At 51.4% G+C, this 70,181-nt stretch overlaps 1 protein-coding gene across 2 annotated transcripts; it reads left to right on the top strand.

Moving 5' to 3' along the window:
* The first annotated feature begins 38,806 nt into the window (after positions 1-38,806).
* On the top strand, positions 38,807-69,880 carry NOL4L (nucleolar protein 4 like). 2 transcript variants are annotated; one of them, XM_062588929.1, is made up of 8 exons: positions 38,807-38,867; positions 45,488-45,629; positions 57,215-57,486; positions 58,888-59,073; positions 59,162-59,353; positions 59,719-59,841; positions 60,520-60,721; positions 64,017-69,880. In XM_062588929.1, the coding sequence occupies exons 2-8, from the start codon at positions 45,521-45,523 to the stop codon at positions 64,214-64,216; spliced, it is 1,284 nt and encodes a 427-aa protein (XP_062444913.1). In that variant the 5' UTR covers positions 38,807-38,867; positions 45,488-45,520; the 3' UTR covers positions 64,217-69,880. The 2 variants fall into 2 exon arrangements, with proteins under 2 accessions (XP_062444913.1, XP_062444914.1); XM_062588930.1 differs by lacking the exon at positions 38,807-38,867 and adding an exon at positions 39,128-39,238.
* The last annotated feature ends 301 nt before the right edge of the window (positions 69,881-70,181 follow it).

Here is a 70,181-nt window from a genome sequence, read left to right as displayed (position 1 = left end):
CCCATCTGCCCGGCGGCCGCCGCCGGGACCGGCCCGCCGCCCCCGCGCCCCGCGGCGGGGGCAGGGAGAAGGGGGGTGGGAAGGAGGGAGGGGGTGGGGGGGGCGCTGCTCCGGGCCGGCGGGCACAGAAGGGCTCCGGGAGGGATTCCCCCCCCCGGCCCGTCCCTCCCCTCCTTTCCCCGCTGCTGCTGCTGCTGCTGCTGCTGCTGCCGCTGCTCTGAAGGGTGCAGTGTTTTCTGTGCACACACAGACTCCGGCATTGATGTGGCTGGAGGATGCTTCCATTGAGGGCAGCCCATCTGTGGCAAATGCTTCTAAACGCACTATTTACCTCCCATCTGGTCTGCCTTATTATTGGGGGGAGGGGGAAGGGTCATTATTTCTCCTTTTCCCTCCCTGGTGCTCAGAGGCGCCTTTCTTTCTCCCCTGGCAGCTCCCCCCCGCACGCCCCTGCCCCATGCCATGCCCCCAAAAATTCTTTACAATTTTTTGGAGGCATCTTTGCATCCCTCTTCTACCACTTGCCACCAAAGCATCCCTGGTAAGGGCAGGCAGTGGCCGTTCTTCCCCCCCACCCCCGCATGAATACGGCAGGTCCCCCAGGTCCTCTCCATCCAGCTAGCGACTCTATCCCAGATCTTGCGAATGCTGCAGAGTCATGGTACCCCCGAGAGGCCGAGGCAGACTCCCTGGACCCTGCCGCCGGCAGCTCTCCCTCCCCTTTGTCCCCGGCTCGTCCCGAGGGCCGGGGCCGGCGCAAGCCCCGCTATTCCTGCAGGGCTCCTGCGCAGATGAAGTTTCAGCAAGGAGAGCGTGGAGGCCCCCACATCTTCCGTGGCAGAGTCCCTGCAGGCTACAGATAGGAGATACACCCAGGCTTCCTTAAATCAACAAACAAAAAGCAGGCATGCCCTCAGGAGACAACTGAATTTTCAAAGGGGCAATACAGCTTATTTCCCAGAGATCGCCCTGCCCGCAAGAAGTTACAACAGGGAGCGTTTTAAAGAGCCTCTGGCTGCGGGAAAGACCTCTCACTGCTTTCCCTGAAGCCTCCCCCGGTGTTAAGTGTTTGGAAGTTGTTTGCCTCCTGCCCCTGCCTCAGCCCCACCTTGCGGGTGCCCAGGAGGGGCCCGGCGGCCAGGACAGCTTTAGACGGAGGCGTTTGCTGCATTTGGGTTTTGCTTGAAGCGGCTCTCAAATTTAGAAATACTTGACGGGGATTTTCTTTGGCTTGTGATAATTCAGTGCTCTTCTAGTCTTCAGTGTTTTGGGCTGGTTTTGTAGGTGCATTTGATTTTTCTCGTGCATGCGGTCAAATAATTCATGAAGCTGATACTGGCTTTTTGCTAACAGTTGAGTGTGCGTTCTGGTTTAATCTCTTGTTCCGTTGCTTTTCCCAAATACTTCTGGACTGGTGTTTCCATTGCTTTCTCCTGGCTGTGCTGCTCAGCAATCTGATATAACTTGTCCTGCGCTCTCTGCCTTCTCCGAGCACATCTGCGAGAGCCGCAGCGTGCTCCGGGCTGTCCCAGGACTGAGGCTCGGGCACAACACACGCACAGGCTGAGTGGAGCTGGCGGGGGGGTTGCTTGCTGCTGTGCTGTGTCTGCAGGTTGCTACAGGAAATACGAGGTGCCGTGAGAGAAAGATAGAGCAGAGGTGCTAAAGGCGGAGTAGAGGGCAGCAGTGGGGATAAGATCTCTCCTTCCCCGACAGAGCCGGGGCCACTCCTTTGAAAAGAAAAACCAGAAACAACCCCCCCCAAACAAAATACCTCCCCTTAAAAAAACCCCGACTTTATCAAGTTAAGAGTTGTTCCCTTTGGTTTATTTATTCTTAACTTGTTTGTGTATTCTCTGTGCATCTGTAGTGAAGGCATAATTAACATGTGGTTATTATTTTCTCTCCTGAGTAACTTTCCCTTGCCCTCCTCCAGGCCTCTCATCAGCACAGGCCTAATCAGATTTGGGTGGCTTGAGAACGGCGACTGTACACTGAGAAGGGGGCATCTGCCTTAGGTGATGGTCAGAGCAGATGGTGGTCTTCTCAAAGAATGCACTGGGAATAGGAACAGCAGTGTGGACGGATGTCTGGCACAGAGACTGTTCACATTTCTTTTTCCCAGATGAATATCTCAAAGATGCTGGCCGTTTAACACATACAATTTTAAAACCCTACACAGATATACACACGAGGCTTGGCAATGGAGAAAATTGGTATCCGACAGACCTATTCGCATTTTGGCTAGATGATGCATCCTTTAGGTCAGGTAGCTGGAAAAAAAATCTATTTAGACAGCACAGAAGAGGAGGGTGTCCGCGCGCTGCCGCAGCACGGACAGCAGCTCTGCCCCGGTGCCAACCTGCCTGTTCCTGAGTGTGAACGACAGTCCGCCGAGGGGGCCGCGCACCTCGGTATCCGCGCCGAGAGCGCGGCCTGCGGCTCTCGTATCCCCACGTTTCCTGAAGAACCGTGGGAGAATTTGTTTATGGCAAGGTGTTAAGGTGCAGTTCATTATAATCTCGTCTCCCTCTTCTCCTGAGCATTTAGCATCAGTTATGGTCTTCCTCATACAAACGTACCGTGAGATGGAGAAACGGTGTAGGGAAACGGACAGCGCTGCTGACAACAGCTAGAGATGCAGCTGTATTTCACTGTAGCAGCAGGGTGTGGACAGGCAGGTTCACCCCAGACTTTGGTTGGGGCATTACCTGCCGGGGCGGCTATGCACGCTCTCTAAATCAATGCCGTACTTCAGTGTGCGGTGTGAGCTTGTCACAGCTCCGGAGCAGCGGCCAGCCTCGCAGGATATATTCATTCTGGCAGCCTGTGGTGCAGGCTGGAGGACTGACTCAAAACGGACTGCAAGATGAGATGGGGAAAACCTCGCATCAGACTGACCCTTTGGGTATTGCGCAAAGGCTCTGGGATTGCATAGGCTCTGTAGCATCGCCTACGTCTGGTTTTGCTCTCCTCCTCTTTCTCTGTCCCCCGCAGAGCCTGCTGCAAGGTTCTGGGGTTTCTTTAGACGTTAGCAAAAGGCTGATGACATTTGTCGTCGGGGCCTTGGTACTGTTGTACAAGTATAGTTCACCTAGGCTGGCTCCCCCGGAACCATATGCTTGGAATTAGTTCAAAATTGTGCCTGGTGACATTCATCCAAGGAAAGCTATTACAGCAGTAGGGAGGCACCATAAAGAGAAAAGAACGAGACCAAAAAATGAAATGGATGGAGGCCTTTCACTGACAGCAGAAAAACATCACCTCGGATGCTGTATAGATCTCACAATTACAGCATATCCCTAAACACATTTGAGTTCTCTGGAACAGGGAGTGTGGCGATGCTGAAGCACGTGAAAGCCGCAGTGCTGGGCCCTGGGACAGCACAGCATAGTGGCAGCGGCTGGAGTTAAGAAGCTGGGCATGTCAGAAAGAAGCCGCTCCAGATGCTGCTAATAGAGGAAGCATTTTTCCTGGTACAAGTACACTTCAGTGCCCATATTCAGTGCCCCCCAAAAGCTACACATCTGTAACTTTGACAACATTAGTCAACAGAAGGTTTTCACTATTGTGAGTAACCACTTAGACTTTCTGTGAACTTCACGCAATAAAAAGAACAAAATCAAGACTGTTCAGAAGAGCCTTAGGCAAGGCAAGGGGGCCTAAGGGTATATTATCTGAGAAAGTGCCTATTTCTGCTCTAGCACAAGCCTTCCTCATGACATACAGGGTCTTCTCCTGTGACAAGCCCAGCCTGGAGCATGCAGGGCAGGTCTGGCTTTTCCGAAATGCTGAATTGATGATGAGCTTACATTTAAAGGTGCACTTAAGAGACTGGCACAACGCTGGCTGGATGTGTGCTCCTTTCCAACCAAGTCCAGAGAAAATCCTCAATCCTCATGCATCAGTATCACTTCCAGATTCAGTGCTAAGTCTGCGCATCAGTAGCAGTTTTTATTTCTGAAAACTGCTCGTGGTGAGAGTCACGCTAGGGAAAAGCCGACTCAGAGACTCCTAGGCTCGGTTAAAGTTCACTGGGTAGCAGCAAAAGCCCCCAGCACCTTTACAGCCTGAATTTAAAGGGCTCTGACAATCTGCGCAGCTATACGGGCTTGCAGAGTAAAGTTCCTACCCAGACTGGGGGCAGGACAGCTGGTGGCAGTGCTAGTTTCCAGCTCCTGCCTGCTCCTACACCTCCAGGACAGCCTGCTGAAGCCGCTTCTAGGGATAAGAGGGGAAACCAGCATCTAATTCAGTCCGTGGTTTTTTTTTCTGCTGGGACTACAAGCATGATTATCAGCCAGCCCCACTGGGGCAGTTGGGACTGTGATATGGTGCACGTGGTGCAGCCTCCGGTGGACAGATACCAACCTCTCCAGACAGCCGTTCGTGACACCAGCTTTGGTCACTAGCAGTCACAAGACCTCGAGTCGCCCTTGCAAAATTCCCATATCCCACTGCTGCTCCACGTTCCCAGTCCCCTTATATATGCCTGACTGAATGCTTTCTAGAAGAACAAAATTTGGCCACAATCTACACTGTACATCCTACGCAATTCCAGAAACATCACTGGCATTGCTGATCCAAGATGAGTAGTGTATTTTCTTGATGAACTACTCGTATCGCCTGAACATTATCTACCCTCCCAATTGCTTTCAGATTTGCAGTATTTGCTGGGTATGGTTTTGAAGAAGGAAAAAGGCAAACAAAACACACAGCCTCACTAAGATCTTGGTAAAGTAAGGTTAAAATGGAAGGGAAAAAGAAAGCCAGCTCCAGTATGAGATGCCGTTGTCCATATTCCACAGATTACATCTACCTTTGCAAAAGAAGGGGGCCAGGAGCCCTGAATTGCAAGGAATTAAGAGGACTGCCTGTCAGACCACAATGTAGGCCTTCTCTCACCTCTTTATTGGGCAATGGCTCTGGTTTTGAGCAGACAGGAATTTAGTCAAAGGATGGCCCAGAAGAGACACGCGTCTCACTGAGAACTTTCCCAAGGACCTCTTTGTCCAAAGCATTCTCAGCAATGATCTCCTCCTAATATCATTATTTCAGTTTTGGTTTTGCTGTTAAATTAGACCTCATATAAGCAGTATATAAAGTGACCTTGTGGACAAAAGAAGTGGCAGGGAAACCACGAGGAGGCACAGAGGAGCATCAATGGGGGATCCATTTATTCAATCCTACGGATAAGTGCTCTGGCTTCACAAAAACTTGTCTGTGTTGCTGTGGCAGAGGAGTACAAATGTAGTTCTCTTTCTTTAGTGCAAATGAGCAATATCCTTCCCCATATCTCATATTAGCTGTGCCCATCTCTAAAGAATCACACCCAGATGGGCTAAAGCCACCACTGAGTTTCAGTGCCTGTCTAATTAGGCGATTGGAGCTATGGGAGATACCTGTTGGCCAAAATTGGCTTCTCTGTTGGAATGCTGCTGACTTCTTCCATTATGGCTGTTCCCAAAGAGCGGCAGTTTATTTGAAAAGAAATAGCTGCAGGATGTATGCACATGTATGTGGGAGCAGACACTAATAGCCAGTGTTTGGAGTAAGTGTTTCTTTACAGTGTATCCAAGATTAAACCATGTTTAACCACGTTAAAAGGAGGATGGTTATGTCTTACAGAGTGGTAAAAGGCCTTCTATAGATTTGTGGAAGCTGCTTGTCCCTAGTGCTGTGGACAACTGAGAAACAGAGATGCAATGTAAATATTTCTTTTTTCTCCTTGTCCTGTTGTGGCTTGACAGCCCAGAAGGGCATGTTTTTTCCTTCTGTCATGCAAAATGGCACAGACCGTAGGTATGCTAGCATCTCCGATGGGCCCATCCCTCACTTGGAGGGAGTGAGGGTATTTCTGAAGGTAATTCAGGCTCCGTGGCTCAGCGTTCAGGCTTTCCAATTGCTAAATATAGCCATGGTTCTGTGTTACAGGAGTCTCCCTGCTAGCAAATGAATTGAGACGCATCAGCCCCCACCTCAGAATTGAATAAAGTTTGGGACTCCTGGGTTGGCTTGTGCTTGGATGAGCAATCTCAAGGGAAAAAGATCAGTATCCTACTGTCAGTCTCTCAGCCCCAAGTCAGCCAGTCCTCTGTGCTGTCTAGACATCCAGTGTCTTCTGGGTTTTGATGCTGCAAGTACCGTCTGCACTGATGCCCAGCTAGCAGGAAAGCATCTCTGCTTGGAGTCCAACAGCGCTAGGGACAAGCAGCCAGCCTGGCTGCAAGGCTCCAGCCTCCCTCTTCCCGCTCCGGCGCTTTCGGATTCGTTGCTCCCATCCTGGGTTTGGATGCCGGTAGAGCAGCTCCCCGAACCGGCATCACGTGGCCGTGCCCAGGCTGTGCCCGGCTGGGAGGAGGCCTGCCTGCTTTCACTCACCTGCATCGGGCATTTTGATCCGGCAAAAAGCCCTTGAGCTGGTGACAAAGGTCTGGATGTGGGCTGGAAAGTACAGTCCTGTCTCTTAGCAACTGGTTCCTACCTCTGAGCTCTCGGAGCCTGTGTGTGGGACAGAGAGCATCAGTCACGCTTCTGCCATAGCGGCCGAGCAGCGCCGGAGGATCAGGCCGGCTTCAGCCACAGCCAAGACACTTAAAGAAGCTCAGGCATTTCTAACACAAGCAGTCATCTGTGAGTCCTAATCAAAGCTCCGGTTTAATTGCTTTCCTCGTGCCCTGTCTCTGCAAGGCGAGCGGCTAGCCCATTGGCTGGCTACGGGAGGCTGCATGCCAGCTACCTAGAGAGAGGCTGCTCTGCATTACTGATGCTTTTTTGGTCTTATGGGTGGGGACCAGGAGGAGGGAGGAGGAAGAGGGAGGACACAGCCCATATATTTCTAGAAAAACTCGATGTCATAGGGTCCTTCCCTGAACTCCTCTGCACTGCGCTTGGGAATCCCCCGTCCCTCTTAGGGACATTTGCATTGCTATTTTCTGTCACAGCGCTTGGTTCTGCTATTTTACCCTTGTGATTCCTCCTCCTAACCGAAAGCAACTCCCCTCTAGTGAGCGTTTCTCGGAGGCTTCTTTGCAAAGCACTATCTCATAAACATTTTCATGAATCCTCTGCTTTGTCCTCCTAATTAACCATCCAATTGGCCCCCAATGGAGCCCTCACCTCTCTCATGAAGGTTCTGCTTGCACAGATTAGAACCTGTCAACTGCCAATTTATTCTTCATGCAGAGGGCAGGTTATATTAATTGTCTATCTTTTCATCTTTTCTGCCCTGCTTGGATTGCCTTCCCCTTCTCCTGCTCCCAGTAGCGTCCATGTTTTGAGACACGAATTTTCAGAAAACCAGGGAAAATCAGCTGTGAGGCAGCTTTGTACTGTTACCCATGCGCCTAACCTGCAGTGAGTTAGTCGTTGGGCCAGATGCGGCGTGACGCTGCCGAACAGTATCAGACCTGGGAGAGGGGTCTCTGTGGATGGATTACCATGATGGAGCAGACAGCATTAAAAGCAAGATGCTTGACTTCTGCGCCCCCCACACGCAGCCGCAGTCAAGAACTCAAAAAATCCATTTGTTTGGCCCAGGTTAATGGGGAGTCCTTCCCCACGGGAGCATCATCATTTGTAAATAAGTCAGAGCTTAGATTTTGGAAGGGTTGGGGTCCACCTCCTGGGGTTATGATAGGAACAGAAGACAGAGGCAGGGGGTTACCTCAGTCCAGAGAGATGTAGAGGAGTTCGGTCAACTTTGTCCCCCCAAAGCTCCCTGTGTAGGACGACCCACACACATCCTTTTAGAGGCTTGTGCACAGGCCAGAATAAGTAAGAGCAACGACAGCAAAAGGAGCCTCTTGTCCCTGAGCACCGGTGCAGGATTTAGCTGGGGTGCAAACGTAATTGTGACGGCTCAGCACCGACGGCTTTGGGAGGGAAGGGGAGGAAAAGGCCGATACTCGCGAACCCAGCGTGTGCTTGCAGGGGGCAGCGGGGAGGAACGTAGTACTTGGGAGCGAGCGGGAGGAGCGTTCTCAGGCTCCGGTGTCCGGGCCGCGCCGTGCCGAGGCTGCCGCCGCGCCGGGCAGAGCGTGGGGCGGCCGGCCGGCCCCGCGACGGAGCTGCGCCCAGCGCAAAGCGGCTCCCGAGCTGTCGGCCTTTTCCTAGGGGCACATCTCGCCGTTCCCGCGGGAGCCCGGCCGCGGCCCGCGCACCCGGCTCGCCGAGGGGCTGCGGGCTGGCGGCGGGACGCCGCGCGGTCGGGGCTCAGCCTCCGCGCCCGGCTGACCTTGATTCGCGGTAGCGCCGCTTGTAACTTACTCTACATAATTTTTGCTTGTCGCTGAGGAGCCGAACTGCTGCCGCTGCACTTTGCCTCCTCCCACTTAGTTTCGTTTTGACATGCCCGTGTCCTCGCTGGTCGGATGGGGCTGTCACGCCGGGCCTGCCCCAGGAAGAGAGCGGGCAGCGGCACGCGGGGCCTCCTCTCCGCCGGCTGCCAGGGCTTTCCCCCTCTCCAACTTCGGAGATTTCGTTTGGCAGCGATCTTTATTAGATTACTGCCTTAGTACGGTGAAGATTGCTTCCAGTGATAAGTTACTTCAAGGATGGATCCGCTCTAAATATGTTCCAAGTTTTGTCTTTAGTTTGTGGAGTCTTCGATTTCCTCCAGGATATTATGGAATATAATGAACTCTGGTAACATTCCTTCCCATTTTATCCATTTATTTTCCTGTACCATGCCCCCCCACACACAAATCACCTAAAACAACTTCCCAGTGATGTTAAGAAATTAATGTAGAATTAAGATACCCTACCTACTGTAACAAATTTAATTATTTTAAAACAACTCACATTTTAACTCTGCCAGGTTCAAAATAGTGAAGAAAAAAATACCACACACACACAACATAATCAAAATTAGCAAATACTCATGCACACAATACCTCCCCTGTTAACAAGCCATCATGTCGCACTTCTCGCGCAAACATCAGCGCACTTTGCGGAGGAGATCAGCATAATTATCCCCATCTGACAGGTGGGAAAACCAGGGCCCGGGGGAAGCGCTTGGCCTGGCAGGCTGGAGCGGCTCTCCCGAGTCAGGTGCTCTGTTCACGAGGTCACCGCAGCATTTCTCACCGCGAGCAGCAGAGCCAGGGCAGCGGCAGCAGCTCAGGCTGCTCCGAAGCACCTCACGTCTCTGTACCGCCGGGAAAGCCTCCCCGCCCGCCCCAGAGCCCCATCCGCGGCGGGGAGCACCGGCTCCCCGGGCGCCTCTGGCAGCGGAGCGCGGGGTCCCGCTCCGGAGAGCGCTGCGCTCGCCTCTCGCTGCCAGGCGCAGCTGCTCCTCCGGCTTCTCCCGCCGGCTCGCTCCTCTGCGCTGTGCAAAATGTCCTCTGCCTCCAGGGCAGGACAGGACAGCAATGCGAGCAGACAGCATCCTTGCCCGCTGCTGTCTGCTCCCCATCGCCACCGGCAGAGCCAGGACAGAGGGGAGCCTGAGCCCCTTCCCGCAGCACCAGCACCAGCCCTGCACCCCCGCCATTTCCCCCCAGCCCCCTCCCTGCCAGCCAGCAAGGAGCCTGGCACGGGTCTCAGCAATAAAGCCGGGAGCCCGCCCAGCGCCGGCAGCCCACCTGGGCCCCCTCCGCAGCGGGAGGCAGGGCTGCCATTTCCAGGCTCGCCCCTCCCAGGCTGCCGTGTTTTCATTTACAGGCCCGGGAGCCGGCGGAGAAATCAGCTGAGGTCAGAGCAAAGGCCTGGGCTCATCCAGGCGGCTCAGCTGCGGCTAGCGAGAGAGCCGCCCTCCCGCGCGAGCGGAGACGGCTGTCCCCCGGCGAAAGAAGAAACACACCTCAGCTTTGTTTGCCGTCTGAAAATAATGTGCCTGGCTCCCCCTCACAAGGAAGTATTTACTTTGGAAAAAAAGAAAAAAAAAGTATTGTGTACATTCTAGTTAGAAAAACAATGTGAATGCCCCGAGTGCAAGGCTGGGAGTCAGCAACGCTGCTATGCTGCTTCTGCGGCTCCGTGCCTGAACTGACGTGTAGCTTTGGGGAAATTGCTTATTCTTTCTGCCTTGGTTTCCCCTGGGGGAATAAGTTCTCCTGGGGCTGTACTGAAGATCAGTTGATTAGTAGATCCAGTGCTGTTTTTATTGCAATAAGTAGGACTGTAGCTATATGTGCAGGATTGGGCTTCATGTTGGCTTGCTGGTTTGTGCAAAATAACATATAAATGCATAGCAGACATAGAGAAAATCATCATTTTAGCAACCTTTTTTTTCTTCCGTTTTCCAACTAACTCTGGAAATTTTTCCCAGGAAAATATTTTCAGGAGAAAGGAGGTAAAGAGAGCAAGATCTACAAATTAGAGCGTTTCACACGTTTTTCTGATGAGTTCTCTTTATTAGTGGTAATATAGTTGTTACTGTTCTCCTTCTGGCATTTCATCCACGCCTCTTTCTAAAGCGTGCGCCGTGCCCGGGGCGTTAGGGACGAGAAGGAAGGGCGAAGTTCTAGGATTCTAGCTCCTTTCTCCTAGCAGCATTAACAGGGAGGGAGCCTGCTGCGGTTTAACATATCCCCCGCAAAAGCTGCTTTCATCCTACACCTAAATACCACGAGGAGTGAACTTCCTAAAGCCCTGGAGAAGTCTAAATATAGAAGCCAATCAAGGCCTGACTTCCCAGGGATGAGAACTACCAAGAAGAGTTTCTTGATCAAAAGTTGTAAGAGTCCATCTTGAAATAACGCATCCGATGCAGAATCGAAGCCTGCGTGGAAGAAATGACTGTGGAGGTGGGCTCGCGCGCTTCGCGCGGGCTGCTGCCTTACGTTGCGCTCGGCTCCCGGAGCGGGGAGCGCGTTGGGACGCGGCCGAGGCGAGGCCGAAGGCGCCCTGGCGGGAGTCCTCCTCCGCAGGTATGGCAGACCGGGCTGCTGGGCTGGATGTTGCAGTTTCTGTCCTCTGCGGGCACCACGCGGGTTTTCCGCGCGTGCCCATTCCCGGTAATTTTCTCTAAAGAATCAAAACGTTTCCTTAGAGCCGAACGCAGCTTGCAGGAAACTGGAAACGCTGCTAGAGGAGAAGCAGCGCTCTGATAAAGCAGCGTCGCGAGCTCGCCCGTCCCGCGGCGGGTGCTGGCTAGCTCTGCCGCGTGCGCAGCCCCCGGCCCCCGACGGCGCCGGGGAAGGCGGGCAGCACCCGCCGCGGCCCGGCCGCTCGGGAGGACGAGGGTTTTTCTTCCCCCCGCGTGCGAGGGAGCAAAAGGGAGGTGCGGCCGGCCGCAGGGCTGGCGGCGCGGGGGGCCCGGGGCGGCGGGCAGCGGCAGGAAGCCGTCTGAAGCGCTGCGAGAGGCTCCGCGCTGGGCAGGGGAGACGGTGCCGCGGCGGGGGGAGCCGAGAGCTCTCGCAGGGGAAGCGCGAAAACCGGGGAGGGCAGAGGGTCCGCTCTCGGGGCAGGAGGCAGCGTGGCGGTGCCATTATCAGGCAGGAAGTGGCTTTTTATTCGCAGGAAGCTGAATTTGATGGGTATCGGCGCCCCGCGCGAGGGCCGGGGGCGCGTTACCGCCGCCTTCCACCGCCTCCTCCTCCGTCGCCCCCGGCCCCGGCGCTCGCGGGCGCAGGCCTGGCCCCTCCGGAAGCGGGAGAGCCGCCAGGAGGGACGGCAGCTCCCGGGGCCCTCGGCGCCGCCGCCGCCGGCCCCGCCGGCCCCGGGGAGGCCGGCGCGAGGGAGGCGGCCCGCGCGCGCCGCGGATGCTCTCCCCGGCCCGGGGCCGAGGGAGCCGGGCAGGTGCGCCGGGGCGCCGCGGGGTGCCGGGCCGTCCCGCGCCGGGCCCCCCCGCCGCCCGCGCCGCCCCGGCCTCCCCCCGCGCTGACAGCTGGTATCTAATTACTGTGCGAGAATGAAAAGTCAGGCTGTCCCAGCTCGAGGGAGCGCGGATTAACGTCTCCTGCAGAATACACTTCCTCTGCCGCGTTTCCATGGTTACCCTCATTACCTGCCTGACGAAGAGGCGCTGGTGGTTCCAGCAGGGCTTTTAAACCCGGCCGGGAGGGTCGCGGGGGGGAGAGGGGGAGGCAGGAGGGTCCCCGTCCTTCCCCACCGCCGCCCGCGTGCCGCGGGGAGGCCGCCGCCGCCGCCGCCGCAGATGTCGCCCCGGCCGCCGCTGCAGCCTCTTCAGCGGCCATTAGCGCCGGTGGCCAGCGACGAGGGACGGCGCTGGGCGGCGGGGAAGGGGACGCGCGGCCGTTCCCGGAGCGGGGCACGGCCCCGGCGGGACGCAGCTCGGCGCGGGCGCCCCGCCGCCCCGAGAGACCCCCTTCCCCTCCATTTCCCGGGCCTTCCCCTCCCGGCGCCGGCTCCCTGAGGGAGGCCCGTGAGGGAGGGCGCGGGTGCCGAGAGGAGGGAGAGGGGAGGCAGAGCCTGCGCCGGGGGGAAGGCGGCGGCGGCGGCCGGCCGCGGCAGGCCCCGGGGGACGGCAGGGGAACGCGTGCCTGGGGGCGAGGGCGGCGCGGGAATGGCAGCTAGGGCCTGCAGCTGGGGGCGCGGGGACGGCGAGGCGGGGGGATCCGGGGAGGACGAAGGCGTCGGGGCAGGGCCGTGGCGCGAAGCGGGGCGGGCGCTGCCGACGCCGGCCTGCGATGCTGAATGTTGCCGCGGCGTTCGCCGCGGTCTCGCCTCGTCCCGGGGTGCCTGGCTTCACGCTCGTGCGCTTTCCCTGCCGTCCTCAGCCGGGCCGTCCGCCCCGTCGCGCGCGCCCGTGTGCGGCGGTGAGGTTGCCCCCGCTCGGGACAGCCGCCTCCTCTGCTTGTTTTCCGCTAGAAGGAGCGCGGTGCCGCCCGAAAGCAGAAAACAACGGCGATCTGCAGCAGGGAGGCTCCGGGGGGGACGGGAGCTGAGGGGCCGGAGAGGGGCGCGGGCCGGCGCAGGGCCGTGCGGAGGGGCGAGCGGCTCGGGCGGCGCGCGGGGCTGGAAGGTGGCAGCTGCAGGAGGCTGACGGGGAGGTCACGGGCTCCGGAGGGGCTGGCGAAGTGCGAGGAGGAGGCAGGCAGAGCACTGTGGGATAGGAGGAGACTGAGAAAAACAAAGAGACCTGACGGGGAAACGCGGAGAAAAAGAGGCCGAGAGGAGCAGGAGGAGGCTAAAGATAGCTGGGAAGCCGGGAGCGGCTGGGAGAAGGGAGCGAGAGCTGCAGGGCAGATGGATGCGGGACAGGCTGGGGACGGAAAGGAGGAGACAGGGCGAGAAAGGGGAGGGAGACAGGCGAGCGTGGAGACGTACCGAATGCCTGTAAGGAGATGGCAGCCTCTCCCAAGCGAGCGGAAACGGTGCCAGCTTTCCAAATTTTTATTTTGAGGCTGACTTTTGCTCCTTTTACACCTTCCGGGGGCAGACGACTTCCAAAGCACGCCCAACACCAGAAGGGAGTAAAGAGCATCCCTTACACTCATCCTTCTTCTTCCCAACTGAATTTTTATTGCTTTTTAAACCTAATGGTTTTTAAGCCATTCTGTGATGTTTTGGTCTCTGACTCATGCCTTGAACCCTTGAGAGCATTGCTGGGAGTGGAGGGAGGAGAGGGGCGTAGGCCTTCGGAGAGGTAGTCTATAGTGCGTATGTCCTCTTAAATCCTAGGTCAATGTTTGGTTATATTGCCAGTTATAAACCTCCCTAATCCTAGAAGTGCAGACTTGATGCAGCGTCTTATATCCAGTGACTTTGCTACTGCTTGCATCCCACCTGCTCCCCAGAGCTAAGCAGTTGTCCCAGGGAGAGGAGGCAGAGCCTGGCGGGGATGGAGAGCCGGCGAGGAGCACGGGGACGGGCTCAGCGGGGAGTGGGCTGTCGAGGGGCAGCTCCTGCCTCCCGCTGCTGGAGGGGATGGAGAAGAAGCCAGTGCTATGAACAAGCAGAGAAGCTGTAGAGATACCACTAGCAATGCAAGGATGAGGGAATTTGCGAGTTGGTTGGGATAGTCCTGGAAATAGTGGTTTGCATATGGTGTTGGTTACAAGCTTTATTTCGAGGGCTTTGCTTGCATCTGGCTGTGCTTTTCTCATGATGCATTTTCCTTTGTCCTGTTTCCGTAATTATCCTCATTTCAACCCTGCTCTGAGGATTATTGGTCAGTAGGAAGCCTCCTAATGCCCACTCCTCCTTGGCAGGGGAATACCCGTGCCCTGGATTAAAGTGAAACTCCCAAAACAATGACAGAAGAAATTAGATCTGTATTCCTCAGGAACATTCCCTCAGGCAAAGTTTCCCGGCCGCCCCCACCTCATCGCTGCCGTGATCCCCCCGTGATCTTGCTCAATATTCTCTTTGTTGCAGCCACCTTTATATATGGCTCAGGGCTCCCTAGGGAGGTGCTTTGCCTCAGTGCCGGTGTCCCGGGTACGCACACCTATCCGTCCCGCTGCAGTCAGCATCTATGGACAGTCTCTATTCTGAAATTGGGCTAAGGAGGCATCTTTAACAGGCAGTGTTTTATGTCAAAACGCTGCTTCCCAGTACACTGGGTAGTCTTTAGCAGAAGGCCATCCCTCTGCGTGACGTGATTTTTGAGAGTTTCTGGGCTGGTGACTTAAGAACAGCATTTCTTCCATCTATGTAGTGTATCAGTATATACACAGCCCAATTACGAATAACAACAAAAAAGTTTAGGAGATTGAATATTTATTTTGCGTGCAGACCTGTGCCTGCCTTCACAGATGTGTAAATGCACATTAAAAGATAGTTTGTGCAGGATGCCACTCAGCAGCATTGTGTGTACAGCCAGGACTGCATTCATGCATCTCTTTTTGAAAAGTATGCCTCGAAGGGAGGTGTCATGTGTGTATATATATATGTATTTATATATATATATATATATACACACCTGTCTGTGCATCAATGGCATTTTTTTCAAGGAGCGAGCTAAATGACCTTCTCTGAGACCTGGCCCTTGCTTGGTACTGCGCTTTAGCCAAGACGGCGACTGTCCCCCGTTAGCACTCCCTGTTCTGGTGCTGTGTGCAGGAGCGACATTAGCAGCTGCCGGGTACCAAAGGATGCCTCCTCTTCTCTTGGCATGGCCTGCCAGTGTGAGCTGACACCATTCCTGCCAGTCAGATAAGAGGAGCGCTCCTCACCACACTTCCCACTCCCACCAGTCTGTCACCACTGCCGTGTGGCAGAATTACAGCCTCCTGCTCCCCGCACATCCGAACACACAAAGAGCTGTGCCGCCGCTGCTAGGGCTCGGCTGCGCTGCGTGCAGGCGAGAGGGAGGGCGCCTTGCAAAGGTCAGTGCAGGGAAGGAGAGCGATTCAGTCTTGTTCCTTCAGGGCCTTAGCCTGGCGTTAATGTGAAATCTTGCCCAGCTAATTGGTCTGAGTCTGTGGGGGCTGCATCCAGCTAGTGTGCCCCACACATGCACACGCACATCTCAGGGGTTCCCAGGATGGTTTGATATCATGTGCAGGCCCAGAGAGTTTCCTCTGCTTATTCCCAGCCTAGTGAGATCATTCCAAATTATGAAAATTGAATTTCTCAATTGGTTAAGACTCCACTCTTCCCTTGTTTTTGTTCCTGGCCCAGTTTCACTGGCAGCTTTAGCAGCAGAACAGCAGCAGCCGCCACTGCCCTGGCTACAGCAGGAGCCTCCCTGGAGCACTGTTTAATTTATCCCCCACATCCTATGTGCTCCAGGCAGTTCAGGCCTGGAACATTGCGCCTGTGCCCCCTCCAACCACACTAGCCCCAGGCCGCTCTCATCACCCCTGTCACCCAGCACTGATACTAACTCAACTTGCCTGCACTGTTGTAGGGGGCAGATGGACTGTCGGAGCCTGAGGGCATCTCTCTGAAACGCGTTGCTGTGGTGGAAGATTTCTTTGACATCATATACTCAATGCATGTGGAGAGCTCATCCGAGCCAGGCAAAGCACCCAAACATGCGGGGCAGAAGAAAACCTACCGAGCGGTGAGACTCCTTCTTTGTATTCCCCGGACGGCAAGGGCATGGGGTGCGAAGGGAAGAGGCCTCCAGGCCGGCAGCCCTGGGGACTGGCCGGGGGCTTCCTGGGGGGACGCACAGGTAGACGGCGGTGCCGCTTGCTCGCGGGAGCAGCGGCTGAACGCAAAGCAAAGCCGGCTTGCCTGTGCGAGGAGGCGTGAGAAAAGAGTTGTTTAAAGGCACAGCAGCTGCGCTCGGGAGACGGGAAACAAGGTCGCAGCAGCAGTACAACAGTACGGCTACTTAGGAAAGACCAAATGAATCATGCAAAGACAACTGAACATGCCTGGGAAAAAAAGAGAAGGGCTCAGTATTACTGATGTGAGAGGGGATGTTTACCCGATCCCTTGTGCTCTCTGCTCTGTGCCATCTGCCTCCCTGTCTTCCTCGGCCGGAGGGAAATGTCTCGCCTGATCCTTGAAGAGCAGGAGTAGCCAGAAATGGGGACTGAGGCATGGCCAGAGCCCTGCCACTCTTCCCCAGCTCCGATCTGCTGTGTGGCTAATCTCGGCAGCCCATGGCTCCGTTTCCTCAGCTACAAAATGGAGGCAGTAGCAGAGCTAAGTCTTGCCAGGTGCTACAAGGATGCTGAGAACCAGCTCTATCCATCCTGAAACCACTCTAGTTAGGTCAGGAATAATTTAGCTTGAAGTGTGCTTCTCCAGGGAGCTTGCTGTTTCTCCTGACTCTGCATAGCACTTTGATGCAAATATTTGGGCTCTACTTCTCTTACAGGAAGAGCTGAATTTACTGTCCAAAACCAAGCTACTCTCTCGAATCCCACAGCCCTAAGGTCTGGGTCGCTTGGAGACAGAAGTGGCTGGCTGGCAGCTTGTGTCTCTGGTGTATACATCATCTCTGAGAGGTCTGTGCAGGCTGCCCTGGTCTCCGCAATGATGCCGGAGATTATGCAGGGCTTGGTGTGCTGCCTGCGTCCCTCCAGGGGTGGAGTCTGCTCTGCGCTCGTATCCCTGGACCCGGCCACGGGCTCTGCACGCTGACTGAGCGCCCGAGGTGCAGCCCAGCGCCCTGCGGTCCCCTGCACGCGCCGGCGTCCCCGCTGGGGAGCAGAGCTCTGTGTGCACATCTCGTGTCACCACGCTGAGCTGTGTGCACTCGGCTCGTGCCCCTGCAGCACAGCGCAGGACCAGCGGCTTGCTGCACGCACTGATTCTCCCTGGCCAGAGGCAGGTGACCTCTTTATAATTAGGGAGGGCAGCTCCACCAGCATGACCACAATTCAGAAACTTTCCGCTCATTTCCCCAGCAGACCACTCTCACCCTCCCCTAATTCCTTCAATTCAGCTCTCTGGAGTACTAATCTGTGCACTGCACAGCCTCAGGGGAGCAGGCTGGATCCGTCTGTTTTCCCAGGCCTGCTAACAGCAGTCAGATAGCTTCATGCTCCACCCCTCAGACTCCCTCTTGAGCTGAGATCATCACATTAGCAATGAGTATCCCCTTCTGACCTGGCAGGACGCTGACTATCTGTCCTCTCGCATGCCCCATCTCCCTGGAACACATTTGCAGCCAGATCTGGAAGGTGAAATACTGCATAGCGCACACAGCTCCGGGTGAGCATGGCCTTAGTGCACAAAGGGATTCTGCTGGATGGTCAACTCCAGAAGATTCAGTGTCCCCTGCTGTTTTTTTTTTTTTTTTTCCTCTCTCTCTCTCTTTCTCCACCATTTCTGATTAGAGAGGCACTGGAGAGTTTGCCCTTGTCCATGACCTCCAGAGGGAGGCAATCAGAAAGGGAATTTGGATGGGAGATAACTCATCAAGGAGGCTGTCTGCTCTGCAGAGCATCAAATCAGCTGAGAAATAACAACGGTATCACTAAAATTAGCTGAGCATTTGCAGCAGACACTATGGGCCTGCTAGAGTAAAAGAGACAGGAAAGCTGGTGTCAGTCCTGCAGGTAATGCTCAGGGACAGTTCTCTGCAAATCCAGAGTATCACGTTTGCTGCCAGCAATTTTCAGGCCCTTGAATTGCAGTGCTTCTGTGGGGAGTTCCTAATGCTTCAGCATGGATAAATATCTCACAGATGCCTTGAGAGGCAAGAGCTGGGCTGGGCAGCCACTAAGCCAAAACAGAGCTAGATGGGGCTGTGCCTAAATAGAAGGAAAATCCCATGAGGACCAGGCACTGCATCCTCCATTTGAATTGCTGGGACAAGGTCCCTGTCTGAACTTTCTACCCATCTGACATTAGTCTGCATGTAAAATTGGGACTATGCTGCCGCTCAGTGGAGATAAACGTCTCTCTCCCACAACAACTTTAGCTCACAGAGCTCTGTTTTAGCCATTATCAAGCAAGTCCTCTGCCCTTTGCCCCATCAGACTTCTACAACATTTTTTTCTTCTTTTTAACAAGCTTAAACTTCACTCTTCTGGCTTTCCTGTGGGTTAGAAAAATGCTTGGAATTTATGTGGGTTTTTATTATTATTTTTTGTTAATAAAATAAGGTGCTGGGATAATGTCCAGTGGCCAGAGAAGAGGGAATCAGGTCTTTCTGGGCTGCCTGCCTGGTTCTGCCCCAATCACTAGGCAGTTGCTCTAAAGGGTTTCTGATTGCAGCCTTCCTTCCAGTTATGAGACCCATGTCTGGGCTCGCAACCCTGAAGACTGGCACAAACAATTGAATTTCTGTTTGCTTTATGACCCCACTTGTAAGTGCTGTGACCCCTATTGGGGTCATGGCCCTTGGTTTGGGATCCGTTGTGCTAGGACAAGTCACTTAGGCCAAACAGGATGGGTGATTAACCGTAGGAGCCAACTCCCAAAGTAAGAAAGAGGTAGACTCTCCAGCTCTTAATGTCTTCCAATTAAGACCAGATGTCTTCCTGGAAGATGTTTTAGGCAAACCACAAGTTATTGGGCTGCAGGAGAACCTGGGTGAAATTCCCTGACTTGTACTATACAGAAGGTCAGACTAAATGATTTGATGGTCCCCCATGGCTTTAAAAAATCTTTACATTAAGATTGCCTCTTCCCTTCTCCAAATAATGTAGACTTGGTTTCCAGAAGTGCTACGAAGTTGCTGCTGACAAGAACTAACCAGAATAGTAGGACTCCATGATAGCCAGGCACATTATTCGGATACTTAGGTCTGGATATAGTGCTTAAGTTCAAGCATCCAAGTTTTAAAAAATTATCCTTAGCTTTTCCTCATCTGTAAAACACAAATAACACTTGCCTGTCTCGCAAAGGTTCAGGGAGACTTAATTCATTACTGTTTGTAAAAACGTTTACAGTTCCCTAGATAAAATATGTCACAGAAATGCAAGGTATTATTAACAATAATTGATTGCCATTGTGGGAAGAAGTGCCCTGCCCTTAGAAAAGATTAATGGATTCTTCAGGTTATTGGTGTGATGGTAATTAACAGTGAAAACAGAACTGAAGAGACCTTACTTTCTTCTTTGAATCTTACACGTTCATAGCTTCGCGGTTCTCAGACTTCCTAGGAGGAACAGAAGGGAGGTTCTGCGAAGCAGGGCCTACACAGGAAGTCGAGAGACCTTGAACTTTTCTTTTTGGTCTCTGCTGCTCTGTGACATGTCCGTCACTCTCCAAAAAACATTCCCCACCAGCAGCTGCTCCAAAGAAAGGGATTCAGTGCACGTCACAGGACTAGGCCTAAAAGGAGTGGGTTGCTTTGCTGGAAGTTATTGATGCTTTTCCCTGCGCTGAGTAAGGTGAAGTGGGACCGTGCCTGTGGTCTCCTGTGCACCCTGCCCGGTTCTCTGTTAGGCATTCTCTCTTCCCCAGGATATACAGCCATCTCCTTGTTTCCCTAGATTGCAGAAACCTACGCTTTCCTTCCAAGAGAAGCTGTGACCAGGTTCCTGATGAGCTGCACTGAATGCCAGAAGAGGATGCATTTCAACTCCAACGGACTGGAGCCCAAAGGTAAAGGCATATGAACTCTCCTAGCAGAGCTGACTAAGCATTTCATATCAGAGTGATAGCACTGGAGAGCTATCAGGATACTGTCTCATTAATGAGATATGTCTTTACCAAATGGTTTTCCTAACCTGTGTTAGTTCTAATGCACTTCTGTAGCAAAGCTGAAGTAATTTTAAAATTTTGATTTATTCATCACTGTTTAAGCAGCCTATTTTCTCAGCTCAGAGAATGGAAATGGGCTGATTAGTCTAATTTTGTTTCTGAGCATACAGCTTCACTTCTGCGTGCACCTTCTCCAGTGCAACATAACAAAGCTTGGGTCAAAAATATTGCAGGTACATCTGCAATCAACTCACAATTTTATGTGGGTGACTGGGAAAATGTGTCCTGAAGCTTTTCCTTTAAACTATGAATTTTGTAATGAAAGAAAATGACTACGTCTGAATAACTCAAGTTTCTGATAAAGAAGTAATTTGCAATAATTAATAGACATGTACGACATGATCCTATTTTGGATAACAGAAAGTGTGGGGGTAATCAAAGTTACATTATGTCTGGGTATACAACTAATTATCATGGCAACTAGGGTATTTAGCTCATTATGGTTCTTTTGTAAACTGAACTGATCTGCAGCTCTTAGGTGTTAAAGATATCAACAGTGCCTAAGATGTGACCAAGTTTTCTGCTAGAGTAAATGGTTAAAGATAATGCCCTTTCCTTTTTTTTTCTGAATTGTAAACTTATCAAATGCAAAGCATCAAACTAACCCTGAGAATTTTCCCTCAACAAAAATGCTTTTTAAAAAATATATAAACAAATTGCAGAAAGTTAGAATATTTCAGAACTGTTACAGCAGAAAAGCAGAATTATCAAGCAGAGAAGCAGAGTTAAATGAACAAAGGACCCAACAATAGGAAATTTCTACTATTAAATTCCAATTTCCAACTGTTTACTACTAGGAGCAGGCCTGTGGACAGCCTAGAGGTTTCATTTAAGTGGATTATGTGTGCCAGTTTTCCATAGCTAGTTAGTGAAATGCTTTGTGCTTGGTATATTTTTTAGAAACTCTCCCAAATAGTCAAATAATCATATGTGACATTTATTAGCCTAAGCTCCATTACTGCAGCACTCTCCCATTCTGCCTCTTAAGGGCCTGATCCTTCTTTCAGAGTAGGTCAAGAGAAATTTGGGGCTTTGGCTTCACTGTGAGCAAAACTGACCCTTACACTGACCGTGCCGCATCTGTCAGGAGTGACCTGGTTAGACTGTGGATGTAACAGTCAGTTCAGAGGGTCGGAAGGGCAGCGGGACGAGGGCTGGACCTACGCGGCTGTCGCCTTTTGGCTCAGCCCGAGACACAGCCCTTTGCCAATGCCTGGCACCAGTAGTCATCCGCCTTAGAGCTCACAGGGGTGGTGGAATCCCCTTTCAGGAGGCATTTAATGGAAAAGGTCATTGTTCCTGCAGGGACTCCCCTCGGTCCGCAGCCCCCCGAGTCTGCCATGCCTCCCCTGCAAACACTGCGCTCCTCTGTGCTCGGGTGGAGCTCATAAAACTCGAGGTGCTGAATATTCTCCCCAGAGTAGTCTGTGGGAAATCATGATCAGAGCTGAGGTCTGGTCATCCTGAGCAAAGTGTAAATAATTTTTTTTCATAAAGCTTTCCCTCTTACCAACTCTCTTAAAAATAAACCAAACAGGAAAGAAAAAAAACTTACAAAAATTCGTGCTTCTTATCCATCAGGAATGGAAAGACAAGAATACCTTTCTGCTCTGAATAGTGCATAAATAGTGACTATATACCCTTGAAAATGCATAGAGTTCATTAGATAAGGCAACTTTTACTGGGAAAGTGTGTCTAATTTCACTAATAGAGATCAGTACAGAAACCTAGGTAGGTAAAATATAATTCAGTAGGATGAAAAAACATGAATCATTCTCATCTGTTTCTACTTCTCTTCTCCATTAAACAAATCTCAACACACTTCATTTGTGATCAGAAAAATCCCTAATTAAACATATCTGACATCAAATCCTGCAGGGCACCAACATAATTCATAAAAAAGCAAATTATCTCGCTTATTGAAACTTTGAACAACATTGGACTTCACAGTGATCTCAACACTATTATTAAATTAGGACTAATTCCAGCAGAATGATATAAGCATGGAATTAGGATTGAAACTGCTTTATTTTAAACCATTCTGCCTGAGTGTTTCATCTATATTTCCAACATGTGGGGCATATGATATAGTTAACTTTTAAAAAATGAGGTAAATCATTGCTGTAGCCTCCTTTTGCTGTGTAAGATGTAGATTGTTCCTGTGGAGTCCCCAAGGCCCTTTAAAACAAAAGTTTTCATTCTCTTCCAGTTAGCTTAAAAATATGTCTTTGGTTTTCTAGGCTCATGTTCTTATCTCTTGCAGTTACACAAATTCCCTGTGAATTGGTTGTTGCTAAAGGGATTATACTAGATTTATGCCAGGATAGTTTTGGGCAGAATCTAAGTACCAAAGTTCATCTAATTTGTTCTTACCCCCATCTGAGCATGTTTAGCTTTTTCTGTTGAGCCTCATTCATTTCTACAGTGCTTAACTATTAAGTGGAGGATGGCAGGACACCAACCCTAGCACAGAACCACAGCTCCTTAGAGGTCCAAAAGACTCATCCTATCCACTCCTGTGCTCAAGGAAAGATCAGTTCTGTCTTTGTTATTCTTAGCAAATGCTTTCTCAGACTATTCTTAAAGACTCAAATGTGGGTGACCCCAGCCAACCTGTGCAGGTTTTCACTATCCCTACACTAGAAAGTTTTCCTATTATCTGATCTGAATCTTTTGCTGCATTTGAGCCCATTGCTGCTTATCCTACCCACCATGGACATGGAGCTAAGATTGCTTCATTTTTCTTTGCAGCAGTAATTTTATATAGATGAAGACTTGTTCTTTTGGTTTAATAACCTCTTTTTTTGGGTTCTTTTTGAATCCTGCTTTTCAGACCTTTCTAGATTCTTGATGTGCCATCTTTACTGCCATATTTTACAGAGAAAGAGATCTCCATGAGAAGCTGCTAGCAACTTTTTTTTTTTATCCTGCAAATGGGAACCACTGAAGGTCACAAAGGAGGTAGCTTGCTTTTCTGGGTGTCAGGAAGGAGGCTGTGCTTCATCTTAAGTGGCATGGATTGCTGGTTAGAAGCCACAACAGCTGAATTTTCATTCATCCTCAACCAAGGTAGCAGAGATAATATGGGGATAATATGCAAATATTCTTTCTTACACTGACACCTTGAAAGGTCACACAGTACAGATCCTAAGGTTTGTCTGTGCTTGAGCTGTTCCATTTTACAGAATCAGAGGTCTTTGGAGAGATGAATGTTTATCATTATTGACTCACTTCCCTTATATACATCATCAGGAAAGCTAAGAGAGAGACTTCTTGCTTTCTTACATGTAAAAAAAATGGAAAACCCCAGGAAACAGCTTTGAGGTTCAGCTGAAGATTAATCTTATCCTATTGCTGACATCGCTGTCATAAACTTTTTCACTCCTTATTAGTGAATGATCTTATTAATTTATCTGAATTCATAAATTAATCAAGGCTCTTTTTAATTTCAGTAAAACAAAGGTAAAAAGATCATGAAGGAATCCTCCTAATATTTATACGTGATTTCTTACAAGTTACGATAGAAGAGGTAGGCTAGTTGAAGCAAACACATTCTTTAAGAAAAGCGCTAATATGCATTTCTGGCATTGCAAAGAATACAGTGAGGAAGAGAAAGAACAATCATTTGGACCGTCCAGTTCATCCCTCCTTCAGCAGAGAATTACTCTTGGCATATACTTGTAGTGCTTTGTGCAGATGCTTGTAATTGTTCCAGGTGGCAGAGCTTGCATCACATTCCTGGGGGATTTCAACTTAACAGATCTTGCTGCCCAGGAGCTCTTTCTGATGTTTAGCCTCAATCTCAGTTCTTAACTTCATCCCCATACATTTTGCTGTGTGGTATAGATCAGGTCCTGCCAAAACATAGAGTGATGCACACTAGTTGCAACATAGTCCAGCTCCATCCCTGTCCCACTGTGGGATGAGATTACAGAGGGGTGGAAGACATACAGAAGCAGATTCAGAGCCTCAGGACAGTAGAGAGTTATTTGAACAAGATCCTTTTTCCTGACAGTCCGTGCAGCCTTCTTATTTGGGGCAATAAGAAAGGCTGTTATGGTGGTAAGATGATTGCACACACTGCATACATGCGATACATGTACACCCTCACTCTGCACTTGCATCTGTTTTTCCTACAGCTGAGCTTAGTAATTCCTTGAGAGATACGCTTGGCATGCAGAAGATGAATACCTCTAGGTCAGCCAAGACACAGCAGGTTTCATAGATGTCAGTGTACTGAGTAGATCTTCCCTTTTATATTCTGTGTTCTCTTCTTTCAATTTGGACTTGCTTTGGTGACCAGTAGCTGCAAAATAAGCACTGTGGAGTGCTTTTCAGACTTGCAGTTTGCTATTTCCAGCTCAAGCTCTGGAACAAGTGGAAGTTTCTAACTTCTGTCATCACTCGGTAGGAAATAGTCTTTTAGAAAAAATCCACTTGGATATCAACTTGTGTTACTGCATAGACCCCAGTGCAGTCAAAGATTTCATTGATTCATTAATGTGGCTTAATTCCTTCTGATCTCCCACTGGTTATTTATTTATTTGATCTTTAGGATGGACTGAATTGCTTTTTATCAAATTTGGCAAAGTTGTGGCAATTTTTGTTCATGGGAGTTTTTTCCTCCCTTGGTGCAGGACCAGGCTATTGGAAGCACTCCTTGCACTGGGATTTTAGCATCTATTTGCCACAAAATAACATCTTTTCACAGCAGAATAATGGGTTATTTTGTGTGCGTATTTCATAGAGGCATGGAAGTGCTCTTAATCTATAGGCCAAAACATGACAGAGAGAAGTGATATACAGCCACGAGAAAACAGAGGAAGAATTAGTTTAGGGGATTCCTGAGTTTACAAGATTCCTAAAAGCTTTACATCTTCATATTTGGCTGAGCTAATGGCCATCCTTTTCTGTATCCAGATACAAGAATGCTTCAGATGCGTAGGACTAAACATTTTAGTTCTATGGGCCTTACCTAGGCTCTTGATGCAGAAGATTTGCAAAAAATATCAGCTATAGACAATATGTTTTTGGTTCGGGTCATTTTTTAATGAGGCGTGATAGATTTACCTTCAGAGGTGTGAAGATTCTTCAGGTCTACTGATTTTCACTGGGATTTTTTGATATTCAGCATTTCTGAAAAATAGGTCCATTAGTTTCATGTTACGGGTTTTCCAAGGTGCTGTAAAACATTTTGTGAAGGCTCTTTTTTTAAAGGCACTGTGTCAAAGGTGTCTGTGAAATCAATGACCCCAGAAAATGCAAGCCAGACAGTGAGATTCAGGACAGGAATGAAAACCTCCTACCATCATTTCACCTTCAGCTCCTGGAAATCCTTTTTCCCTGTCCACCGCTGCTTAGGTTCACTTTCCACTGGACTGACATGCGTCCCTTCACAGTATGTGGGAGGGCTGGATTATTGCCCCTCACTTGCAAACTCCTGTACTGAAGGCAAAAATCTTTCTTTTAGCCAGCGTTCTTTCCAGTGGGAAATGGCAACGATCCTCTTGACCACACACATTGCATGAGCCTCTGAATTCAATGTTAGAATAAATAATTCTAGCAGTCCTTGTGTCTTACGTGGAGAAGTAGCCAGTGCCACCATGATGAAAGCAAAAGTGACAATCATTGAGAACTTAGAAAAACCATTCAGGATTTGCTTTGTTGGAACTCTTCTAGTCTGGCTAGCAAAAATGATCTGCAGCGGTGGTCTGACTCTAGAGCGATCTCTAGAGCTCAATATGATGCATCCAGAGGAATCAACAGGAACCATTTAAATTAAAGATTTAAAAAAATAAGTTTTTGTTTTAATGAGGGTGTTAAAAATAATCTTCATCACCAGATAGGGATACTTAATAAGCTGCCTTACTGTTCACTCCTACCTGAGGGAATGCCCAGCAAAATTGGCAAGACTGCAAGCTGAAAATACATACTTGCTCATCAAGCTCTGCATAAATCCCATTTGCACAGAAGTGAATCTGAGACCTTTGGTAAGACTTGGTTTCTTCCTCAGGGATATTTTAGTTTGGTAGACTAAAAAAATGTATTTTATATGGAGTCTTTTCCACAGGTTGACAGTAATGCTTTTATGTCACAAAACAACATCTCAACACCTGTTCTGTAATTATGTTCTTGGTGGGTTCATGCCCTTATAAGAATCTTAGGTCAGCAGGCACCAATTCTATTTAGGTATTTTAAGTGCTTCTAAATACATATATTTAATTGATTATGATAATACATCATAGGTTTGTGCTTCCACATGCCCATATCTAAATGAAGTTTTTCTTCTGTTCTTCAGAGAGCGAACCACCTTCCTCTTTGGTTTCTGGGATCATTGACTACAACATGCCTCTCACCTCTACTTATCTGAAGCAAATGAAGCTGCGCGTAATGAATTCACAGGAACAGGTGAGTTGCTGTCCTGGCACAGAGCAGTGCAAGGTGCACAGCAGGTTTCTGCCCATGCTGAAGGGTAAAGGGAGTAACTGATGTTTGGCATGTCTGATTTTCAGAGGATCATTTTGGAAATGTCTAGTTTTACAGGCAAGTCAGGCTTTACACAAGTACAGTTGGTGTTGCTATGTGGAAGTTAGGAGGGCAGAAAACCTCTGACACTTGGGCTCCTTCAGAATCAGGTCGATGGAGAGGAGCAGTGATGTAGTTGATGCAGCTGTTGTTTATAAGTGTCTGCATGTTCTTTAGACATAGGGTTCCTGTAAGAAATTGTTTTAAAAATAAAGATGGTATACAGGAATTTCTTTCTTTGCTTCCTCCTAGTTGCCTGGGAGCTTTAACAGATAGGGTCTGAAACCTAGACATGGCTTCAGTTGCTCAGTGGCAGCTTGAGGAAGTTCAGTTGGAGCCATTCTCCATTCTTGTGTCATGACAGGAGAAAGCTCAGTTGTTTGGTGACAATATTACGCCACTGGATTTTAATTTTGGAATGGCAGGAGCAGACTGCTACATGGTTATACCCAGGCTATGGGATTTTCTGAAGTTCTGCAGCTGCAGAATTAGCTATGGGAACCTCTGTGCACCATGGAAACAGACTATAAAAAGAAAAGTATGTTATACTTGCTCCCCACAAATCATCACTGAAACCCATTGTTGGATTTTCTCTCCAGCACACAGAAACCTGAATCTGATCTCATACATCACTGCTAGTTGCAAAAATAAGAGAAACTATATGTGCATTATGTAGAGGTGAGAAACACTGTTGATAGCTTGAACTGTGAAGTTGTATCCATGGATAGATTTTTTAATCTACTGGCAACTTTTAGGGACGTTTGTTAGAGAATCCAGTGCTGGGGTGTAAAATGCCAGGTCGGGTTTGCTGTCATGAGCTGAAGAGGTAGATACAGAACAGTCGATCATTTCACTAGTAAAGCCTTCTTGATGCTTCTGTATTTTTGGCTTTTTTTCTTTTGTATATATTGGATGCATGAGTGAGTTTAAGGCTTTATGTACAATAAATTATACTATAGGTTTTAAGATGTGAAAAACTGTGATTTGGAAAGTTTTATATTCAGATTTGGGTTCTGATGTAGAACTATGGACAGCTCCATTGAGACAAATCCAGTTTTCTCAGATACTGCCTCTGAAAATGAACAGCTTGACTGGGAAATGGATGGCCTGATGCTGGATACATGGAATAAATGGATAGAGTGCTTCCTGGTATCTGATTGCTCCTTCAAAGCCACTTTGGCTTAAATATGATCAAAAGCTAACATTTTCTGACTGTCTTTGGCTTATGTGAAGTGTTTGCTGAGTCTTGGTGCAACTCCTCGCAGGGAAGTGTTGAGATTACAAAACTTACCACTATATGTACCATTAACCATCAACCTTGTCTTCTCTGAGGTTAAGGATTTAGTGGGCCATGAATGCTAACCTTTCTTTTCAGTATTTGAGGATAAGTTAAGTTTGAAGCATACATAAAAGGCAGTGGGAGAGGTTTTCTGTTTACCATTTATGCCCTTTCTACTGATAGGTCAGTTCCTCTTGGCTCCAAAGCTCAGTTCAAGAGAAATGTATAATGAAACTTAATTAAACTCCTGTATCCAAATTACAGGTAGAAAACTAGACTTGCAGTTTGATATTATTTTCATAATGAAAAATACCTTGAAAGCTAGATTTAAGTACAGAATCTGAGTTTTGAAGCTGGAAGTTTAGGGATGCTTTTTTTAAGAAGTTTGCTTTGGTAATTTAGAGACTTGAGAAGTGTGTAGCCTCAGTTTTGTTTTAGAAGTTTGCACTGATCTATCGCTAGCTAGAGAGATATAATGAATTGCTAACAAGAGTGCTCTTGCAGCTAGCTAAGATTGCAATAGAAGCATATGCCATCAAGAATACAAGAGGGGACCAGCTGAGACAACCAGCAGTTGTTGGTTTAGATCATAAATCAAACTGCTTGATTTTGTTTCCCTGCCTCTAAAGTTTTCCTTCTGCTAATCTCTCTTTGGTATGTTGCAATGCAGCTTTCTAAGCTTTTCAAGCTGTAGCAGCCAAGGGAAAAAAAATATTTGGCAGAAGTAAAATTTGCCCTTCAATATATTACTGAAACTCCAGTGAGATTCCTGGGAGCAGAATAACAAAAGATCAGTTCTACTGTTCAGACTTCTGAAGCATGAAAGCTTTCTGTCAGAGCTGGGTGTAATGACAGTCTTAAGAGGATACAGGTGGTTAAAACCCTTGGACAACATTCAGTGCAACTGAGGTGCCATCCGTTCTGAGATCCAAGACACTCCCTGACTTCCTTTGGGGAGACAGCTACCAAGCTCCTAAAGCAGCTGTATCTGTACCTGAAGCTGTTAATTCTGCAGTCTATGTGAAGAAAAAGGGGAATGTAGACAGGGATTGTCTGTTCAGCATAGCTCAAAACGTGTTCTGTTCCCTATTCGCATAATAATACCAACAACAAGCTTCAATTTCCTCCACCAAGCATTTCCCTGCTATTTTTTCCTTTCCTTATATCCTACCCTGGAAACATCACCATACCATTCTATTTTTCCCAGAGCATTCTGGAGGTCTTTGGAGACCACTGACTGTGAAGTACATGCTACTGTTCTCCCTCTTCCCAGCAAGGGAACGAGGATACATAACTGTAGGGTTAGGGTGCTGCAGCTGTGGTTTCAGGTATTTAAAACCTCAGAAGTCCTCCAAAGATAGAAATAATTCAGATTTTTGCTACTAATGTAAAAACAAGAAGAAAATATCTCCATCTTTTTGATGTTTTTTACGCACAAATATATATTGCATGTTCTGTATATATCACAATTGAAAAAAAAAAAAAAAGATACTGGTTCCTTTCTAGTTCAGCTTTACCACCATGCCACCTTACTGCCTTGCACTACAGCGATATTTGATGGTGTTAATAGAAATAAATTAAGTAACTGACTTGTATTCTACTTGGCTTTTGCCAAAAACAATTATTTGTATACAGCAACACCAGGAAGAACTTGCATCATTTGGGGTAACAATGAATGAATTTGTGCCAAAGTGGCCTTTTAACTTCATTATCCAGGAAAAAAACGTGCATGTAACTATAATTTAATAGTGCTGTTAAGCACATCAGTATTAGGGCAACAGTGTCTCCAAAAGGAAGCATAGGCAGAAGAACCTTAGAGAAAGCATTTTATCTGCACTTAGGGACAAAAAAAAACAGTAAAGTGAGGAGCTTTTTACATGGTTCTTCATAAAATGAAGCATTCCAGCAGAACTTAGAGAGCTCAGAGAGCAAATCACCATATTATATGAAAGTAGTCAGAGGACAAGAGAATCAAATTATTTTCTCACATCAGTGAAGATCAATGTATTTTTTGAGGTCTGTGCATTTATTCTGGCATGACTAAAAATGACTATGACCCATGCCACTTAAATTGGGTTCACTAGAACATGCAGAGGCTTCTAGGGTATGAGTCTTCTTTCGTTCCAATTTTATACCAATTCTCATATATGTGAGAAAAATCAGGCCCCTTACCCTTTCCACATAGTGCAGAATTAGCCATATTTCAGGGTGTCTACTGAGGCATTAAAGTATCCTCTGAACTTCTGACCTTTTCAATCTAGCAGCAAAAAGGAATGAAAAGAAGATATTTGATGTTTATCTATAATGATCCTTCCACCTCATTTTCAAATAATAAATATTAGCATTTTTAAATGATCGGGTATTCAAGTTTATTGCAGTCATCTTCCAGACAGTCTTTTCTGTCTTATTCAAACTCATGCTTGGATTTATTTTTCACGCCACACTGTTCAGCATGATTTCCACTGAGGCCTTGTGTACAAGGGCTGATAGAATATGAAGATTTTAAAAGAACAAATCCCTGCACTGAAATGCCAGACTCACTCTCTGCTCTGGAGATGTTGCTGCTACCTTGGCACATAAAGTCTAGGGCTGAATAACCAGGTCTAAATGATACAGAAACATTTTCAAAGGTTGCTTCAGTGGCTGGTGACAGAAGGTCACATCATCAGTGAATGGCAGGAGCTGCTGTTGGATGTGAAATAATACGAGCTTTTTTCTTGTTGCTATGGATTTGCTACACTGACTTATAAATGGTGGAGAAGGACAGGGCCTTGTCCAGCACTCATCACCCACTCACGCTTCCATTCGCTTCAGTGTGAAAGTGCAGTGTGTGAAAGTGCATGGATGTGAAGCAATTTTCAAAATAGGAACATGTTTTCCAGAAATATTTTATGCAAAATGAAGGTGCAGCCTGGGAGGGGAGGCTTCGGGTGCCATCGGTGTCACCGGGAGTTGACATTGTTTAACACTGGTTGGGATCGAGCCTCCGCTGCGGGGTTGGGGAGCTCAGAGGTCCTTGTGACCGAGGAGGCTGGTTTGCAATATGAAGTCCCCTTCCTTCAGCCCTGCCTTCTCCCTGGTCCACCTGTGCTTGCTCACACAGGTGTCTCAGAGGCCCCTAGTGCCACCAGGACGGCTAAAACCGGTGCGGATTCAGTCTAGCAGATGTCCTGGGACACATTTTAAAAATCTGTTGAGACTGCTAGATTTTCATTTTCGGAGTCCTTCACTAGCGAGAATGGGATTTCAGTCTCCTGTTTGTGGTTTACACAGTCCGGAAGGCCAGAACCAAACCTAGCAGGGCTGGCAGCTGTTGAGCAGGATCCGGATTTAGCTGTTCAGGTCCATAGTGAAGAAAGAGTTGTACATGGTAAAACTACCGGGCTAGGGGCTACTGCTGGGCTGCGTGGCGCTGGGCAGGCCTTTCATCCCTTTGCTGCCGTTAGCACTGTATTTACTCAATCATTAAAAAATAAGTGTCATTTCAGAGTATTATTTTTGACATTATTCTAAGTTAAATGCTGATAAATAGTGTGATAAGAAGAAAGGCAGAGTTACTCTGAAAGATAGATGCAAGTTACATACTGTTAAAAGGTACAAAACTAAACCCCCAAACCATGAGAGGAAGCCACTTAAGTTCCAAAGGCAAGGAAATTAGCAGGGGGAGTACATTTTACCCTAAATAAGCCTTCTTCTAGCCTCTCTGGCCAACAGATACATTCTTTAACCAAAGTGACAAGAGCTTTGAATTAAAAACAAGGCACCCTTTTCACGGCCCCAACGTGTGTAGACACTTTTTATTTTAGAATGTAGCAGCTAGAGTCAGATTAATTAAAGTCAGTAATTGTCTACAAATAACAATGCCTTGAAATATCTAAATTTGCTTTAGAAAATCAGTTAAATTAGTGAAAACTTACAGGTTATTCGGTTCTGAGACTCAGATATGGATATTGCATTGAAGCCTGGAAAAATATCCAATTAATAATATTTGGAAATAAGATGATTCTAAATGTGAAAAGTCTGCTAATTTTATGAATTACTCTCCACACCCACTCACCGTTAATTATCTTTCAGAGAGCAACAGATCAGCTCCGCTTTGAGAAGTGTAGGTTTTGTCAGTGAGAAGTGGCTGGATTTTCATGAGATTTCATTTCCTCACCTCATGGTTTGCTTATACTTCATATTCTGAGAACTAATTTGTTTGTCCTAACACCATAAGCATACATTTTATTTTCATTCTAGATTGTATAGTGACAGGACTTTAGTTGATGCTACTAATAAGATTCTTTGAACATTCCTCACTGCTCTTTCTTTGATTTGGAGCCTGAATTGGCTCAAATATTACGCCCATCTGGGTTGTCTCTTTGGTGTGCATACCCCGTCAGCTCACCCGTACTGCCGCATCTCTGCCCTTTCCGTGTTTTATGGGGGGCAACGGTTTGGGGGAGCAACACTGGATGTTTCATGCAGTCACCAGTGAAACATTGCTAGAGTTTCTAAAAAGCACGATAATACCTTTCCAATATAAAAGGATGCTAAGCATGAGATAGTGCTATTTCAGGTCTCATCGTGATGGATAAAGAAGAATAAACTGTAGGACTGAGGGCTGGCTGGGGACCAGTGATCACAACCAGTAATGTACATACACTTAAGAGTTTCAAAAGTGTTAGATATCCTAGATGTGGAAAAATCAGAGGAATTGCTGGGGGTGGAAATTAAGACAGAGGGATGTGGATGAAAACAGGTCGTTCTTTAAGAGGAATCCTGTTGGATTCCACCACAAAGAAAGTAAACACTTTTACCCAAAATCACAGAATCACAAATGGTTGAGGTTGGCAGGGACCTCTGGAGATCATCTAATCCAACCCCCCTGCTCAGCAGGGTCACCTAGAGCACGTCGCACAGGATCGCATCCAGGCAGATTTTGAATATCTCCAGAGAAGCAGACTGCAACCTCTCTGGGCAGCATGTTCCAGTGCTAAAAGTTCATCTGCCATTGGCAAATTGAAAGCAGCCGTTAAAAATAGAAAGTCATGAATGAAAACAAGCAGAAAATTTTAAAAGAGAACTAGAACTCTGGCTAGAAATACTGAGGACAAGAAGAAAGTTCATAGGTAGAACAGAGGAAATCCTATCAATGGTGTAAGCCATTACTAGTTAAGGTGATAGATTTGTTCATGGATGTGCAGAGAAGGCAAAGCATGCAGTTCAGTACTTCTGCACTGTATTTGGAAGGAAGCAAGATGATGCGTTTGTATCACATGAGGATGAGAAGCTACTTCCTAGTCCATTAGTAATTAAAGAGGGCGTTAAGCATCTCCAGAAATAAACACCTCTAAATCAACAAGTCAAGACAACTTCCCTTCACAAGTCCTTTCTTTGGCTTGGGAAGATTTTTGTTAGCCGATGTTAACTTTTAATACATTTCGGAGCACTAGAAAAATTCCCTGAATTGCCAGTTACGTGCTGTGCTGCGGTATACAGGGGTTATCGCCACCGCTCAGCGTACAGAGACGGACAGTGGCAGGAGGAGGGAGGTCGTTTTTAGCTCTGTTTGGTAATGGTAAGACCAAAACTGAGATGCTTCATCTGGGTCGAGAGGCTGTCTTTAAAAGGACTTTGAAAAGCTGCTGGGGTGCGGAGAGGTGCCGCCAGGGATGCCTCTGGGGCTGGAGCGGCACCTTGCAGGGAGACACTGGCAGAGCCGGGTCTCTGCCGCAGAGGCGGTTTTACAGATAATTTGATTACAGAGGTTGTAACGTAGAGGTTGCTTGTACCTCAAGGTCACTAACACAAGTTTAATAATAACTGTCAAATAACAAACAGGGAAAAAGGTCTAAAGGCCGAAGTTAGAAAAATTCAAATTAGAAATAACACACTTTTAGCACAGGGAAAGTGAATATCCATGGAAACGAATTCCTAGGGAAGAGGCAGAATCTCCAGCTTTTGTGCTTTGCAGTCCAAATGTCCTACCTTGCCATAATATTCTGTTCAGCTAAATACAAATTACTGAGATCGGTATGGACGTAACTATTTGAAATACAGAATTAATCTGTGCAACAAAGGCTCGCTCCTGTATCTGTATCAGCGAAGCCCTCTAGTGGAGATGCAGCTTGTATTGGCAAAAGTGGTTTTTTGGTGATAAATTTAAATTACATCCCAAATGACAGACTTTGGCCAGGCAAAACTACTTGTAAAAGTTGCATGTGTGGAGTGGCAGGAGGAGGAGCGGCTCCGGCTGTCACAGCCGCGTTCTTTACGTTTGCTGCTTTTCTTCTCACTCTTAACTGCCAAAGACAGTTCAGCAAAACTTTCATTCTTGGCCTTAATGGCTCACGAGATGCAGGGGGTCAGATGATCAGGCCATTTAGCCTAGTTTTGACTTCTCCGAATGGCTTGCTTTCAGCAAATGTCAGCTCATTTTTGTTATTTTAATTAACTGTGAAGTTCACAGATATTAAAAACTGAAGAGCTTTTATTTCCAACTTTGTGGATGTTTCAATATTTTTCCCAGTGTGGATGCACTAAGGTAAGCTTTGTAATATCGCAGCGCGTGCTCGATGCAAGCAGACCAGTCTGAGACCGGCCCTCGGGCTGGCAGCGGCTCTCGCCCTCTGCGCGCAACGTGATGCCGACGTCCTGACTGTTTGCAGTTACCGGGAGAAGCACATGCTATTTTATGTAAGAAAGGAGGTGTTAAATCAAGTGCTATCACTAAATAGCACCATGGGTATCTACGAGCGAGCGCCCCACACCGCGTACACCTGGTCCCCGCGTGCCACAGCTAGCTGTGCCGTCCGACCAGCCTGCGAGCAGGGCTTTAGCCTGTTTCTGAGAATAGTGAATGAATATGGCCAGAAATCACTTTTTTTTTTTTTTTAAATTCACGATTTTTTCCCCGAGTGTTGTGCATATTTTGTGAGGAGAGATGCTGCCTATTCCCTGTAGGATAATAAACATTGCAGGTAGCTTTTTCCAGTAGACCTGGAAATAAAGTTTTGATTTTGGTCCCATATAGTGAGGCTGTGAGACATTTCGAGAGGAATCGCTCATCTGTAAAGGGCCGTGCTGGAGAATTACAAAAACATTTATTGCCTTTATCCTATGATATACTATCCATGGAATAGTCTCGTGGATCCAGTTAAATTTATCCCATATGTGTGAAACAGTTCACAGCAGCAAGGTTTTCTCCGTTGTCTCGCAAACTCGGTTACTGACAGGCTGCATGTTGACTTTGATCAAGTCACACAAATGGCTCTTTCTTAATTGCCTTCTCCCTGCAAAAAGGGGATAATACCTTAGAGAGAGTTCTGAGGTCTCGCTCACTAATAAAGCTCTTCAAGAGCTCGGATGGCAACTGCTTGGAGAGCGCGAACTATTATTAATGATTTCCGTTATTATAGAAGATGAATCTGTGTGGTTCAGCTTTTTAACCTTGACTCGTGTTCTTGCTTTTGTTTCTGCCACAGTTAAAGCTGCATAGCCTTGCACCTTGCTTGGTTGCACAGACCCTTCACTTAAGCCCCAAATCGTGAGACTTGCGCGCACAAAATGAGCGTGCATCTCTGAGGAGCCGGTTTTACTCCCAAAGCTGGATTCTGAAAAACACAGCATGCCTTGAGATGGGCTAAAAAGCTCACCTTGAATGGGTTTTATGTTTAGATTTAGTCAATTCTGATGGGGGTGTCCAAGAGAGAAGCTGCGGGAGTCGTTCTCGGTCTCGAACACAATGCAGACATCCCTGCTCGTGCTGTGTGCTAACGCTCAGGCAAAAAATGGCAGGAGACGGAGCTGCATGTGATCGCGCGGTTGGCTCTCAGTGTCCTGTCCCTTCAAGCGCCCGATTCCAGCACCCCAGAGGAAGGCAGTTTCCATCCACAGGCTCAATTCCTTCTCCGCTACTTTATTTGGTAGTGAGTGGTGTACCCCTGAAGCATGAAGCTGCATTTCCTTTTCATCTCTTGGTCTTGGCTCCTGGGGAAAAAAGCCTTTACTCATGCATGTGCCAGGTGCTAACAACTGGTACTTCTATGGGAAGAGCGACCAAGATGAAGCGGGAATACAGCCCTCAACCCACAACAAATCTGGTCTAGAGTAAAGTTTCCCAAGTCTTTGCTTCCTGACAGTGCTCTGCATGCCAGATAAATTAAAATGCAGTGTTGTTCAAAACCAAGCATCCTCCTTATCCCTCGTGACTGTGGTTGTCCTTCAGCAACTTTCTTCTACACGGCTGCCCCTTTTGCCCTGCCTTCCTTGCTGGCCTCACTCATAAAAGGTTTGCATTTTTAATGCTTATTATCCAGTAGGGCTTGATGGTCACGGAGGATCAAATGCAGTAGGTCCCATTTGTTATTTAACCTACTTTTCAGAGGCACAAGAACATCAAGTGACTTGCACAAGGTCGCCCGTGAGTCAGTGATAGCCAGGATCCTTCCGCTGTCCAGCCCCTTGCTCTCGCCGCTAGATCGCTGTGCCTACATTAATCAACAGCGTATCTATTCGATTAAGCTTCTATAAAGTGGCTTAAATGCAGTTTGTTCCTGCATTTGACAGGAGTCCTCCTAGTTCTTGTAGAGTTTTGCTGCATGAAAGTAGGATAGATTAGGTCAGGGTATTGTTAGTACACTCTTAGAGATGTTATATTATCTCGTATGTTATCTTGTATGCAGAGAGACTGCGAAACGGTCAGCTATGAAGTTAGGGCAGGGAGCTGGTGAGGACGTAGTGCGAGCTCGAGGGCCCCGCTGGCTGCCTGCTCCGGGCAGCGCAGCCTGCCGCGGAGCCCCCGGCTTTCTGCACGGCCTGGTTTGTGTATCCACGTGAAATTATTTGCAGGGATTGGAAGTAATGAACGCATTGCAAGGAGAGAGGGAGGGAAGCGACTTATAAATAATGTATTTGATATGTATTATATATATTATATAATAACAGTAGTACTGGTTTATTATGGTTTTTGTTTTTCTAAACGCAGTCCCGTAAGGCACTTACCCCTCTTCCTGACAGCTTGACAAATTACTATTACTGATTCCCTATCTAATTGCCAGTTATTTCCCCCTAGATAATTTGAATCCAAAAATACCCACGCGAGGGGAACTTCGCGAGGAGCTTTGGAAAGCTTTCCCGGCTGCCTGCTGGCGGCAGCCCCCTCGCGCCGCGAGCCCCGCGCCCGCCGGCCGCTGACCCCGGGCGCCGGCGCCAGCGGTCGCCCTGCTGCCGGGCTCCAGGCCCCGCTCGCGGCTGCAGCGACCCCGCCGGGGGTCGGGTCCGCGCCGCTGCCCCGCGGCTCCGCCGCTCCTCCGCCCGCGCGGACGCGTCTGTTCGACGCTACGTGAAATTTAGGTTAATCCGTTTCCAAAGTGGATTAGCGTCGCCCACACAAAGGCACTTAGTGTAAAAGGAGAGCGGCGAGGCGGCGCGGGACGGGCCCGGCCTGCCCCCCTCCCGCGCCGTCCCGCCGGCGCTGCCCCTCCGAAGTGACTGCAAGCCGCGCGAAGGGAGCGCGAGGCGCAAGCCGGGCTCGGCCGTGGGAAGGGGTTAACGCCTGCTCCGCTGAGGTCCACGGCAAGTCTCCTGTTCACCTTAAATGGTCACGATTTTATTTTAGCTCTGGGGAGGAGCGGCAGCGGTGGAGCTGGAGCGCAGGGCAGCGGCGCTGGGCACGGCCCTCGCGCGGCCGGAGACCCCCGGGGCTCCGGTTTGGCCCTTCGGTCTTCGGGCTCCAGGTGAGGCCGGAGAAGAGGGAAGCGATGCCTCCCTCGCAGCAGCACCTGCTCCCGCCGCGCGCTCCGTCCGGAGCCCCCGCGGATCCTCCCGCCTCACCCTCCCCCTTGCCTGCTTTTCTCAGCAGCAAAATGGTTAACGTTGAAATAGAAAAGACGATAATTGGACATCCGTGCTAACACGCCATAAACACAACCGTGGCGGCTCGCATCCTCCGCGATGGCACGGGCCTACCCGGGCTCGGCCACGAAATCGGTGGTATTTGGCTTATTTCGCAAAAATTTCCTTCACGAGCACGAGCAGCGGGAGAGGCGCGATGGGCCGGGGCGGAGGGGAAGGCGAGCGGCTGCGGCGCGGGGCTGCAGCCTCCCAGCAGCCGGGAGGTCGCGAGCGGCCGCAGCGGGGCCCGGCCGGGCGCGGGGCACCGCGCGCTGCCAGCGCACCGCGGCCCCGGGACCCGCTGCGGGCCGGGAGCCTCTCCGGCGCGGCGCTGCCGATTTCAGCGCGGGCGAGACCCTGCGCCCGAAGCGGAGGCCGCGGCAGGCGTGACCGTGCCGCTCGGAGCGGGCTCCACGCCGGCTCCCGCCACCGCGCGAGGAATCAGCGGAAACAAAAGGCTCCGGCGGAGCTGGCGGCTGCGGGGACGGGGGGTGACGGGGGCCCGCGGGGCGACAGCTCGGCCCGCGCCCCGGGGGGCTCCGCACCCGCACCCCGGCCCAGCAGGGCGTCGTGCAGAGCGGGGGCAGCAGGGCGCGGATGGGCCGGGCTGGGCTGGACCGAGCTGAGCCGAGCCAGGTCGGGCTGAACTGAGCCGAACTGAGACAAGCCGAACTGAGCCGGGCCAGGTTGGGCTGGCCGAGCCGAGCCGAGCCGAGCCGAGCCGAGCCGAGCCGGGCCGGGCCGGGCCGAGCCGAGCCGGGCGCGCGCTCCCCGCGCTCTCCAGCAGGCGCCCGGCCCGGACATTGTCTCTGGCTCCCGGAGGAAGCGCCCTCCGCCGCCCTCCCCGCCGCGCCCCCGCCGCGCCCGGCCCGCTGCGCCCGCCCCCCGCCGCCCCGCTCCCCTTCCCCCGCTCCGCTCCGCTCCGCTCCGCTCCGCTCCGCCCGCGGCCGCGCCGCGCCGCGCGCCCCCCCGCCTGCCCGGCCCGGCCCCCCCGGGAGCCGGGAGTGACGCGCTCCGCAGCGCCGGCCCCTCTCCCCGGGCAGCAGCTGGCTGTCAGCCTCTGCGGAGCGCCGCCAGCGCCGGCCCCCGCCCCGCGGCCCCGCGTCCCTCCCGCGCCGCCGGGCTGGCGCAGGCCGGCAGGGCCCGGGCCCCGCACCAGGTAGGCGGCGGCGGCGGCGGCGGGCGGCGGCGGGGGGAGGCGGGCGGCCGCGCCGCTCGGCCGCTCCGAAACTCGGCGGGGGGCGGCGGGCGCCGCTTCGCCGGGAAGTTGCCGGCGGCGTCGCCGGGAGCGCGGCGCCCGGAGGAGGGTTAAGGTTAGCGCGTCCTTCGCCGCTCGGGAGCGCGGCTCCCCCTTCCCCGGAAGAGCACAAAAGCACAGAAAGAAAGTGGGAGGAGGCAGCGCGGTGGGAGCGCTCCGGCCCCATTAATTCCCGGGCACCGGCCCCGCTCGCCGCCCCGCGCCGCGCCGCCATCGCCGCTCGCCCGCGCCCCGGGCGGGGGATTGCGCTGGAAATAGCTTTCTCCCTCGAGGTAAAGCCCTACTTACGTGTCAATCCCTGCTGCACGCCGAACCCCCCGTGTGCCAGCGCCGGAGCTATTTGCACACATGCTCAGACAGATTTGCATCGCGGATCTATTTATTTACAGATAGCGGGGCGGGCGGCGGCGGCCCGGGAGCGCGGGGGCCGGGGCCGGGCCGGGCCGGGCCGGGCCGGGCCGCCCCCCGCGCGGGGCTCCCGGGTGCCCGGCGCCGCATTGTTGTGCTCCCAGCCCATGTGGGCAGGGGCGTGGAAAGACACGCGCCGAGCTCCGCTCGGAGACCGCGTCCCCCTCGCACCAAAAACAACAACAACAGCAGCGGCAGCAGCAGCGAAACCCCTCCGGCGCCCCGTGGTCAAGCCGCCGCGAAAACAACCGGCCGCTAAACCCCGAGTGCTTCTGCACGGCGCCTTCTGCTGCGAACTGCGGAGCGGTCGGGCAGGACCCCCCTAAAAGCCGCGTACCAGCTCGATGACAGGCTGAGCGTGGTCTGCTGGGCTCTCGGAGGGCTGAAGTGCCCTTTCATACCGAACAGTTTGTTGGCAAGGAGGAATTAAGACTTAATCGCGTCCTTGCATATAAAATCCAGTGCTTGCTTGATTTTGACCGAGTTCTGTTTCTTTGAAGGCTGGCGGAAAGGCAGTTTCTCCGACAGATATTTTAAGGCTCGGTGCAAGGCTGCCTAGCAGTAGCTGTAGCTGCCTGGGATGTTCAGGGCTCCCTCACAGCACACTAAAACCCTGTGTTCAGCACCTCCCCGATGAACAGCAAGAGCACTGGCGGGGTTTGTCCAGCCTGCGGGACAGAAAGTCTGGGAAGGGGTTGCCTGGATGCTGCTTCGATCAGCGCAGCTCTCGACCAGGCAATACCCTTGCACTGCTGAGCACCAGGACCAGTCTTTGGGGGCTCCCCCCCTCCAGCCCCGAAGGACCGATCTTAGAAAAGGGGGGGATGGTTATCCCCCCCTTCCTCCTCCCTGCTTGTGTTCACCTCTTAAATTAACTCCCTTACCCTTTGGGCCAAACTAACAAATCCCGTAGTTTTTTTTTTTTTTTTTCCCCAAGTCCTGTAGAAAATAGCAGAAATTACAGTAAATGCAGATGCGCTGTAAGTAGCGTGGCGCAGGGAGCGTCCGGGGTGTTTCGTTCGGGGTGCGAGCGGCAGGCGAGAGCGGGCAGCGCCGTGACGGCTGGCCCGCGCCGCGGCGGCGCGTTCCCCGTTGCGCTCGGCGCTTCTCGGGCTCTTGGAAGCAATGGCCGCGGTAGTATTTGCCGCTACAGTATCAATCTTTGACCTGAAGTGTTTTATGTTCCATTAGTAAGCCTTTCTGTGCGCTGAACTGGTTAAGTTAGGGTCAAATCTGGTTCAATACCTTCTTGGCATGCTCGGAGGGCCGGGTTTAAACAGCTGCTGACTCGGGGATGAGGCTACCTGGCTGGTGGCTGCTCGGGCCGCCGGCGGGGCCGCCTCGCCGGGCAGGCTGCTGCCGGCACGGAGGTAGCGCGGGGCGGCGGGGCCGGCGCTTGGGCATTGCCTTTTGTTGATTCTGAAAACACAGCCGCTCCTGGCGAGCGGCGCGGCGGGGCTGCGTCCTGGAAAGGTGGCGCGGTGCGTGCCGGTTTGGCTCACGCGGCCTTGGTTTTCCGCTCCGCGGAAAGAAATCCCATCGGGAGAGCAGGCTGTGGCACAAAAGGATACGTTTTAAAGTAAAAGGCCTCCGAAAGTAAACTACGCTGAGAATTAGACCCTGGAATATTTAGTGTGTGGCAGAGTGTGTAAGTGGCTGGAGATGCTGGCAAACCAGTCCCTGAGAAACTGAGCCCGCTTGTAAAATAAGCAGGTTACCGATAGCCTTGCATATATTTACGAGATACAGTTGTAAGAGTAGCTTTCCACCCCTGCCCTGTTTCAGCCCGCAGCATGGGAGGTTCTTCTCCAAGAGCGGGCGAGAACCGTTGGTGAAGAAACATTGTCTAGCAATTAAAGCATTGCAGCCTGGAGGTCTTGATTCTGTTCCTGGATCCGTCACCCACTCGCTGTGTTCTTGGACCAAGCAGTGCAGTTGCCAGTACTCTCGTTTTTTCAGCTCTATAATAGGAAGAATACTTCTCTAACTCGGAGGAAAGTTGTGAGGCTTAGCACATGAGTGCATACAAAGTGCTTGAAGCTTCGTGAATGAAAAGTGGGGCAGAAATGCGGAGTGTTAGCTCCGCACACGCGAGTGTCTGCCTTTGCCAGTTGGAAAATACTGGCTGAGAGTGTCTGCAGAGCAGCTGTGAATATTGGACTGTAGATAAGGAGAGGAGCAGGGATGTTGTTTTTCCAAACCCTGGGCTCTGCCTGGAGTCCTGCTCCGATATTTGGGTGTGGCCTGTGAATGCACCAGCAGGATCCGACTTCCCCTTTCAAAAGAGGAGCTGCACGCACATTGCATGACCCTTGATCGCTCAATCCCTTGAACGTTAGGAACAAAGCGATGGGACTTTACTGCAGGGTGAGAAGATCTCTCCGGAGAGTTAGGAAAGGCAGGAAGGAGGAGGGCAGCCGCGACAGTGCTGAGGTTAGGAGAGAGGCTCTGTGCTAGCCGGGGCGGGCAGGCACTATCACTTTCATCTGTGGCATGAGTGGCATGGAAGTGGGGAAAAGGCAGCAAGTCCTGAGACAGGCGCTGGTAATGGATTGTGCTCTATTTTCTAATGAAAGTTTCATTTGAAGTTTGTTTACAGGAAAGAAGAAATTAGCAGAGAGAATTCTCCTGAGAGCCCAGAGAGGAAAGAGAGTGAGCTGCCTGACTCGCAAGCCAAAAGAGGGTGGAAGGGTAGATTAGATTTACCGTATTGCTCCGAGTCGTGGCTGTTGCTACTGTTCAGAAATGCTTCCGTGTCTCATCGGGTAGTGGAGCCCGTCTGGGGCTCCGTGTTCAGCCAGGTTGTTGGCATTCAGGGAAAACTAAGAGCTGCCCACCCAGTCAGCTATTCTGCTCTCACTCTGATTTCCTCGGTTTTCACCCCAGAAAGCACCCTGTGCTGTGACCAGCAGACAGGAAAATCCTACTTCTCGGGTAACCTGAAGCAAAAGCTCTTGCTGGAGTCATGGCTGGGAGATTCGGTGCTCGAGGGCAGCGCTTGGCCGGGCCGCACGTCGGTGGGGTCGTTGCCGGCACCAGGAGCCGCGCGCCGCGGGCAGCGGTGGGCAGCGCGAGGAAGGCGCGAAGCTCGGGGCCTTGCAGGCTCCAGCAGGACCCTCTCCCGAGGGGGTTCGCGCCCGCGGCGTTGGAGCCCCACCCCAGCCAGTAGCCACAGGATGCAGCCGAGGGGCAGTTTGAGCTGCTGAACAACCAGTGTTAGCAGGATAATCAGCAAAAAAAACGCCCACGAGTCTGGCCTTTCTCTTGGTTTAGGGAAGAGCAGGAAGGTGTAAAGAGCTCCCAGGGCAGAGCCACTTGGGCGCAGCTGTAGCAGACTGCCCACAGGCCTTTCACACCGCGAGTTAGGATGCTGCTTCAGGGAGCTATCACAAAAGCGTGCACCGTACTGTCATTGTCAGCTTTGCATTTCTTTATTATTAGCTTTGCATATTATTGCATATTATTCTTCATTATTAGCTTTGCATTTCTTTAAAGTGGGCTACGCTGCTGGACCCATGCATTGCCAGGAAATTTATCCTGTTAGCATCTTAGACAAGGGTGTTAGTGCTGCAAAGCAGAAGGCCCTGGCTGAAGAGCGCAGGGTGACAGCGTATTAATGGAGACGGGATTGCTTGACAGGGTTCCACATCAGTAGCACGCTCTTTCTCCCGATGGTTGTATCACAGACTTGTAAATGTGTGACAGCCTTATTTGACCCGAGTCATTTATAGTGATTGGTTTGTTGTTTGATATCCAAAGCTTTTCCAATCATGGGCTGATAGCATTGCACCTAGAAAGAGCTGTGTGCATTCCTAAAGCATTTTACAAGGCATGTGTATGTAAGACACTGATTTTTCTAACATGTACAAATGTGTGTAGAGCATGATGTCTCGTGGATTAAGATTTGGGTGCTGAGGCTGGATGTCCTGTGCAGTTCGAACCCTGCAGAAGACATGCCTGGGCCAGACGTTTTCAGAAAATCGCTCCCCAGTCTCTTCGTGTTACTGCCGGGCAGGTGATAGACCGTGGGCAGCAAGGACCTTGGCATTTGCATTTGTCTCTTAAGCTCCAACAGTAATCTTGAATAAGCCTTGTGAAGAAGGCCAGATATTAGGGTGGCTGGGTCCCTGAAAACGCTTGCAGTAAAGACGCTGTATATAGTTTGCAACAGAGAGACCTTTGTAGCGCTGTTGCTGGAAGTGCAAGATGGAGTTTCTGGAGAGGCAGAGTCGCGTCGCGGCCGGCGTGCCGGGCAGCGCTCTCGGCCCTAGCCGAGACGAGGACCCGCTGCCAGCGGCCTCGCGAGTCTCCCGCTCCGCCCCAGCGCGGCGCGAGCGCGAGCTCTGCCCGCCGCGGGGCACGCGGCCGGGAGCGCTGGCGGGCCGCTGCGCGTACCTGCGGCGGGCGGGCGGGCGGGCGCGCGGGGGCTATTGCCGCTGTCCCGAGCTGGGTTGCACAAGCTGTAAATTCCAGGAAACTCCCCGTGAGGCACATCTCGGCTGGGAGGGAAGGAGGAAGGTGGGGGAGGCGTGAGCCAGGTCCCGCAGTTCCTGCCCCGAGCGAGCAGCTGTGTCTGCAGGGACGAGGAAAGGGGAGAGAAAGCCCAAACCTGGTTTTAAGGCCATTTGTTCACACACAAAAAGGAGTCAGCCAGAGGTGGCGAGACGGGGCAGATTTTATGAGGCACAGACGTACGTTGGAGGGGGCTCTTACCAATTGCTTCTTACCAGAAAAGGGAGTGGGGATTGCATTTCGTCTAGGGGCCGGTGATTAAAACAAAACAAAACAAAAAATATTGCTTCAAAGGAAAGCAGAGCTGAAAGCATTTTGGATGTTCCCCTCTGTGCTGCAGTGCTGGCTGTGGGCACTGGCCCTTACTCTGGGAGGCAAGCCGGGGGGAGGAGGGCAGATAAAGGAATCATTAGCGGGAACGTGTTAATACGGGGACACGTATCTGCTTCCTTCATGGCTGTGCGTTTGGGAAGTTCAGCTCTGGGAGGTCCCTCAGCCCCTCCTTTCATTCAGAACCTCAGTGCTGCCTTTATGATGATGATTTTGAAATCCTGTGGCTGACCTTTCCGGCTCTGGAAGCTATCCAAGGGCTGTGTCTCGAAGTACTGTAAAGGTTAGAGAGGAGGGAGAGGGAGAGAGAGGGAGAGAAAATGTCCTTTCAGCTGCAGGAGTGGGAGAGAGGAATGTAATCTATGCCACGGGGAAGTCGCCGGCGCTGCCGGGTAGGTTCTCCCTGCCGGAGATGGTGCGGTCCCTGCTCGCTGCTGCCTGAGCAGGGACACTGGGAGGAATTGCCGTGGGAGGAAACCAGCCCTTGCTCCCACAGCCCCTTCCCAAGGTGCGCGGCGCTGGTCGTGGTCGGGCGTAGAGGCAGTACCTGCCCCGAGCACGGCGCAGGCTCCGACGCCCCCGGCTCGACTGGCCCGGGCCCCTGGGGGTCTCCCGCTGCTGACACAGCCCCTTCGTCAGGGGAGGCCGGCGGAGCAGTTCCGTAGCGGCAGGGCTATGCCACAGGTGCCTTTTCTGCAGCGTCAGGCAGCTAATAACGTCTTAGGAAATCATTGTTGCTACCCAGATTTACACCACCAGACACTCCTGTTGTCCACTAGCAGCGTTACTCCATTGGTACTTCCTGTTGCAGTAGATAATTTGATCTCAAAAAAGTCTGAGACATTTTACAGAGCCGTTTTAATAGAGTTGCACCCTGTCCTCACCTCCCACACGCTGCTTGCTTGCCAGAAACATGCTGGTGTGGATGGAGATTAAAGGGTAAACTCCAGGGCTCAGCCATCCGCTCCTACAGGATGCGAGCGCTTTCTAATTGTCCTCAATTACAGACAGTGCCATTGCTCAGGCACGTCTTCAGGCAGGAAGCAGAGCTCGGGAGTTCTCCGCTGGGGAAATGCTACCTATCCCAGAGCACATCGGGAAGGGCTGGTTTTAAGTGTCCTGAAGCGGCAAGAGATGACCAAGTTTTCCTGGGGGTGCAGGAGCTGCTGGCTTCGCCCGCCCAGAAGGACCATGGTCAGAAGCTGTTAAAGCCAGAGAAATAAGGAAAGAAAATAGCCTTCATGAGTTAACTCTTTCCTGCTTGTTTTTAGGATGAGACATCGGTGAGCAGCGAGGACTTTGATATGAATGACTCCACATGGATCTCAGCTGACCAGCACCTGAACTCCAGCCTGAGCCCCAGCCAGGACGAGAGCATGCGCAGCCCGCAGAACCTGCACAGCCAGGAGGACGGTGAGTGCCTCGGGCCGTCGGCACGCAGGACGAGCGGGTAGGAAGAGCTATGAGTCTGACACGAGATGTTTTTGTGACTTATTAAACATTAACCAGCCCTTTCTGATCAGGTGTCCCACCTGCAGGATGGATTTCATATCAGCATAGGCTTATTAACAGCACTACTTCCCATTTAGCCTGTTGGCTCCTGCTCGGATAGGCCCTTCCCAACCTTTGTGCTGACGGTACTTGTGTGGGGACTCCGTCTCAGCACCTCCAGAGGGAGTTTACCAAACCCTATTGTAAGGTGTCAGGTTATAGTTTCCCTTTGTGAAGTCCTGAGTTACAGATCGACCATCTCCAAAGGGTTGTGTCGCTTTGCAATACAGATCACAGCTTTCCATGTTCAGAAAGCTACACCTCAGACAGTATGCTTGACTCCCCAAGGCAAAAACGTATAATCAGTAATGACTGAGAGCAGTGAGCCCACCGGAGGGTCAGGGGGTGTTTCCCTGCTTGGGGCAGGTAGTTAGAAGGGGTCGAAGGTGAGGCACATGTGGTGGGTGGGAAGAAGCATTTGGTGAAAAGAGATGTTGTGCTAGTTCTGTGAAACATGCTAGTTTAAAAAAATGAGCAAGTAAATAAGTGGTAGAAGTATGAGTTCGGGTCAGAGTTCATCTCCGTGATGCTTGGAAGGATTTGGTAGTTAGACTGTTACTCAGCTTTTGCTCAAGAGGTTGAATCCCTCATTGTCTCCAGTACAGAGGCTGCTGGAAGAGCAGGAAGGGAGCAGAGTAGTCAAGGGACAACTCGGATTGGGTCAGTGTTGCTTTAAGAAAGGGGCCTGGAAAACCACCCCAGAGGAAAGAAAGGGCTTTTGTACTGGCAGGTCTCCCTGGGGTGGCTTTTAGCCACTTGTGTGGCCAGAGGCAGCGATGGTGCCGTGCTGCTTTCTTTATTCCAGTGCATTGTGGCCACTTCGGTTTCTATTGCAAATCTGCAGTTTTGAGAAACTGTTGTTTTTAAAAATATCAGCACCAGCCCAGGAGTCAAGCAGCCCAAGTGAGGATGTGAAACCTGTCTGCCTGCACCATGTCCTCATCTGGTGAAACAGGCCGCCTAAAGTACTTCTGCTTGTACAGGACACTGTATTTAGGCCACTCCTGCTGTAGCAGGAAGGGCATTTTGATGGTAACACAGCTGTAACCAAACCCACTGCAGAAGAGTTTGGTTCTTAGGGACCAGGCTGTACATGCAGTGGACTGGTGGAAGAGTCTGCAAACACCACTGCCAGGGAGCACCGCCTTTCGTACCAGTGTCTGTGCCAAGGTATTCCCATATCCCCGGTGCTCTACCATGCTGCTAACAAAATATTTCAGCCTTGTAGTTTATCCCATACCAATGAATTCCAGTTGCTTTTACGACCTAGAATGACATAGTTCTAATCCCTTCGCTCAATTTTATATTATTCAACAGGACAGTAATTTAATAGGGGACTCAGGCCTTTAGGCAAATCAGGATGTTCTCACTGAAGCTAAATCCTGTCTCTCTGCCCTCTTAGGAAATGGTTCCAATTTTTCACGCCCTGTGACTTTTTTCTTCAAAAGCAGATACCCTCTTTGGAGCCCTTCTTGGCTTCTGTAATTTCTTTGGTGAGGTTCATTAGTGAGCTTAATAAGGCGCAAATGGTCCTCTTTGTGAGGAGTGCAGGTATCTCAGTATTCTCACATGGATCAGAAGAGGGCTGAAGTAGGTAGACCTTGGCCATTCAGAAGTGGTGGAGTCAAGGAATAAGCAAGCTAACCTGGGGGTTGTTAACAACACCCTTCATCTAGAAGCCAGGCATTGTGATTTCCATTAGACTCTCAGACTTCAGGGAATACGTTATTGGACTGAATAAAAGGAGTCCAGGCTTATCATCCTCATGAATATCCATGGTTCGTGTCATGTGTTGAAGTTCTAAAATACAGGCTAATGCCACTGGGATGCAAAACTTGAATCAATCCTTCTGTCAGCCAATGCACCTATTGGGGGCTGAGGCATGCAAGCGAGTGGAAGAAGGAACAATGTCATGACCTGAGCAAGGGAGAGGCACAAGAAAAAGGTGACCCAGGAAAGCAACTGGCAGCTAGAAGGAGGGAAGCATGGAGCAGAGAGAGAGCATCATGTCGCAAGAGAAGAGGCAAATTAGTGGAGCAGGGAAGTGAATATGCATGAATTAGTGCTGAGCACTCTTCAGTTTCCTCTTCTCTCAGCCCATGAATGCTCTGTTTTAGGAGAAAATGTATTTTACCTTGTTCACACAGACTTATTTAGGCCATACATTACAAGACACTTCCTGGAAAATCAACTACATAGGAGTGACCAACACTTGAAAGCCATGCTAGTTCCGTGGAGCTCTGCTGGCCGGGACACACTGCACTGAGCAACACAAGTCACAGCAGTGCAAGTGCTCTGTTCATGCCAAAACCAGATATTGATCCACTTTACCCTCCCAGGGCTGCCCAGTGCCCAGGCCCATTCCACTCCTGCTCCTCCAGAAGGATTGCCAGATGATCAGCTGTAGTGTGTTTAGATGCCAGAGCTCAGGATGGACCTGCCCACCATGCCGCAGAGGAGCCACTTGGAGCTGCAGCCTTGCTCCCACCTCTGAAGGGCCCTGGCACCTCCCATGCCGAGCCTTGCTCCTCACCCGGCTGCACTGGGACTGGGTGAGTGGCACACCGGCGCCGAGTCTCCAGTAGCTGTGGGGGGGCCAGCTACACCCTGTGCTATTCCAGTCAGGAATGCTTATTTTCCAGGTCTAACATTGACTACAGTATTGAGTTAGGAGGTGACACTAGGCTAGAAGTTTGCGTGCCTGGCTGCAGCAGTTGGCAGAGCAGAACGGCTGCCCCAAGATCCTTCTGGGAGAGCGTATTTTCCCTGCTCTCATCCCCAGTCCATTGGAGCACTGTGTGAAATCCCTCTTCCCTGCTTTGACTTGCCTCATGCTTTTATCTTTCTTCCTTCTGTGGTGCTCCAAAACATCCCAAAGACACCACAATTCCTGCCCTCTGTAGCAGCCACTCTACTCCCTCTGGAAATCTTTTCCAGTCTCTGAATCACTCTCTTCTGCTGTCATTTCACAATAAAGATGCTTGGAATACATTTTATGTGAAAATCTTCCTAAAATACAAAATTTTAATGAAGAGTTTCCTATTTGGATAGCAGTATGTCAAAACCATTTGACACACTTATCAAGAAAGTCTCGTTTAAAGTTCTGAAGTACCAACTTCAGGTCTTTTAGAGCCTGCGAGGAGCAAGTATTCTCACATGACATACGAGCATAGCAGTATAAAATTCAGAGAGGCAGGTGAGCAAGAGAGAGTTGTCCCATGCTTTAATACACAGTTATCTGGTAAATCTTCAGAGAGCTGAAAAGCAGCTCAGATGAAAACCAACACCTTATTTTGTCCCAGTGCCCAGAAACCTTGGCCTGGTATAACCATGCTGCAAACAGTGTCAACCTTTGGAACAGCAAAGGGAACCAATTAGATCTAATGACTTTGGAGGTAAGGGATAACAAAGACACAGTCTGGAGAGCGCTGGCAGCAGAGATGGGGTTCAGCTTGGGTTTATTGCTCTGTCTGCTGAGCAGCAGTGTGATGCAGGGACGCACGGTGCACATGCTAGTTCTTAGCAGTGGCTGCAACAAAAACACAGCCCTACGAACCAGCTCCTTCCATTTTCTTCTTTGTTACTCATCCTGCTGGCCCCAGAATGGAAAATGTGAAGGTCTCTTCAATGTCCCTTCCCCACTAGGATGTTACTCACATCGTAAGTGGCCCAGCAGGAAGTGAGTGGATACCCAGAGCTGTAGCAAGATCAACATGAACGTGTTACTACCGAAGCTGAGCTATTGTGCAGGACATCCTGGAGGGACACATCTGTGGGAGCCAGCACGCATTCGGAGCAACAAAAAGAGCCTGAAAGCACCACATGTCTCAGTGTTCCCCTGCACCATTCGCCTTCTCCGACAGCAGCCCTGCCTGTTTCCGGTTGAACACGGATCCCAGACTCCTAGCACTCTTTCTTGCCTAAGTCACTTCATGCGTGAACAGCTTCAGTTTGGTTTTGGTTCTGTCTCCATCTGTCAGACCCTGTCTACATCCACAGTAGAGAGCAGCGTAATGAAATCTCTCAATTACATATGACATCTGGTACGCTAGGCTGGAGTGGAGTCTCCTAGCACTGGGACATCGTAATCTGTCAGTAAGTGCAGTGCCTTTAAAAAGAAAACAACAAACCAAAGCCCCCCAAAACCGGCATATATGACATTACAAACCACTCGAACTAATGGAGAAGACACCTAAGCATCACTTACTAATAGAATACATTTTATTTCCTCCCTCTTCCCTTAGCCATAGGCACTGCAGGGCCATCACAGGCATGATCATGCAGGGGCAACACTTCATCCAGCTCCTGGGAAGGGATTGCCCACCCTGCCTGTTCTCTTTAAAAAGGAGGGAAAGCTCTTGAGCGTAAGATCAAGTTTCTCTACATCAGAGGCACAGGGTTGATTTATGTCACCATATTAGGGCAAATCCCCTTTCAGCTGGGGTCTCTCAGTACAATCTTCACTTGACTGGCAGTGTCAGTTGACTGATCCTAACCACCAGGAACAGCAGTCACTAATCCAGACCTTGGAGAAAGGACTTTCTTAACCTACTTAACTCTGAAAGAGTGCACTCTTCAGGGGCATCCCTTCAAGACTGTCTGGCAGAGGGAGGCTCGGAGACTTCAGGGAGTTCCCCTGCAAGTGTTCCAGGGAGGACTCGCAAGGACACGTACGGGGGCATTATCCCAGTACACCTCCACGGAGCAGGTAGGGCACATGAACCCCTTTTGGCATCTTGCTGTGATAACAGCAGGGATGGTACCAAGTCAGCCCCAAGACACTCATGCCTTTTCTGCTTTAGCACGTGTCCTGCAGCTCGTGGTCACATCACCGTTATTTGGCAAGATGACTGTGATGCACTGCATGTTGTTAGGTTCCCTAAACCGCTGATTTAGGAGAGTGCTTTCTGTGAAGGAAGGCAGTTATCTTGCAACATATCCACCAGAAACCAGGACCTGTATTTGTACAGCAAGTTCCGCTCCTACTTACAGGATTTTAAGCAGCAGCCTCGCACCTGGGCTCAGCCTCCAGGGCAACCAGCGCGCCCACATCACACCTGCTCCGTCCAGACTCACCGACAACTGATACCCAACCGTTAGAGCAACGGCACCCTCCTCCACATAGACACATTGCAAAGTTAACAGGGTCACTTATCCCAGTCAGCATCGGGTGTCACACCTTTCCTCCGGTCCTTTCCGTGCCCGGGGCTTTCTTTAGCTGTCACACTTCTTACTCCGGGGAAAACACAGATGTGCCTTTTCCAGACAAAGGGAAGTGACTGCAGACTCAGCTTCTCACAAACTACAGTCACTTTTCGATAACTGGCCATTTGCAAGAGGTGTTCAATGACCTCTGACTACATTCACCTTTCCTTTGCTTTTTCCAGGCTGCACAATTCTCATTGTTTTCAGGGTTTCCTCCAACAGCCTAGGATTTCACTCTCAGAAACCCTCATTTAGAGCCCTTTACAAAAATAGAACCAATATTCAGACTTTATAACAGCAAGACGACCTTATCTTACTTTTCTTTAGTGTATTTTCTCTCTCTCTCCCCCATCCAGTCATTCAGTCTCACAACCTTCTCCTGCACAAAGCCCTCACTCCAGCTTCTCTAAGGGAAGCAGTGGCCTCTCTCCTGCAGCCTATATAACCATCGCCCACATGACTCGGGGGAGCTAACCCAGACCCAGGGTGGAAGTAGGCCTCAACGACTCTTCAAAGCCCATCTGAAAGGCTGAGACTGACCTAGCTCTTTTCCAGCTTTCGTTTCAGGGGTTTGCCGTTGCTGTAGGTGGGTCAGTGGTTGCCCGCGGAGCGCTGGGAGGGAGGTAGTATCCCAGCAGGCGTCCTGGCAGCAGAGATCAGCAGGCTGCCTCCCTACCCTGCTAGAGTTGTCTTGAGCTCATTGCACTCCTTCTCCAGGAGTGTTACTTCTTTCAGGGGTGCATCTGCTTTTCCTATGCCAAAGGCCTTCTCTAACAATAAACAACTTTGTTCCAGCTTCTTTTGGATAGCTGGAAGCTTTTGAGGCCTTTCCTGCTGCAAGCTTGGGAAATCCAGAGCAGATACCAAAGGTCCTCTGCTTCACCAGCACGTTGATCTAAACTCTGCTCAGGACTTCCTTCCTGCTCTTCGGGCTAGCTGGCAGGCTGGCTGCCTGATGGCCTTATTCATGCTAGCTGTAAACGAAGCAGCGCTTCTGCTGGGCTCTGGTCCTAAGCAGGCAGAGAGATTAACCAGGCTGTTGAGCAGCAAGTGTGCCCCTGCCTTCCCTGGTTATTCGAGCTCCCCAAATTGGCGTGTTTTGCACGGAACGAGAGAGCAGGGACCGGCAGGGCGAAGCCCCGCAGCCCCTTGGGGCGCAGGGCCCGGCTCCGGGCTGGCGACCCTGCGCTCCGGGGCTGCCCACCCTGCGTGCTCCCGCCGGAGGCGAGCGCAGCCAGCTCGCGGCGGTGGCGGGGTCGTGCTGGAGGCACCGGCCTGCCGTGAACCCTGCCCAAAGCCACCCAACCCGTTCGGCACAGGGAGAGGCAGCGCCGGGCTGCAGCCAGCCTTCCCCGCCGCTGCATCCGGGTTGCTGCCGGCAGCAGCCACAATGAGAGGCTTGGTCTCCCGCGCCGCACCGCCGCCTCCCCCGCCTCGCCGCCAAGGCAGAGGCTGCCCGGGGCACTCCTGAACCGGCTCGGAGAGGAACGGGCGCTCTGGCTTGCTAAAACAAATCTAAAGGTAAAGCTTCCTTACTGCATTCGTAAGGAAAAAGGAAAACCAAGCGGAAGCGCACGCTCGCTGCGACGCTCCTTCTGCAGCACGAGCTCCCGAGCCTCGGAGCACGGGAAAATGTCCGTCATGGAGGCCCGGAGCGGTGAAATCGTGGTGCTCTGGCGAGCTGCTCCCTCTGGCTGTGCAGCAAAGCCAGCCCGGCAGCAGAGCCGAGCGGCGCGCGGGGGCGGCGCGGGCTGGGAGACGGCGCCGGGAGACACCTTTCACGCGGCGCGCCGGAGGGAGCGCCGGCCGCACAGCGCTCCCTTGTCCGGCCGGACTTGCCTGCAGACACATCGTGCCCAGCCCTAGCAGATGTCTGGCTCGTTGAAGGCCCCGGTCGAGTACAGAGACCCGGGGAGGCAGGCTGGAGGATGGACACTTTGTCTGGGACATAACGAGGTTTGCATTAACGAAGGAAGACAGGAAATAGATCGCCTTAACTGGATCCTGGCCAGCCCCACTGCTCCGCTTCTCCCATGAACATTTTTTTTCTGCATCTTGAAGGAAATCAGCCAGGCAGGACCTACAGAAGACGGGCTTCCCGCGGGCGGCTCTCACGGCGCGGGGCCGCCGCCGCCACCGCCCGGGCCCTGCTCTGGAATTTGCTCCTGGTTATCCGGTGCGGAGGCGGCCGGGAGGGCTGCTCGTTTGCCTCTAATTAATGCTGCTCTCCCTCCCAGCAGTGGCCCCGCATGAGGCCCCCCGTTCCCACTCTGTCTCTCTAATTTGTATTAAGTATCCCTCCTTTGCAGGCTTTCCTCCTCCCCTTCTTCCCCCTTCTCATCTCTTTTGTGAGTGAATAATTTATGGCACTTTTCATCTTCCTGGCTGTTGTTACAGTCAGACGTCTGTGGGATGCTTTGAACACTTTTGACAGTCGTTTTAAAGCTAGATGTAAAACTCCAACCCGTGCTGGTGACGCCGCGGCGTGGGAAGCGGGTATTCCCCGTCCCGCGGGCGGAGGGGTCCGGGGCCGGGGGAGCAGCCGGAGCCGCCGCGGGGCTGCCGGCCGCGGGCAGCGGCCGAGCCCGCCGCCTCCGGCCCCGCCGCCTCCGGCCCCGCCGGCGGGTTATCCCGGTGCCGGGCGGCGCGGGGCCCCGGCCCGGCCCCGGCCCCGGCGTGGCGGTGCGGGGCTGCGGCGAGGTTTCCGTGGGCTGCTGGCTCTTACATAAGCTCATTGTTTTCCGAGTCAAAAGAGGGTTTTGTCTTCACTCTGGAGATGTGACAGGAGGAGGAACAATTTGCCCCATTCATCTTTAATTCTGCCTTTGGACAGCGGCGCGTTGGCCTGCGCTGACATAGACGTTAAACCCCACCACTTCCCTGCCATAAACCTCCCGGGGAGCAGGTGTTGGAAATCTCCCCTTCCCCTCCTGATCTCTGCAAATCCAGCGTCACAGAAATCAAGGATAATCCAGAAGCCTCTTCAAAATGAAAATGCTGAGCCCTGATTAATTCATTTAATAAGTGACTGATCCCCTCCTCCCCCGTCGCCGCTGCCCAAGGAGCCATTTTGCTCCCGCCGTGCCTCCTTGGGCTGGGCGCCGCCGAGGAGCGGCCGAGGCCGCAGCAGCCGCTGCCGCGGCCGTCGGCCCCGCCGCCGGCAGCCGCCCCCGGCGCGGCGCCCAGCCCCGCAGCCCCCGCCCCGCGGGCGCAGGGGCTCCCGCCGGCCCCAGCCTCCTGCCCGCCGGCCCCAGCTCCGAAGGATTAAATAGGGGAATGAAATATTTTGTTTTCCGACTGAAAGATCAAAACAGTTAAAAGTTACATTGTTTTTACAGTTCCATCTGCCTCAATTAGGGCATGGGGGTGGTGTAGGGGGGCTTCCAATTATCCTCATTAGAGGGGCTCCTCGCGCAGCCAAGCTCCAGCCGCGCGCAGAGCGCTCACGAGACTCGTGCTGGCTGGATAATGAATATATTCATGGCTGCACAGCCTGGCGTGGCTCTCCTGCTGCTTGCAGAGCCCTGTTATTTATTTGTGTGTTTTGGGCGCTCGCTGGGAGTTTGCAGGAAAAACCTCGCCAGTCTCAGGAGTTTCATGTGTCTTAACCTCACGATGAGTCTCCCAAGGGTTCAGCCCGGGGCTCCCTGCCCTTCGGTGTCCTGCCTAACCCCCAGCAGGGAGGGACGTCGGTGCCGGCCATGCCGTGCCATCGCGGAGCGGGCGCCCGGCAGAGCCGCGGCAGCCGGGGGGGGGTCAGGACACGGGTACAGGGAGCCCGGCCGGGCTGAGGTTGCAACTGAGAAACGGCCAAAATCACTGCGTGACGGGTTCCTCTCCCAGGCCCAAGCGTGCGCTGAGGTTTGCCCGAGCCATTCCTGTTGTGATCCAGGGACATCAGTGTCCAAGTTTCAGGCTCTTTCTCCGCCTACAAGACTGAGATTAATCCACCACTCTATATGCAAAGGTTCTGGGAGAGCATAACCCATGAAAAATGTAGAAATAAGAAAATTATCTGTTGCTAGTGGGTTTACAGACCTCATTGTTTACTTACGCTCATCCTTGGTTTAAATTAAATTGTTCTTGCAGGAGTGCTGGTCCCTTACGTTACTTTCCCATTTCATTTCCTTACTCCACCTGGGCAGGTTCCTAAACACATCTTCGTGTTTGGTTTCCGGATTTTGGGGGTGTAGCAGAACTAAGGTTATTGCATGAAGCAGAGTCAGGTAGAAACCTGTTTCTTCGGCTGCTGTGCGTTTGTTGCAACACAAAAGCAAAGGCAAGACCCTGGGCAGCCGGGGGAGCCGTAAGTCAGCGCTGTGCTTCGCCTCCTGGGATAGCGACGGGAATTGCACTGCCAAGGGGGTCGGAGCCGCCGCCGCTGGGCTGAGCACGTCCCCCCAGCCCCGCGCGCAGTGCCCTTGCCGTGGCAATGCCCGGGCTGGCAGCGGGGCCCGGCGCGGCTCGTGCCACTGCACACGGGCGTAATTCTCCTTAATCCTGCCGAGAGGCACCGCAGGATACGGCTGGAGCCTCCCTCTGGGAGCCCGGCGGGCAGTGGGGAGCGGCGCAGGGGGAGGGAGGCCGCCCCGAGCCGGGCATGGGGGCTCAGCCGCCAGCCCGCTCCCCGCGGACACGGCGCCCGCGCCGGGCACGGCCCCGGGCCGCAGCGTGGCCCCGGGCACGGAGCGGCACCGGCGGCAGGGCAGCGCGCCGAGCCCGCGGGAAGGCGTTGCTGCCGGGGCGGCGTCGCGGGCCGCCGGCCGGTGCGCGCGGACGCTTCCCGGTGCCCCGCCGGCGTGCCGCGCTCCCGGAGCGGGGCGCGGTGCCGGCGCCGAGCCCCGCCAGCGGCGCCTGCTTCCGCCCGGACGCGGCCCGGCTGCCCCGCGCCGTCCCGCCGGCTTCGGCGCCGAGCCGAGGCTGCCGCGTGCGGTGCCGCCGGGGGAGAAACGCGGAGCGTAAACACCGCCCCGGGGATTAGGTCAGCTCTGGCCGCTGCCTAGACAAATAAGTGGATCAGCGCAAGGGAAAGGAGGGGGAGGGAGGGCCGCCGCGCCGCGGGGAGCGCCGGCGGGGCCGCGGCGGGAGGAAGACGTCGGTGCAGCGCCGAGGCCGAGGAGCAGCCGGGCCGGGGGGCGGCCGCCCGCGCGGGTTTATTTTGAGGGCCCCGAAGCGCTGCTGCAGGCCGAGGCGGGGGGCGGGCGCGGCGGGCGCGCGGGGGCCGCCGGTGCCACGCGGCGGCCCGGCCCGGCCCCGGGGAGCCGGGCACCGCCATCTGCTTGTCGCTCACTGCAGCCTCTTTGTTCGCGGCCCCGCGCGCGGCGCTCGCGCAGGAAGCGGCTCCCACGTGCTTCGCCCTTGCCCTCTCGCGGAGGCGCCGCTCGAAATAAAGGATCTACTGCGGCGAGGGGGAGGGAAGGGGAAACGGGCTGAGCAGAGCTTTAAAACGTGGCCCACCCCCCTCCCGCCCGCGGAGCGGCCCGAGCGCCGCGCCGCCGGGGGCCGCGTGGGCGAACGCAGACGGGCCGGCGGCCCGCGGCGGCCCGCGGCGAGCGCGCTCTCCCGTGCGCGTTGGCGAACGCGGCGCTGCAGCTGCTTCCCTAACTCAGCTCTTCTTCGCTTGAGTGAGGCCTGTCCTTGGTGTGATCAGCGCCTCCCGAATCTCCCAGGAGAGCCGCACATCCCCGAATCTTCGGGCCCTGAAGTTTATTTCCTTGCAACTGACTTTTAGGTCCCAAATTGTGCAAGATTTTACCACTTCTTAAAGCGCCCTGAGACGAGAGACCCAGCGCAGGGCGAGGAAATGCCCCTTTCCTCCTCCCTGCAATGCAAACAGAAAGCTAAAAGGACCAAATTCCAAAGTTCTTATTCAGGCAAAAGCTCCGCTGCCCTCGGCCGAGCGGCGCGCCGGGGGCGCGCGGGCCGCGGCGGGGCCCCGGCGCAGCCGGCGCGGCCGCTTGCGCTGCGGGAGCGGAGCCTCCCCGAGGCCCAAACGCAGACTTCGCCGGTCCTTGTCCCGACAGTGCCGGTAGAGACTCTCCTGCCACATAAGCGCAGAGCCCAGCTGAGCGAGGTAGGGGAGCCGGAGCAGCAGCGCTGCAGCTCTGCACGTGCCGTGGCCGGCGCGGCCTCGTGCCGATTCGCCTGCAGGAGGCCGGGGGGGGGGGGGGGCTCGTCCACCTTCGGGCCCATGGTGGTACCAGGGCCTCAGCGCGGTGCTGATGCCTCCTTCTCCGTTACAGATGACTCCTCATCGGAGAGCTGCAGCGGGAATGGCTCCTCCACCCTGAACCCCTCCACCTCCAGCAGCACGCAAGGCGATAGCGCCTTCCCCGAGATGAACGGCAATGGAACCGCTGCCCCCATGGACTTCACCGCCTCCGCCGACGACCAGCCCATCAACCTCTGCGACAAGCTCACGCCTGCCCACGTCACACCTTCCTACCAGTCGGACAGCTGCAGCACCGACGGGCTGCGCAGCAGGGTGAAATACGCAGTGAAGGCGACGGCAGAGGTACGGGCCCCGGGTGGCGAAAGCCGCATTGGGGGGGCGCGGCGAGAAGGAGCAGGCGGCACATCCCCATCAGAGCCCGTACAGGCGCAGGAAGATGGGAGCAGATGCACATGCGGCCTCCAGGGCCAGCCAAGGACTTTGCTGCTCCCCCCGTGCCAGGGAAGCGCGGCGGCGCGAGGCCGGCATCCTTTCCCTTGTAGGGAGGGAAGCGCGGCAGCACAGCTCGCCCCGATGGCTGCGGAGCGGCTGGAGAGCAGCTGTGTCTGGCCTTGCTCCAGCGTCAGGGCGGCTGCTGTTCAGTAAAACTAAGGCCCGAGTGCCAGCAGTTCAGTTAACAGAAGGAGGGGAAAGGAAAGCCTGGCAGGACCGCAGGCAGTGTGCCACCCGACCCTGCTGCCAGGCACAGACATCCTCCCCGCGCCTGTCCGAACGGGACGTTGCACTGGGCTTTCTCCAGCCCTGTACAGAAGTGGTCCAGGCCCATTCATCTCCTCCCTCTGCTCTGTTCCGTAGCGAAAGATGCCCTTCGGCATCCCATGTGAAAGTCATTCCCGTGGCCGCCTCCCGACCACGCGGAGCAGGGCGCATGCGAGCCGGGGCCGCCGGAGCCGTGGAGCTGCTGCACCGCCCCTGCTGCTGCGGAGCTGCTTGCAGCCCCTGCACGCAGCTGTCAGTCCCAGGGCTGCTCTTGGCTAACTCTGCAACCATCTCATGAGGACATCTCCATTTAAACCCAGTCAAGGCAGCAGAGGACCTGCCAGGCATTTCCCACGTCTGCCCACAGAAGCAGTGCTAAGGAGGTGGGCAGGACAGCTTAGCAACAGGCCACTTGTTGGAGAGCAAGGCGAGATAAGCCCCCTTCACCCTTGCTGTGGCGGAGGAACAGCGAGTCACCAGCACACGTACTGACTCATAAACTCCCAGCACCTTCGAGTGCTGGCCCAGCTCTCCGGGAGATGGGACATGCCAGACCGTGCCTGCCTCAATGGAGCTGAAGGCCAAACAGTGCATGGCGTTGGGTATTTTCTGCCCTGTGTAACATGCCTGCTTCACAGCTACTGCTGCCTGGCCAGGGTCAGGCCAAAGCTGCAAGAGGCTGAGAAGCAAATCTGTGTTTCCTCCCCATAAGGTCACTGTGTCCTCCCTTGGCTGGAGCAGGCAGGAGCTGTCAGGCTGGAGTGTGCCTGGGGAGCGTGGCCAGTGGTGTTTAGCTCTCTGGGTGCCTGTGTGGGTCACGAGTTGCAGTGGAAGGAGAATGTGATATCAAAAAAGGGGACAGAAGCAGCGAGCCAAGGGAAAGGTCTTTTGATGTGCCTGTCACTTGCCCAGTCTGAAGTCTGGCCTTTGCAGAGATGCGTAAGCAGGAAGGTAACATGCGTTTAACTCCCTGTCTCCTCTCAGTCCCCTCCATACAGCTCTGGTAGCTATGACTCCATCAAAACGGAAGTCAGTGGCTGCCCTGAAGACTTGACTGTCGGCAGGGCTCCTACAGCTGATGAAGATGATGATGATCATGATGACCACGAAGATAACGATAAGATAAATGACTCTGAAGGGATGGACCCGGAGAGGCTAAAGGCCTTTAATGTAAGGACAGACCCTGGAGTGGAGAGGGTACGGCAAGCCCACCTTTTTCCCGTTTCTATACTCTCACCGTCTGTCTTTTTCTTCATAGATGTTTGTGCGCCTTTTTGTGGATGAGAATCTGGATCGAATGGTTCCCATCTCCAAGCAGCCCAAAGAGAAAATCCAGGCCATCATTGAGTCTTGCAGCCGACAGTTCCCCGAGTTCCAGGAGCGGGCTCGCAAACGCATTCGCACTTACCTCAAATCCTGCCGCCGCATGAAGAAGAATGGCATGGAGATGGTGAGCCGTTTCCCCGCCTCCCATGCATTTCTCATCCCCCTCCTCACTTGCAGGTGCTCCTGGCAGTGCACAGGGCTGGTTGTGCTGCTTCTAAGCTTGTGTTGACCCAAGGGATCACCAAACCTTCTGCACACTGTGCACATGCTATCAGGCTCCTGTTACAGACTGGTAATGCAAGGGAAGGAGAAGGGTTTTACATTTCTTGCCCTTTCAGTACACATGCTATGAAGACACGAAAGTGTTCCGTGCCCATGAGGTGCTCTTGGCAAACGCTTGCTTTGAATTAACTTTGAGTGTCTGAGAGAAGAAACAAGTCACCATGGTGATGGGTCCCTAAAAGTGTTTATGTGGTTATGTCTTCATAGACCAGGCCCACACCTCCTCACCTGACCTCAGCCATGGCAGAGAACATCCTGGCAGCTGCCTGCGAAAGCGAAACACGGAAAGCAGCCAAGCGAATGCGGCTGGAGATCTATCAGACATCCCAGGTACGATGCTTCCAATGCTTTGCACACCAGGCACAGGGATATGTTCTCATGCCTGAGTAGGAAGCAGGAGGTAAGCCAGAGATAACAGAGCAGGACAGCAGTTAATTCTATCAGGTCACTGGCTTACTGAAAACCATTGCTGCAAGCTTCATCTCGCCCTGGGTGGGAAGTGAGACACTGGGCAAAGCACACACATCACGGGCAGTGACATGGCAGCAGGAGGACAGAGCACATGTGACAAAGCGTGCAAGCAGCCAGGGAGAGGAGGCAGCACGCAATGTGCGTGGTGGTGGGGACTCAGTAAACAGGCTTCAGACTGAAGGGAGAGATGTGAGACAGTGGCCAAGCTATAGTTAACCTCTGGAGGGACTGTGGCAGTTGGAGATGAACAAGAGAGATGCTTTAATTTCTAACAGCAGGAGAGAGTAGTAGGGGAAAATGGTACAAGCTTGTGGCAAATTGGCAAAATATTTTTAATAGCCTTCCTAAAAAGTCACAGGGCTACTGAGCAGGCCCACTGAGCAAGCATCTAGGACTTTCAGAGTACATTGGCTGGGACATGAACACTGGCTTGTACTGTGGGCCAGCAAGAGACCAGCAGGTCTTGTGCCTTCTGCTGGAAGCAGATGGAAGGTCAGGCTGCTCGCTGCAGTAAGTCTGTTTGGTTCCCTTGTGTAGGATGAACCGATTGCTCTAGACAAGCAGCACTCCAGAGACTCCACGGCCATCACCCACTCCTCCTATTCACTGCCAGCTTCATCTTACTCGCAAGATCCAGTCTACATCAATGGAAGTTTGAACTACAGCTACCGTGGCTACGGGTCCCTGGGCGGCAGCCTGCAGCCACCCACTTCACTCCAGACAGGGAACCACAGTAACGGTAAGCGGCACGCTCTTCTAGGAGTAAAGCAGCGTTACGGGGGCCAACCTGCTTCAACCTGCATCCTCCTGCCCTGTTCCACGTGGAACTGTCTCTGTGCTGAACTTCGCTGCGGGCTGGGAGTCGCTGGCTCTCCTGGCATCCCTGCTGCGCTGTGTCCGAGCAGCCAGGCTTCTCCAAGCTGGCTGACAGAGGCAAAGCTGGGGCTGTTCCCACAGCTCGGACTAAGATCTTTTACTGCAGGCACCTCTGCGCAGAAGTTGCTCCAAAAGTCCCTCTTCCTTTGCGGCTGGTGGAGGCCTCTGCTCAGCTATTCAACTTACCTTATTAGCAAGCAGCTAGTTGTTGAACTGAACTTAGAAGGGAGGCATAGGTGGAACTAGTGGAGGAAAGGAGTGTCACTTAAAAAAAAAAAAAAAGCAAATCCATACCACCTATTAATTATTAACACGAGCAGGCGCCTATCACTACCCTGATCTTGTTGCTGGTATGACCCATTCCTTCCCCCAGCCTCCATCAGCTGCTCTTTGGGACGGGGCTGCGCCCATGGCACGGGCAGCTCCTGCCACAGCGTGGGAGGGCGGCGAGGGGCTCCAGGCCACATGGAGAGGTGGCCAGGAAAGCAGGGCTGATGCTACAGGGTTAGAAAGCCGTAAGAGAAAGCAGGCAAGCCTTGTGGAGCCAGTTTAATTTCATAATAAATGAGTAAATGACCAGAACCTAGTAGCCTGGGTCAGAACAGGCACTGAGGGAAATACCGTGGTACCTGGTGACTCCTTGACACTCAGCTTAAAGATGTGTGGGATCGAGAAAAAGGTCTGGGCTCTCCAGCCACCTCAGCCAGTCCTTCAGCAGACTCATTTGCTTTGCCTTGCTCCTGTGTGTGCTGTGCACTCCTCCAGCTTCTTTCCCCTGCCCTTGGCCCTCCCTCCCCGACTGGGGTAAGGATTTGAAAGGATGTGATTTCCGGAGTCCTGAAAGATGCCCGTCTGGGATTAACTCTTATCATCCCTTCCTAATGCCTCTTAACCCTGAATAAAGATCCCACCCTAGTCTCCAGCTGCTGAGACCTAATCCTTGCAGCTACAGCGGAGGCAGCTAGGGTTTCTCCTCAGCCCAGCGCATGCACTCGAGGCCCCTGTGTGCTCCCAGTGACCCTCCTCTCTCCAGGCACAAACATCCAGAGTGCCATTTCCTTGACGTGAGACAGCAAACAGATGCAGATACATCTCGGCGCAGTTCCAGTTAGAGCATGCCCCAGAATAAGCAAACAGGCCCTGGTTATAGCACACAATAGGGGCACACAGCAGCAAACTTGCTTCTTTCTAATGGGTTTTAAACCTCTCCTTCCCATTTTTTTTTCCCCTCTGCCTGAGCTCTTTCCCTGTCCTTTAAAGGTAAGAGCAAACCACCATGGCACAGGAAAGGAATGCTGCAAGGAACTGCATCTTTTCCTCACTCCGTAAGCATAAAGCCTGCAAGAATTTGTTGCTCAGAAGTGTATCTTCTCCTGCCATCCCCCACCTAAGGCAATTCTTGCTCAAACTCACTTCCCTATTCTCCTAGCTCCTTCCTCCTTAGTAAGCTGTGAGGGTAACAGAAAGCTCGGTTTACTGCGGCCTTTTCTGTCCAGTAAAATTGCTTTCATATTACAGCCACCTCCCCTTCCCCAGAGCTCGCTCTCGCTCTCCTCCGGACTTATTATTACACCCGTTTGAAAGAGCTCTGCTTTTTCCATTTCTCCCTCATCATTTGCTGCTTTAACATTACCTTTTTCTTTTTTTTTTTTTTTTTTGAATCCTTTCTGCCCCAGGTTGATTGCACTCCCCTCCCTGCCACTGCTTAGCAGTGAGACCCACCTGGTCTCAGGGTGTCACATAACTGTCCTGTGCTGTGTCTTTCTGCGTGTCCACCACTGTCTCGGGCCGCACAGCAAGGGCTCAGCTCTCCTGACCCTCTCTCCAGCATCACCGACGGCTCCTTTGGCCTGTAAAGCTCCAGGTCACAACCGTGGGATTAGCTCAGTGGCTTTTCTCTTTACGTACTGGCTGCCAGTTTTGCTTACATCCTCTCCCCAACGAGTATCACATTTCTAATACACATTTTTCCTCTTCTCTCTTCACTTCTAGCTGATGGTATGGTTCTCATACCTTGTTTGGCCTCTCTCACTTAGTCCAACACAAAGATAAATGTAGTTTTTCTCCTTGCCTTTACCTGAATGTGTCATTCTTCAAGCTGTGTACATCTAAACCCCCTCTACCCCTGAAATCTGCCATCTGATCAAATGTTATATTGGTAATTCCTTAAGATTTAATATTCACTGAAGTGCAGAGCACTTGGTAGCTCCTACCAAGAGTAGGCTGTATACATATGCATGTGCACATATATCTGCAGACAAATGGAGCAGTGATTTAAAATGTTTCCTGGGTCTTGAAGAACTCAAACTTGCAAAAAGGTCACAAAATTAAAAATCTGTAGCGTGCACAGCAGGTTCTATAAGCTGAGGATGACACTACTGCATTACTCCACAGAAAAACAGAAGTACAGCTGTAACTAGATGTTCACATACTGTAGAATCAGAGCAGAGAAGTTCTTAAGCAAGAGAGGTATCCTTATCCATCAAGCAAATCATAACTTTTGCAGTATCATTTCATTTATGGAGTAAGACACAAAAATGTAAAACCCAGCAAGAACACTTAGACCCCCCCCACCAAAAAAAAAAAAAAAAAAAAAAAGGTGCGGCTCAGCACTTATCTTTCAGGTAAGCTCATGGGTGACATCTTAGAGCCTGCTCAGGTCACCTTCCTTCCCTTTCAGCGCAGCCTACCCAGCAGGTAGGGCAACTGTTGAAAATTTCCTCTTGGCCAGTGTGCCTGGGCACAAACGCGAGGTAGTTAACCGACAACATCGGGAAACACACCCCAAGCAGGATGTCACTTGTCATATGCAGAAGAAAAAACAAAAACTGGAAGACATTTCCTTCTGTCTTTCAGTACTTGAGTCACTTTGAACGGTGACATTCCAGGGAGGCAGCTGAGCAGTGCAGGTTTCGATCCACACCACCTTCACAAACCCTCCCTTTTGCTTGTTGTCTGAGCTAACTTCTGCAGGAGCTGGAGGCTTTTCATGTTATTTAGGGCCCATAACTTAAACTGCAGATGACCTTCCTCCAGGTGTAAAGGTCTGGATAAAGGTGTGGCCCAGGAGCAGCAACTGCTGCTAAAATCTCATTTTATCTGGACTGACACAAGCACAGCTGCTCTTCCTGAACTTCACTCTCGCTTTCCATTCGCAGGTCCTACTGATCTCAGCATGAAAGGGGGGGCCTCCAGCACAGCCCCGTCTAACAGCACCAGCAGGGGCATGCAGGCTGCTCAGCTGAGTCCCACGGAGATCAGTGCAGTGCGGCAGCTGATTGCTGGCTACCGAGAGTCTGCAGCTTTCCTTCTTCGATCTGCAGATGAACTGGAAAACCTCATTTTACAGCAGAACTGACTCCTCACATCTGCATTGCTCCTCTGTCGGAAGACAATTTATACCTGCTAGAAAGAGGCTCCCAGTGGTGTCCTGCTCAGGAACACCATCGTCCTCCCATGAAGCAGCGGGTACATGTAGTTTTAGAAGGTGGAATCCAAAAGACCTGTTTTCTTTTACACTCCAAGCACCTGGGACTTCAGGCACAAAGACACGTTTTTTGAACCATACCAACACATGTGCGTCTAGCTGACCAGAAGCCAAACCTGCAGCTTGGAAGGATGTGGGACTTTCAAGGGCAGAAGGGAGCCTGGGGAGGTTTGGGGCTGCAGATGTATTTAGAATAACCTTTGTGGACCCAAATGTTAGAATCCCATCCCCAGATAATTTTCAAGTCTTAGGTGAGCTGAATCACATATTTATTGAGAAACGGACCCTCCTCTCCCCTTAGTAATTTATTTTTCTGAAAATGGATTCTTTTGAGTTTGTACAGATTGCCAGTTTTTTGTCCGTCTGATCAGAAGGAATTTATTCCTGTGAAATAACACATTCCATATCACTACACTACTAATTTCCAGGCAGCTATGCCTGTTTCTCTGGGGGGCCCTTGTCCCACAGGGTGCAAGCTTGCCATCTAACCCTAGTACTTCTAGGCTGCTCAGCCTCCAGTAAGTATAGGTGGAAGCTGAACGATGAAGAAAGTGTCCTGTTTAGACCTGTGTTCTAAGCAGTCCTGTAGCAGCAGCAATGGGGTCTAAATCTCCTGCAGAGACTCAGCAAGCTCAGCAGACCTCCAGCTAGAAGAACGTCTCGCGCTCATTTAAGTCATTGCAGATAAAGAAGGAAGGAAACATCTGAGAAACACTGTCGTGCGTTCACCATCTGTATTCTACCTCACACTCCATTGTGGGCTTTTTCCAGGACTCCTGAGCTGGTTCCGTGTGACTATTAAGGGTAGCAGACAAGTGGATAACACTGAGGAGGCTGAAACTAAACCAGCAGATCAGCAGCTGACCAAGCTCCGCTGCCTTCCCGCTGCGGGCTGCTGCTGCTGGCCGGCAGCTCGCTGTGACCGCAGCTGTGTCCGACCGCTCAGCAAGGAAAGCTGTTTTCCCAAGTCTGCGTGAAACCAACACTGGGGGTAGCAACAAGAGAATAAACCATTTAGAAACCATGCATGGGTATAATAAAGGCTAGTGCAGACTCTCTGCGTGAAAAGCAGGCTCAATTCAGCAAGGAGCTCTCTCCTTTCCAGAAGACAGAGACAGGCAACATTCAGCAGCAAAACTGACAAAAGTTCTCCGGGGCTCAGGATTCTCCCCCTTCTTCCCTGGTAACAGTCCTGGAACAAGCCCACAATTCCCAAAGTGTGGAAAAAAAGTAGTCTGATTACCATTCTGCCCAGTTACCAACCCCCTCCCCCAGTAATGCACTTCATTTTGCTCAGTGCAATACCTACTACCAGTGCTGCTAAAACCAGGGACTTAGCTCAGGCATTAAGATGCTGAACAGAGCTGAGCAATGCAACGTGGTCTGTAGCCATATAGAGCAGCAGAGAACTGCTGTCGGAGAATGCGAATTCATCCTGCTTCCTCCCGTCTCAGTGCTGGCGTAGATCCTCCTTGCTCTCCTCTGGGGCACAAATTGTCATCACAAGATAAATTTGATAAATATAAAACCGTATTTGCTCATCTTAAATGTAGGTAGTTTCTCTTTTTGAAGCCAGCAGGGATTTTTTAGGCCAGCTTGAGCCTGATGAAAAAAGTTTCTGCTCTGCGGAGGGCCAACACCATACTCACACATAAAACAGCCGTGCTCATACACAGGTTTGAGTTGTTACAGGTAGCTGAGGCTGGTCTCCAGCCAGGAGTGAACTCGAGCTGGTTATTCAGTAGCCTTTATAACCAACTATGTTCCAAACACACTGGAAGAGAAACAAAATCCTTACCCCATTCTTAGTTTTAGAACAGAAAAAGCCACTGGCTTTTTAGAACAGACTTGCCTGGCCCAGCACCAGAAGGGATTAACTACTGCATTGACTGTTTTCCTCAAACCTTAAAGTTTTCCCAGTTGTTGAAAAAAGGGGACGTAATTCCTGCCCCTTGGCGCAGTGTGTCCCTGCAGAGATGAGATGGTGGTTTGTTAAATCTGAGTTAATGCTGGAGTAAGGAGCATCGTGATTGTTCAGAAACGTCTCTAGGATACCCGGACTTTATCCTGTCTGGCCACATTACATGAGAGTGGGGCTGGTATCTAGACCAGGACATCAAAAACCAGCCACACACGAGCCAGGTTTCAGACTCATGCTTTCCCCAGCACTTCACAAGCCTGCTTGGTTTGTCCACTGCATCCTCCCATACTTGGAATTTATGTAAATATTTATTTTTGTGTGAATACCATGAAGTAACAAACCTTTTACAAAATTTGTAACCATGGCCATTTGTGAAAGTCTTAACGTTAGAGCAAGAGAGGCAGAGACAATCGCTGTCCCGGAATTCTCTCCAGGATCCTGTAACGGAGTTGTTGCCTCTGCTCCCCATGAGAGGCCATCAAGAACAGTTAGCCATAAGTTTGCCATCCATTTAACTCAAAAAGAGGTTACCCAGGGGCTTACAAACAGATCAACATCGGCTGCAGTTTATTTAGTTTTATTTATACAGGTTTTAGCTGTCTTCACCAGATCACCTTTGAACTTGTCTTAGCCCGTGTCGAAGTCGAGCAGCTCTTGCGCCTGTGTAGCCTGCTGGTAGAGCACAGCCGAGACCCACGGCTGCGTGCGAAGGATATGGAAGTCTACTCTGTTGTAACAACTGAGGTTCATAACTTGCAGCTGAACGGTACCGACTCAGATTTCCAAAGCCCTGGTGACAGCCGCGTCTGTGACAAGCCATGAAACTACTGGTGTTGACTCCGTATTGCGGTCAGGGACCCCCCCGCGAGCGGCAGCTTTATCGTTCCTTCGGGGCGAGCTCCGTAGGACGTCTGCGCGCTCTTTACCTGATCCGCGCGCGCTTGCGGCTCTTCTGTGCTCCCAGACCGTTTCACAGGCACGTTCCTGCGTTCTCACTAGACGTTGAAGGGTCAGGAGCCTAGTCTAGGTTCTCAGCAAGGAGGAAGGAGCAGGAGCAGAATACACCGGTTTCCAGATTTTCCGAGAGGTGAAAGGAGAATGCTGGGTTAGCAAATGGTCTGGATGTTCTTTGTTTTGTTTAAGAACAGCTAATCGGTGATTGAGATTTTTTTTTAAAACAAAAACAAAAACCACAACCATCCTGCCCGGATGTTCAGTTCCCATGACAGTGTTTCAGCATGGGAAAGCGTTCCCGGGATTCCAAGCAGATGTAACTCGTACCTCCCCGATCTAAAGGGCCACTTTCTCCCAGAAGTGGCCATCGGATTTAGTACCAGTTCATTAAAAAAAAAAAAAAATTAAAAAAAAATGCTGCTTTGAACTCAGAGGGTTAATATACTTTTGATTTGTAATTTTTTGTAAAACTTTTTACAAGGTAGCATAGTATTTCACCAGAATACCAACTACAATCCGTCCATGGTCTGATTTTTATATAATTTAGTGGTGCTTTAGAAACTTTTGTTTGGTTGTTTCAGAGCTGTACAGCTCCGTTCTTCGCCTGTATCTACCTAAGACCAATGTGAACCTTTGTATTTTTGCTCCTAATTTTGGACTCAGTGAAAGTGTACTGTTTACATGTACAGAACTCCCAGCCCCTGTGTGTTCTGCAAGACCTGCTGTTGAAGAGGAAGATGCACCTCACCCAGTCGTCTGCTTAGCAAAGCCACAGATTCACTCACTCTAGCGTTGATCCACATACCTACCTTAAGGAAGACCCCACAAAACTGAAACACAAAAAGCAATTTTGTTTTTTGCACATGCTACTATATTTTTTCCAGTAGTCAGTTTAAGAATTGGCTGCAGTTCAAGATAAGGATTAGTCTGAAGCTAAGTTAACTAAATAACCAGAACTCCAAACAGAGACAGAATAGTGCAGTGCTGCCATTTCACCGTCTTCCTCCTGACATCGGAGGCACAAAGGTGAAAGCTGCTCAGCTCAGTTTAGGATTCAAACGATGGGGAAGAGCAATCAAGCCAGCTAGGGGCTTGCGAGGAAGCAGGGAGGGGGAAACACTCATCCAGCATAATTGGAAACATACTTTAACTAACATGGTTAAATCGCCCAAGATGTTAATTTCAGATTAAAACGGTAGGAGAGCTTTCCCTCGGGAGACGGGGGGCTCTGAAATGAAGCAGAAGACAGCTCTTTGGAAAGTCAGTGCTTTCCAGAGGGCTCAGATAGAAAGCATATGGCACTTAATCCAGCTTTTAAGGTGACACTTTATTGCTTAATCAATTGATTCATTTTGAAATGATATTTTTGCAGATAGGCACCTATGCAACTTAATGTGGCTCTTAAGCAGATGAGCACTTCCTCCTCAACGAGCTTGATAAGAGTTATTTGTGTTATATACTGTGGATTTTTCCAGTAAATGTGGCTTAATATTTTAATTCTTAGAATGTGTGTCTATTATATATGTGATGCAACTTAATTCTGTTCTGTTTGTGGAATGATTAGCACAGGCCAACTCCCTGTTCCCTCACTTAACAAAGACCAATGAGCTGTTAATCAAGCTGTTATCTCCATGGTATTACTTGCTAAATGCACTGATTTCATAAGTATGTGGAATCCTTTTTTTTTCCTTTGAATCTGTATATCATATATAAGACTGAATCTACTTAATAAACACTGTATAACAAAAAGGGCTTTTTCCTCCAGTATCAGACAGCCGGGGTGCTGATAGCTCCCGCTTCCGAGGCGCTTTCCATCCACTGCACCTTGCGCCATCACCAGCTTGCAATTGCTCACTGGAGCACAGATGCAACCCAGCCCCAGCATGCGCAGTGTGCAAGAGGTCAGTGCGATTTGCCACCAAAGCAGATTCTAAATTTAGGTCTTAAAGGAGAAAAAAAAAAAAGAAAAAAAAAAGGCAAAACAATGTCATTCCATAATTTTGAAGCAAGCTGTGCTTTCCATTCCTTAACAGACAGCTACAGTTACTATAGATAGCAGCATTAGCGCTCGTTAAGTGGGGCTAGTCACAAATTTTATGCTTAACTTATATTTTGACAAAATTGATTAATTTTGTGAAATGTCTGTTTTTTGTGGAAAAAAAAGAGTTTTCATTGAAGTTTGTGGAAAGTTCTCCCTCTCCTCATGGAAAATACTGATTTTTCGTATCAGCTTTATTCACTAAGTATAATAAATCTTTGCATCCATAAAATGTTGCTCTCAAAGTACCATGTAGATAAAACCCTCCTGATTTACATCAGTGATTGCATGCGAGTCAGGAGGACCAAGGAAAGACAAATCAAATCAATTAAAAACTTTCCAGGAAAGAGTACGCTTACATTTGTATAAACATACCTGCGATGCAGAACAGACAAGGCTTTCCCAAAGATTTGCTGCCGAGTCCTTGAAAGAGGGTAATCAAGAGAACGCACTCCTCCGCCTAACGTTTGTGCTCGTAAATAGTCACCCAGGACAGGGCATCCTAAAATGCTCCTCGTGGAACAGAGCGAATACAGGCGCACCTGCGTGTGCACACAGAGGTAACATTAGGATTCCGTAATATACACAAGTAAAGCATGTTGCAGTGTGTTTTCATAACACAGTCAGGTTTCAGTAACGTTAAATCTCCGCGTGAGGTTTGCTCCCAACTCGTGAGCTGAACAAGCGAGACGCTGCTACGAGCCCCGGGGTTAGGAGCCGTCGGCCAGCGCTGCGCAAGCGTTCCTGGCACCTGCAGAAACACCCGTCCTTCCGCAGCAGCTCCGCACCCGCAAGCGCCTTGGCTCGGCTGCAGATTTCCCAGCCGTCCACAGCCCGATCCACGGCCGCGCCGAAGCGCTGCAAGCCGAACGCAAACAGCAGGCACGAGATGGTCTTTTTGAGAGAGAAAATCTGTTATTTAG

This window comes from Rhea pennata, chromosome 16 (assembly GCF_028389875.1).
Source record: "Rhea pennata isolate bPtePen1 chromosome 16, bPtePen1.pri, whole genome shotgun sequence".
Lineage (NCBI taxonomy): Eukaryota > Metazoa > Chordata > Aves > Rheiformes > Rheidae > Rhea > Rhea pennata.
This window is presented reverse-complemented; position numbering and strand designations above follow the sequence as displayed.

Bases quoted from the DNA above. Each gene is read 5' to 3' on its own strand.
- NOL4L (XM_062588929.1), top strand. From the start codon at position 45,521: ATGAATGACTCCACATGGATCTCAGCTGACCAGCACCTGAACTCCAGC. The intron at 57,487-58,887 runs GTACGGGCCCCG...GTCTCCTCTCAG, and splicing joins CAGTGAAGGCGACGGCAGAG to TCCCCTCCATACAGCTCTGG. The intron at 60,722-64,016 runs GTAAGCGGCACG...TTCCATTCGCAG, and splicing joins GACAGGGAACCACAGTAACG to GTCCTACTGATCTCAGCATG.